At 36.4% G+C, this 72,089-nt stretch overlaps 3 protein-coding genes across 5 annotated transcripts; 1 reads left to right on the top strand and 2 right to left on the bottom strand.

The window, feature by feature from the left end:
• The first annotated feature begins 44,238 nt into the window (after positions 1 to 44,238).
• Positions 44,239 to 45,523, top strand: LOC110794245 (pre-mRNA-splicing factor SLU7-A-like). The gene is made up of 3 exons (XM_021999197.2): positions 44,239 to 44,627; positions 44,988 to 45,151; positions 45,258 to 45,523. The coding sequence occupies exons 1-3, from the start codon at positions 44,612 to 44,614 to the stop codon at positions 45,447 to 45,449; spliced, it is 372 nt and encodes a 123-aa protein (XP_021854889.1). The 5' UTR covers positions 44,239 to 44,611; the 3' UTR covers positions 45,450 to 45,523.
• Positions 45,524 to 48,515: 2,992 nt separating this feature from the next.
• On the bottom strand, positions 48,516 to 49,664 carry LOC110794244 (uncharacterized). Its single transcript, XM_021999196.2, has one exon. The coding sequence runs from the start codon at positions 49,521 to 49,523 to the stop codon at positions 48,870 to 48,872; it is 654 nt and encodes a 217-aa protein (XP_021854888.2). The 5' UTR covers positions 49,524 to 49,664; the 3' UTR covers positions 48,516 to 48,869.
• A 2,459-nt stretch (positions 49,665 to 52,123) lies between these two features.
• Positions 52,124 to 57,782, bottom strand: LOC110794241 (uncharacterized). Of its 3 annotated transcripts, none has more exons than XR_008921530.1 (7): positions 57,532 to 57,782; positions 56,024 to 56,135; positions 55,882 to 55,937; positions 55,265 to 55,381; positions 54,142 to 54,399; positions 53,777 to 54,040; positions 52,124 to 52,392 (listed from the first exon to the last, which is right to left on the bottom strand). XR_008921530.1 is itself a non-coding variant. In XM_056829125.1 (7 exons), exons 2-5 carry the CDS (start codon positions 56,088 to 56,090, stop codon positions 54,201 to 54,203), a joined length of 357 nt encoding a protein of 118 aa, XP_056685103.1. In that variant the 5' UTR covers positions 56,091 to 56,135; positions 57,532 to 57,782; the 3' UTR covers positions 52,124 to 52,392; positions 53,777 to 54,009; positions 54,142 to 54,200. The 3 variants fall into 3 exon arrangements, 2 of the variants coding, with proteins under 2 accessions (XP_056685103.1, XP_056685102.1); XM_056829125.1 differs by having other exon boundaries at positions 53,777 to 54,009; positions 54,142 to 54,317; XM_056829124.1 differs by having other exon boundaries at positions 54,142 to 54,317; positions 57,532 to 57,778.
• Positions 57,783 to 72,089: the final 14,307 nt, after the last annotated feature.

Here is a 72,089-nt window from a genome sequence, read left to right on the forward strand (position 1 = left end):
TTCTATACTTTGTTAGACATGTCCAATGTCACCAACAAGGTTCTTTACCATTTTAATTTATGTTGAATATTTTGTTTCAACTAGATGATCTTACCAGAAGCTTCTAAAGTTCTCTAAGCATCGATCTATTCGAATGTCTAGGGACTAGACTCATTCGAGAATTAAATGGACAAAGATATTAGGTTGTTAACCATTGGTAAAGCTGAGCGTTTAAGTTCAATGCTTTATGATCTCAAAACTACATTGTATTTTGAATTCACAAGCACCAATTGGTTTGCCATTCGATTTTGATCTTCGAAAACAACCATAAAAGTCGCTAAAAGAAACGTACATTTTAAATTGCTCACTTTCTCTCATTTCCGTGAATCGTTCTTGGATTCACTACCAATCGAGGAAATTTACTGTTACCTTTCTAAAAGGATTTATTGCAGTGCAAGATATTTAATTATAAACAATAATTAAAACATTTATTGAAGCATGCAAAGTCTAAACATTTATCATGAGTAATAACTTGAAAATGAAAGCAATCATGCAATCTAAGCAAGTCATTAGCATTTTATTCGAATTATGTGTTCCGGCAGGTGTGAATAAAATGATTCCAAGACCCTAAAACCATTGAAGAATTAAGCACAGTTTGTCGACTCAATTCTAAAACATTTTAGGTAAGCAAAAGCCTTTTGCTAATAGTCTAGAAACTACTCTTGGTTGATAGGTACGTCTAAGAACTTATTAGGTAAACCTATCGATTTTACCACGACATAAAAGGACTCCTTACTTATATCGTTGAGTTTCACCAAAACTAACATGTACTCACAATTATTTGTGTACCTTTCCCCTTTAGGACCAATAAGTAACACCTCGCTGAGCGAAAACTATTACTAGATTGATGTAAAGGATATCCAAGCAAGTGTATATTTTGGCATGGCACCTTTTAACTCAATTTTTAAGTTTGGAACTTAAGGCTCTTACTATGTTGGTTAGATTTTAAGTGAACTAAAATCCTTAATCATGCAACATAATCAAGCTTTTGATCTCATGCATTTTAAGACATATTTAAAACAATAAATAACTTAAAACATGCATAAGATATTTGTGATCTAGTATGGCCCGACTTCATCTTGAAGCTTTGACTTCAAAGTCCGTCTTGAAAATCTCCGTGGGAGGCACCATTTTCTTCAAATAGGATAAGCTATAACTAATTACAACAATTTGATGGTTCGCAGACCATATTTGAATTGAAAAATAACTTTGGTACTTTAGACCAATTACATTCAAATTAATGGTACGCAGACCATATTTTCTATCCTATTTGGGCCATACTAGTCACTTCATAACCTGCAAAATAGTACATATACAATATATACCATTCACCCATTCATTATCATGAATGGCCCACATAGCTGGTTAGTAAAACACATTATGCATCACGTAAACATTTGCAGCAATTAATCAAGGGCACCAATAATCTACCAATTATTCAGTCCTTATTAATTCTAATCAAGTTGTTTTAACCTTAAGGATTTGTAGACCTAATCAAGAGTTTATGACTAAAAAGCGCTCCCACTTAAACCAATAAATTCATATGCTTTACTGATTTTAAACATAAAAATGTATTTCTAGTCTAACCAGAAACATACAAATTTAATTAAAATTTAAAGCTCATATAAATTTATAATTGAATCCAAAAAGTTTAATTTAATTTCAGTCGTATTTAAATTAATTCATGATTTTAATTTTAGTAAGATAATTAGAATAAATAACATTTATTATAATTACAATATTCAAAATTAAAATCCAAGAAAATAATTTAAATTAATTTTAAAATTAATTAAAATTACTTGAACTGGAATTTTCAAATTAAACGTTCAAAACGATCTTTAATCGTAACGCAAACACCCTACGCGTTGCACGCCCATGGGCCGCACGCACACAGCCATTGCTGGCCATGTGCGCGCAGCCCATGCGCTCGTCGCATAGCTGCTGCATCCCCATCGCAAGCCTCCGCACGCATTGGTGCTCGCTGCGCGCGCCAGCGCTCATCGCACGCGAGCTATCGCTCGCAGTGCGCGCGCGACATCGCTCGCTGGGCGCGCGACATCGCTCGCTGGGCGCGCGACATCGCTCGCTGGGCGCGCGATATCGCTCGCTGGGCGCGCGAGCCATCGCTCGCTGGGCGGGCGACATCGCTCGCTGTGCGCGCGAGTAATGCTGGGCGCAGCGCTCGTGGCACGCGAGCTTGCGCTCGCTGCGCGCGAGGCTGCGCGCTCTTGTGCGAGGCAGCGCGCGTTGTGGCGCAGCTCGCTTGCTGCCCACACGCGACTGCCTTGGCTCGCCCTTCGCCCATGCCCATTCGTCCATTGCTCGTGGCATACGACACAAGGCAGGGCTGCTGCCTTGTGCTCGTGCACTACGCCCTTGCTCATTGCATTCGTGCCGCACGGGCGACGAGCTCCCTTGCTCGTCGTCGCATGCCCGCATTATACAACACCCCTTAAGGGTAACACGAAGCGTCCATTGCTTCGTGCGTGCAAGTTTTATGAACGAATCGCATAAAATTTAAAATTTATATTTAAAATTAATAACAAATTAATAAATAATATTAATTTCATAATTTTAGGGCGAAAAAATCGAAAATTTATTATCCAATTGATTTCCGATTGTTATGGATTCAAGTCTAGGTCATAAAAATTTAAAATTTATCATAAATTTACAATTTTTATGGTGGTTTTTAATCATAGGTTTCTAATTAAATTACAATTAATTATGAAAATCAAATTAATTCTAAATTATTCTAATTTTCAACAAATTAATCATAATTACAAATTAGATTGCATAATTAACAAGACTAGGCATTCAAACTTGTTAAACATATGCAGTAGGTCAATCAAAAATTCAAGATTTATCAACAAGAATCGCAAATATTTAATTTAACATCTTAAATTTACGAAATTTTGCATTCGAAAAACTAAAACCTTCGAAAAGTCATAGTTAGGCTTCGAATTTGAGAATTCTGGGTTCGGCAGAAAAATATTAGTTTTGTCAAAATTTTAGAATGCCTTTTACATGCGGAATTGACACAAAAATCACTCAATTCGGATGAGTAACGAAGAAACTGCCGAAAAACTGCGTACGTATAATTAAATAAACGCAATTTGCAATTAATTAACAATTACGAAAATTAATCACCCCTTTTAATTCTTGCAAATTTGTAATATTTAACCATGTTCATGCAATTTAGATTATGAAAATAATAAGGGGCTCGTGATACCACTGTTAGGTTATGATACATATGACATTACATAGATCATGCGGAAACAACCATTAACCCAGGACAACATATTATTTACACATAATCATATAGCATAATTTAGATGCATACTCTTTGTTACGTGCCCTCCCTAGCTGCGCCCGAACCGAACAAGAACAAGTCTTTAGGACTCCAAGTGTCGTCCCTCCGTTGATAGTCCACAGCACGTCCGGATCCGCCTTAAGATTGACCAACTAGAATCGCCCTTAAGGTACTAGAAAATTTCGGCAATTTGAGCAAGATGTGTGTTTGAATTTTCTCTCAAAAACTCACTTTGAATACTTTGAAAAACGTTATAAATTGCGAGCCCTAGCCTCATATTTATAGGGGTATGGAAAGGGAATCGAAATCCTACTCAGATACAAATTAATTAAACCTAGAATCCTACAAGAACTCTAATTTAATTAATTTATCAATTAGAATTAGGAATTTAATCATTAACCGAACTCTGCATGTTTTAGGAAACGTGCACGAACACAAACACTTGCACACACACGCACGGCAGCCACGATGGGCCCCCATGCGTGCGCGCGAGCAGCAGCCCACGCAGCGCCCGCGCGCGCTGCGCGCTGCGCGTGCTGTGCGCGCTGTGCGCGCTGCGCAGCCTGCTGGGCCTGGCCTTGCGCTGGGCCTGGCGAGGCTGTTTGTGCGGCGCGCTTGGCTTGCTGGGCGATGGCCTGGCTTCGTGCTGGGCCTCGTCCGGCAGGCCTCGTCCGATGCTTATTCGTACGATGCGCTTCCGATTAAATTTTCCGATTCCGGAATTCATTTCCGATACGAACAATATTTAGTATTTCCGATTCCGGAATTAATTTCCGTTTCGAACAAATATTTAATATTTCCGTTTCCGGAATTATTTTCCGATTCCGGTAATATTTCCGATTCTGACAATATTTCCGTTTCCGGCAATATTTCCGATTCTGGCAATATTTCCATTTCCGATAATATTTTCCGATACGTACCATGTTTCCGTTTCCGGCAACATCTACGACTTGGATAATATTTATATTTCCGATACGATCCATATTTCCGTTTCCGGCAATATCATCGTTTCCGGAGTATTCATTTCTTGCCTGTGACGATCTTAGCTCCCACTGAAACCAAGATCCGTCGGTTCCGAATATTCATAGATGGAGTATTTAATGCCATTAAATACTTGATCCGTTTACGTACTATTTGTGTGACCCTACGGGTTCAGTCAAGAGTAAGCTGTGGATTAATATCATTAATTCCACTTGAACTGAAGCGGCCTCTAGCTAGGCATTCAGCTCACTTGATCTCACTGAATTATTAACTTGTTAATTAATACTGAACCGCATTTATTAGACTTAACATAGAATGCATACTTGGACCAAGGGCATTATTTCCTTCATAATGACCGCCCTTTCATCCGGTAAAACATCCTCACATCCGATGGTATAGGTAGATTAGAGCATTTGAACCCCTCGATTACAATCTGTCTAAGCCCACTCACTCCCTTGATTTGAATACAAACATATGGTTTTAAGTAAACACAACCCCCCACATACTCCACAATGTGTATGCCTTTAAATGTTGAGTCCCTAAATTCCCCACCTAATTTAATCCTAAGATCAGCAAACCCATCCTCATACAAGTGTGCCATTTTGCTGAAAATCCGTAAAATAAAGCCAAAATTAAATTAAAATATACACCAAATAAAAACAGAAACACGAAACGAGGTTGAACACGACACACGAAACCCGAACACATTATCAGACCCGGAAACAAACACGTAACACAAACACCTACATTGTTGGATAATAAGGGGCAAATTAAAGGCAAACATATTACATAAATCAATGATTATTTAACTAATTTCATGTGCAACAAGCCAATTCCAAACTAATTTCATTTTTATTCATACAAAAACACCCAAATTATATTTTAATCAACCAAATAGCATCAACTTTAACAAATCAATTTTTTAGGGTTTATAATCAACAAAACCAGAAATTTTTCACTAATTAATTACCAAATTCGAGATTAGGGTTATTGTTTAATACCTTAATAGTGCTTTCGCCACAGATCACAACACACACATGGGGTTTTTGGTCCCCCCCCCCCCCCCCCTTGTGACATCCAAGAAGATCCCTTTGGTCCCCAACCTTGGCTTTTTCTTGTACTTTGTTGCAGAAACAGACAATGATGGAAGAGAGAGAGAGATTCGAAAGTGGTGGTTGAGGACAAAAGTACAAAGAATAAATGAGGGGAAGAGTGAAAGAGGAATCAGAAGAAGGTTGAGAAGATGAAGAGCGCAGTAAATGAGAAGAGAGAGAGAGAGAGAGAGGGTGACGAGTGAAATTGGAGGGAAATTAATTTTGGTCGTTGGATGTGGGCCCCACAGACGGAATTGTTGACAGACGTTTGTATTTGGTGGTGAATTCTAAAACTTTGAACATAAAAGGTGGTTTTTTAAATAAAAAAACATATAAGGTGGTTTTTTTAAAAAGTTGAACTTTAAAAGGTGGTTTTATCCAAAAAATCCTTTTAAAAAAGAAAAAGTTGTAAAGTAAAGAGAGAAGTTATATTCAAGAACCGGTCTCCTAGACAAGACTAAATATACCCAACGCCACACCTAAGAGAATGCATATAACTGTCTAATTCTGCACTAAAACTAAGATACCACACATTTAAAACATCTAGTCTATTAAATTACTGGAATATAGCATTAAAGTTTTATTTACAAACTAAGACACAAGTTATTTAAAGACATTGTCTCTTAAATTTAGTTATTCCCTCTTCACATATTACAACAGATTTACAATTTTTAAAATTTTTCTACTATAAATACTTATTTGTTGTGAAATAGAGAGAAAGAGATGAGAAATTGGGAGAGAACAATGATATGATTTATTCCATGAACAATAGGGTATATATACATACAATATAATAGGGTTTGCTTGGAGAAAAATAAACCCTAGATCTAGAATATTCCAGAAATATACTAGGGGTATAATGGGCATCCACATAATATTTCATATCACTCGCCCTTGGATATCCATTATTGAAGATTATGCCTCGTTAAAACCTTACTAGGAAAACCACGTGGGATAAAAACCTAGTGAAGGAAAAAGAGTACATCGCTCTTCATAATACGCTTGAAATGTTGCCTCATTAAAAACCTTACCAGGAAAACCCAGTAGGACAAAACCTTGGTTAAGAGAAAAAGAGTGCAACGCGTATTTCTCCCCCTAATGAATACATCAATTGAGATCTTTTGTGCAATCCATCCAATATTGTTGAGTAGCTTCTCAAATGTTGCAGCATGAAGTTCTTTGAAAATTTATTCTCCAAAGTTTAACTTGAATCTCCAATTCTCCACTTGAACAGATGAAGTGAATATGTTTATCACCAATGCTTTGAAAATAATACATGTAAGATCATTTGTTTTTCTCTTTCTCATTCGATACGTTTGTTTTCGAGTTTCTCGATAGCATAATATTTTAGCTTCACCTTAGATAGATACATTTTCTTGTACAAAACTTATTCATACATATTGGACATATATACCTTCTTCTGGAGGTCATAAATGGTAGTTTTCAATCAATAATGATCAAAATTTCTTTGTTCATGAAAATACATGATAAATAATAATATCATCGTCCAACTTGGAGGTATAAATATAGCTAATAATGTTATTTATGGTTCTTCTGGACCATGACATAATATCCATTGGAAGGACATTACATACCTTTATCTTATATTTTAAGATGATTCTATTTGTACAAGAATTCTTTCGTGAATAAATTAATATGTATATTTTAAAACTCCCAAGTACTCAAACTACTGGTTGAGACGACATTCCAAAAACACTCTTTTAGAGTTTTGATAATATCTCATCAATGTTGGGATGTTTGCATGCAAAACTCAAAAGGCTAGATGTTTAAGAACATCATGAATAAGTTCTTCAGAAACTTTTCTTATTTGTATGATTCATAACATACTATTAAATCAATTTATATTTCTTTTACAACTACTAGCCTAATGAAGCAGGAATCTCATCTTATAAATTTCCATAAAGTTGCAAATCCGTCTTACCATTATTTGGATTCATATTTCATATACGACATCATAATAGTTTTGAAACATGTTATATGAAATTATAACTAGCTAATTCTATATCATACCATGATAAAACATAAAATAAACTAAATGTATGATGAATGATGCATTTAACTATTAACTACACATGTATATGAATGTAAGACTCAAATGCAAAACACTGTACAGTGTGGATATTTCAAATCCATAACTTGTTGGACTTCAGGTCCATGAGCTCATTTGATCATTATAGTTATGTCTACATCGAGACAGACATAGATTTACGATCCCCTAATCAAAAACCATTATTTCTCGCATATGCATTGTATTTCGGTTCCATCATCTACCGGTATCATCAAAATTCTTCAACATATATTTTGCATGCTATTCATCAATGATATCTGAATATTTATTCAATATGTACCATTCATTTTTTCTCACGGGCCATCTATTATTGTTCAGATATCTATACCACTTCAAGGGTTTTTCATACACTATATAATTAATAGTGTTATCTTTATTTTCAAAAATATCATCAACTGCATTATCTTGCCATCATTTTCATATAATCACTATGTTGGATCCATATATATAATCTACACTTCAGGTGTAGAAATTTAAATAAATATTGGCAAGATATATATTTCTCAACACTTACTATATGTAACATCGAACACTATGACTATCATACAACTTTATGTCTCTAGACATTGTAAAACTTAACATTATTAAGTCATAGATATTTATGTCCAAACATACTTCGAAGACATAAAGCAGGCATGTATTCTTACTCATATGGAGATCAATTTATTATCTTTCAATTTTGCCAACTTATTTTTGCTCGTCTCCCCCTAAGTTGGGAAAATGTTTTCAATATGTTATGGGGCATAAAAAATTTCACCAACTAAATACTACACTTTTCAACGTGTATTTTGATAAATATTACATACTTTTGTTCTCTTCTAGAGATCAACATTGATTTTGGGGAGTAGATATAATATGCAGTTGTTTTCTTCATATTTTCTCTTTTCGTGCTGACGTATGATTGCCCCGATCAAGAGATTTATGATGCTTATTTATGATACTTAGATCAATCACAAAATACTTGTAAACTTATTGGTGATCTTCAAGTCACCTACTATCATTTTGGTGAACTCCAGGCCACTTACTATCATGGTGAACTTCAAATCACCTATAATTATACAATTTTTCAAAATTATTAATATCTCTTGTATTTATTTTCTCAATCGATTCATTATAACTATTCGATTGAAATACAACTCAACCTCATCATTTTGTCCTGCCTTTGAATATATACAACATATGAGGGAGTGTCAGCACATAAAATTTTATTTGATAAAAATTTTCAAATTCTCATAACGGGTGTTCTTAAACCCTGATGGCCTGGATTATCACATCATGCGTATATAATATCATATAAAGTATTTCATTCGATAACTGCTGGTTATCTTCTCAAAGTGATCATTGTAGTTATAAAATACTATAATTTGAACATATTGTGATGTGATATAACGACACAAACTGGTGTCTCAATTTTAACGGCAAGACAATCTAAACAAAACTTATGGAAGATAGATGGTACTCTTCAGGAGTATCCATTACAATTTTGGTACATATCACAAAAGTATCTTCTCCATAATGTAGTCTTGTACTCATGCTCATAAAGCGAGTCAATAAAATATGAACACATATTTCATATTTGTACCAAATTCAAGATAATTGAATTATAATCTTGATCATATACTGTTGGAAATTCTCATTGGGAAACACAAAGGAAAAAAGGGTGAGTGAAAATTCAAGAGTCCCACATTGGAAAAACTCTTCATATTCCTCTTGTTTATTAATTGGGGAATGAGTGTAACTCTTGTTTAAGAAAGTGTGAGAATGGTATGGGTGGACACATCACACACACGCGCGCGCGCGCCGGGCCGGGCGCGGGCCGCGGGCCGTGGGCCGTGGGCCGTGGGCCGTGGGCCGTGGGCCGTGGGCCTTGGGCCGTGGGCCGTGGGCCTTGGGCCTTGGGCCTTGGTACTTGGTACTTGGTACTTGGGAATGCGGTTCGCGGGCGTGGGGTGGGTTTTGTGGGTCAACCCTATTCTTTTTGGTAACTGGACCGTTTTGCTTAAGTCATTGTTACGGGAATCTGTATTGATTACGTAACCGTTGGATTAATTACCATTAATTACGTCCGTTACTACATTCAATGTCTCTGACCGTTTTTGGCTGTTGCAACATTCATTCCCTCAGCCGTTTTTGTCTGTTGCAATGCTTTCCTTCTAATTATTTAAATCAGAGTTTCAGTTCCCTTCTCACAGAAAATCATACACACAAAATACGAAAACACATTTTTACTCTCACACAAAATTGCTCTCGGTTTTGGGCATACGTTCTGACTCCATCCGGCTTTGTGAGTGCACACAACGTCGGAGTTGCGCTAATCCTGGAGGGCGACCGCATTCTGTTCTACTGCACCGGGAGGTAGCGCGGAATCGTCTTTTAGGACAGTGGGTGTCCACGACGCAACAATTGTTCTTCGTTCAGTTCATCGAATCAGATAAGTTTGTTCTAATTTTCGCTTTAATCGCAACAATCTAAAAGACGATTATTATGGCTTTGACTTCCAAATTCATGATTCCTGATATGTCTAAGTTAGAACCTCTTGATGGCAAGAATTATAAACGTTGGGCTGTTAGGATGCGATTCTATTTAGAACAAATTGAGATTGCTTATGTGCTTGATGACGTTGTCGAACCTGATGATGAAACTGAATTGCATGCTTTTGAGTTGAAATTTGCTAAAGATGATAGGACATGTAAGGGCATGTTGCTGCATCATATGTCGAATACTTTGCTTGATATCTATATGGGGTTTAATCATGCTAGGGATATTTGGGATGCATTAGAAAAGAAATATGGAACTGATGATGCTGGTACTAAGCGTTATTGTGTCAGTAAGTGGTTAGCTTTTCAAGTCCAAGATGATAAACCAATTATTGATCAGATTCATGCTTATGAAAATATTTGCATTGCTATGGCTGCCGAGGGTTTGAGTATTTGTGATATTACCCTTGCTATAGTTTTAATTGAGAAACTCCCACCCTCTTGGAAAGATTTTCGTAATCAGTTAATGCATAAGAAAAAGGACCTTACCTTAGAGGAGCTTGTAGGTCACCTGAAAATTGAGGAGGAAAATCGTATTAAGGATAAGGGTCAATCTGTGTTTTCCGGGTCTGCTAAGGCTAACCTTGTAGAACCTAAGCCTCATGCATATTCTGAAAAGTTTAAGGGAAAGGGAAGTCCTTTCAAGCCTCAAGGGAAACCAATGAAGTATAAGTTCAAGGGCAAGTGTTTTGAATGTGGGAAAACTGGTCACAAGTCTGTAGATTGCAGATCCAAGAAGAAGTCGGATCAGAACCAAGCCAACCTTGCTGAAGCTAATGAAGTTTCTAATCCTAACCATTTTGTTGCGGTTGTTTCAGAAGCTAACTTGACAGGTAATGTTGCTGAATGGATCGTTGATACTGGAGCAACGAGACATATCTGCACCAACAAAGACATGTTCACTACCTACGAAAAAACTGATGGTGAAAATGTCTTCATGGGTAATTCAGCTTCTGCAACTGTTCAAGGCAAAGGGAAGATCGTTCTCACTCTTACCTCTGGAAAACTTATTACTCTTACCAATGTGTTGCATGTTCCAGAAATGCGTAGGAACCTGATTTCTGGTAGCTTGCTAATGAAGGCTGGATTGAAGCTTTCATTTGATTCTGATAGGCTTGTTATTACTCATAATGGGGAGTTTGTGGGAAAGGGTTTCTGTAATGGGGGTTTATTTACTCTTGATGTCAAACTTGAAATTATGAATAAGAATGCTAGTACTTCTTCTGTTTATATTGCTGAGTCTATTGATTTATGGCATGCAAGGTTGGGTCATCTTAACATTGCTTCAATTAAAAGGCTTAAACAACTTAACTTGATTCCCAGTTTTTCTAAAACTGATTTTGCAAAATGTGAAGTATGTGTTGAGGCCAAGTTTGCAAAGAAGCCATTTAAATCAATAGATAGACAAACTAAAGTACTAGAGCTTGTTCATAGTGACTTGGGGGATTTTAAAAATTATGAGAGCAGGGGTGGTAAAAGGTATTATATTACTTTTGTTGATGACTGCTCAAGATTCACCATGGTTTATCTTCTCAGGTCAAAAGATGAGGCTGAGGAAATGTTCCTCAAATACAAGGCCGAAGTGGAGAACCAACTTGATAGGAAGATCAAGAGACTTAGGAGTGATAGGGGTGGTGAATATGACCCTAACACTCTTAAGGCATTTTGTGAGCAGAATGGGATAATTCATGAGACAACGGCTCCCTACACACCCGAGCAGAACGGGATTGCTGAAAGGAAGAACAGAACATTGAAGAACATGATGAATTCTATGCTTATTAGTTCTGGGTTTTCTGATAACATGTGGGGGGAAGCTATATTATCTGCTTGTCATGTTTTAAACAGGGTACCTCACAAGAAGCTAGACAAGACTCCATACGAAATATGGAAGGGTCGTGCACCTAACCTAAGTTATTTGAAAGTGTGGGGGTGTCTAGCAAAGGTGGCTATACCCAGCTTCAAAAGGGACAAGATTGGTCCTAAAACGGTTGATTGTATTTTTATTGGTTATGCTTACCAAAGTGCTGCATATCGTTTTCTTGTTAAAGGTGCTAACAATTCTTATGCAGGTGGTAACATCATTGAGGCAAGAGATGCCGAGTTTTTTGAAACAGTATTTCCTTTGAAAATATCTTGTATCAATGATGTGCCTTCTTCTAGCACTTCTTCTAGTATGCCTGTTGTTGCTCCTCCCACCTCTGATGTGAATTCTGAATTGGAGCCAAGGAGGAGCAAGAGGGCAAGAAAGGAAACCAGTTATGGTGATGATTTTATTACTGCTTTCTTAACTGAACCTTACTTGATTGATGATGACTTTGTTTATGTCTTTATTTTGGAAGATGATCCTAGGACCTATGAAGAGGCTATGAAATCTGTTGATGCAGTGTTTTGGAAAGAGGCAATAGATAGTGAACTTCAGTCAATCCTAAGTAACAATACTTGGGAGTTGGTTGATCTGCCTAGGGGTTGCAAGCCCATTACTTGTAAATGGATCTTTAGGAAAAAATTGAAATCCACTGGATCCATTGACAAGTATAAGGCTAGAATTGTGGTAAGGGGATTCACCCAAAGGCATGGTATTGATTATTTTGATACTTATTCTCCTGTCACTAAAATTGCTACTATTAGAACTTTGATTGCTCTTGCTTGCATTCATGATCTTGTTGTGCATCAAATGGATGTTAAAACTGCATTCTTAAATGGTGATTTGGATGAGGAAATTTACATGGTTCAACCGGAAGGGTTTGTTGTTTCTGGTCAAGAGAATAAGGTTTGTAAATTAGTCAAGTCCTTGTATGGGCTTAAGCAAGCTCCAAAGCAATGGCATGACAAATTTGACAAGACTATGACAGGTAATGGGTTCCATGTAAATGAAGGTGATTCTTGTGTTTACTCTAAGCATGATTCTGATGGTTGTGTGATTATTTGTCTTTATGTGGATGATATGTTAATTTTTGGGACTAATTTGGATCGAGTAAATGAGACAAAAAGTTTTCTAAGTTCTAAGTTTGAAATGAAAGATATGGGTGAGGCAGATGTGATTTTAGGAGTGAAAATCAAGAGAACTCCAAATGGCATTTGTCTTAGCCAAGCTCACTATGTTGAAAAGTTACTTAAAAAATTTAACTCTTTTGACGTCGATCCAGTTAGGACTCCCTATGATCCAAGCATCCACTTAAGGAAAAATAATGGTGATCCTGTTAGCCAATCTGAATATGCTAAGATTATTGGTAGTGTTATGTTTCTGATGAACTACACTAGACCTGACATTGCTTATTCTGTGAGTAGATTAAGCAGGTATACTCATAACCCAAGTCATGAACATTGGGATGCTTTGAAGAGATTGCTCAGGTACCTTAAGGGTACCATGGATTGGAGTTTGCACTACTCCAAGTTTCCAGGAGTTTTGGAAGGTTATTGTGATGCTAACTGGGTTTCTGGCAATGATGAAATTAACTCTACCAGTGGTTATGTTTTCACCCTAGGGGGTGGAGCTGTGTCTTGGAAATCTTGTAAACAATCTTGTACTGCTATGTCTACTATGGAATCTGAGTTTATTGCTCTTGAATTGGCAGGTCATGAGGCAGAATGGTTGAGAAATGTGCTTGCAGATATTCCGCTGTGGGGGAAGCCAGCTCCTTCAGTTGCACTTCATTGTGATTCGCAAGCGGCTATTGCTGTGGCAAACAACCATGCCTACAATGGGAAGAAAAGGCACATTCGTTTGAGGCACAAGGCCATCAAAGAATTGTTGTCAAGTGGGGTGATATCACTAGACTATGTAAAGTCTGAAATGAACATTGCGGATCCGTTAACGAAAGGCCTATGTAGAAAACTAGTTTTGGAAACATCGGAAGGGATGGGCCTGAAGCCCGTTGAATGAATTGTAAAATAATGAACTCCTACTCACAGAGTTCAAAGGACGACATTATTGTTATAATTCGGAAGCACAAAATTTTATTTTTTGTCCATCCCCTAGATGTTATAATGTGCTTGCTACAATAGGAAAGAGGTTGAGCATACGGCTCTTAATGAACCCATACCATATGTTTGGTGGTGTGAATGTAGCTCACACTTGATGGGATTCACCTACGTAGGTGTGGAAGTGTGGCCGCTTCCTATGAGAATTGCGATATGGGCTATTCTCTAGAGCACCTATGAGCATATCCAGGTCGGACGTATGGCCAGTATAAGGCGTCACTTTATTCGCGGAGTCAGAATGTCATACATATTCAGTTGCGTGCTTTAAGTGACGGGTTTCTATCTCCCTATCAAGTTCAATACGAAAGTCACTTGGTAGGAAAGAGATCATAGCTTAAATGTCACTAAGTGTTAATTCAAGTCGAAAGACATTGACACCTATTCAATTGTTTTGTTTGCCCAAAACCAATATCCTTCTCCTTTCTTTTCTTTCTTTTCCGCATATTCGAACCTGTGGGGGATTGTTGGAAATTCTCATTGGGAAACACAAAGGAAAAAAGGGTGAGTGAAAATTCAAGAGTCCCACATTGGAAAAACTCTTCATATTCCTCTTGTTTATTAATTGGGGAATGAGTGTAACTCTTGTTTAAGAAAGTGTGAGAATGGTATGGGTGGACACATCACACACACGCGCGCGCGCGCCGGGCCGGGCGCGGGCCGTGGGCCGTGGGCCTTGGGCCGTGGGCCGTGGGCCTTGGGCCTTGGGCCTTGGGCCGTGGGCCTTGGGCCTTGGGCCTTGGGCCTTGGTACTTGGTACTTGGTACTTGGGAATGCGGTTCGCGGGCGTGGGGTGGGTTTTGTGGGTCAACCCTATTCTTTTTGGTAACTGGACCGTTTTGCTTAAGTCATTGTTACGGGAATCTGTATTGATTACGTAACCGTTGGATTAATTACCATTAATTACGTCCGTTACTACATTCAATGTCTCTGACCGTTTTTGGCTGTTGCAACATTCATTCCCTCAGCCGTTTTTGTCTGTTGCAATGCTTTCCTTCTAATTATTTAAATCAGAGTTTCAGTTCCCTTCTCACAGAAAATCATACACACAAAATACGAAAACACATTTTTACTCTCACACAAAATTGCTCTCGGTTTTGGGCATACGTTCTGACTCCATCCGGCTTTGTGAGTGCACACAACGTCGGAGTTGCGCTAATCCTGGAGGGCGACCGCATTCTGTTCTACTGCACCGGGAGGTAGCGCGGAATCGTCTTTTAGGACAGTGGGTGTCCACGACGCAACAATTGTTCTTCGTTCAGTTCATCGAATCAGATAAGTTTGTTCTAATTTTCGCTTTAATCGCAACATATACTACTAATTTTATTATGTTGAAAGCTATCTCCCCTTAATCCTTGCATGTATTTCTGTATAAATTTAGTTCGGAGAACGCGCTATAATGTCTACTAGACATATTCTTTCAATATCTTCATACACCATGTTTATCTACAATTTATTCTTCGTTGATGAGTGCTAATAAAGATCAACGAGATTTTTGGTGTAATGGGCCCAATATTTATTTATCTTTTCTCCGCAACCAACCAAAAAAATATAAAATTTGAGTTTTCTCATCATTAACTTGTAAATGCTTTCCATCATTACAATCTCACTTCCGGTGTGTATATGTGTATTTTGAAATTTCATTCATACTAATTCATTCACCCATGGTTCTACAATATTTTACCTTCACATTCTCGATCATGACTATTGACATCATCTTCATTATTTATAGTCATACAATTTCTCATTCACTTCTGGGAATGATTTACCTAGTTGAACGTGATCATAATATTTTTTTTCAGGATTTCATTATTTTGTTCATCCACCAAAAGACAATATATGAACTATCTTTCTCAAAATTATCGTGTCTGCCGGACCACACTAGTTTCATGAAAGAAATGTAGGGTATCTTGACAAAAAGATTTAGAAACTATTATAGTTTTCTAGGTCATATTTTCTTGTACATCTCCAAAAGAATTCGCAGGCTTTAATGGTCAAATGTCCAAACTTAAGTCGTGAACCTATTTCAACTTATAAACAAAAGTCAAAGCTATATATTTGCATTTCAATCTATAATAGCTTTGATTATAATTATCTTCAAAGAAGAGCAAGACCCATTAATTTATGTTTTCAACATTATATAGTAAATTATTATAAATTCTTCCCTTGTTTCCATAGACCAATGTCCTTTTCCTCCACAGCGGTAACATACATTGGTCACATTCTCATTTTATCTTTCTTTTGTTTGTTATCATCTTTGTCTCACTTCTGGTAGGAATATGAGTTATTGAGAGGACCACCTCGACCTCGACCTCGACCACTACTGTTGGCATGATATTTTTCTTTTCCATAATGGGATGTCGCATTCGCTTCAGGGAATAGAGTAGAACCAGTTGGGCGTGATTCATGATTTTTCATCAATAGCTCGTTATTTTTCTCCCACAAGGGGACAAGATATAAGTTCAGAATATTTCTTAAATCCCTTTTCACGGTATTGTATCTGCAGGACAACATTATTTGCGTGAAAGGTAGAGTATGTTTTTTTTTCTAGTATTTCTGCATCAGTGATTTTCTCTCCACATAGTTTCAATTGTGAAGTAATTCTGAACATAGCTGAGTTATATTCACTCACAAACTTAAAGTCTTGTAGTCTTAAATGTAACCAATCATAACGAGTTTTGGGTAATATAACAGTTTTCTAGTGGTCATATCTTTCTTTAGCTTACTCCAAAGACATGTGGATCTTTTACGGCCAAATACTCAATCTTAAGACCCTAATGGAGGTGATGGCAAAAAATTATCATAGTCTTTGCCTTGTTTTGACTTGTTGACTTATTTATTTCTTTGATTGTATCAACAAGTTCCTTTACATCTAGGTGAATTTCACCTAAGACAAATAATACTTTCCAATTATACCAAAAGCCGCAAATTCATATTTTGTAAGGTTTGACATAATTTACACTACAATTGAATATTGCAAATTAGGACTTAGATAATAAACATATTCATAAAACTAATGTATATTGCTATTCGTGTTATCAAAAGCATAACAAATTTTATGATTTTGCTCTTATTTCAAGTTATTGGAGAAGACTTAAAAAAAATTTAGGGAGATCGTTGACTACAAAGAAAATCTATTGTATACTACTTTGATTGATCTAGTCACACTTTGTACGAAATACTCCAATGTAATTAATAAATCTCCGTACTATTACAAATAGACATGATTGAGTAGCAATATTCATATATTAGACGCATGAAGGAAACGACCTTATGTAAATACTATTGTAAACATATAAGTTAGAAAATATGCAAGATAAATTATGGTGCAGTTGTATACAAAATCGGAATACAAAGGTATATTCGTATACTATGCCATAAAACAGATCTGAAATATATCATTGTATGCTCGTATGCTATGCCATAAGTATATAATACACCATAGGTGTACGCCGCATGTTCACAAAGTAGCAGAACATATATATCATAATTGAAATAACAAGAACCAATGAAAATTAGCAATAGGATCATAACCATAATAGCCGACAATTGATCATATCTCCACTGCATCAATTAGATAATTAAGAAAACAATATTAATGTTATCATCAAATAAAAGACGGCTAACAATATACATAATTCTCCAAATATTCAAAGTTCCATAAATTAAAGCAATTAAATTAAACTTACATTGATCGATAATTTTCTTGGTTTTCTATTCAATCAGTCGGCTAGGGTTTCTTTTGTTTCGTATCTGCTCAGTTGGTTAGGGTTTGGTGCTGATAACGTGTTGTGAAATAGAGAGAAAGAGATGAGAAATTGGGAGAGAACAACGATATGATTTATTCCATAAACAATAGGGTATATATACATACAATATAATAGGGTTTGCTTGGAGAACAATAAACCCTAAATCTAGAATATTCCAGAAATATACTAGGGGTATAATGGACATCCACATAATATTTCATAACATTATTACAATTTTTTAAATACGTTTTAGTAGTTACGCTAAGTTAAATTATCATGTGGTGTTTGTTCAAGCATATATACAGACTATATACATAGAGATTCAGTTAACACTTTTATAAAAAGTATATCCATCAATTAAATTATTACAAGTGTTATTGTTATTATTAAGCTTAATCATGTACATCATTTTTAGGAAATGGGTACACCACAAGGTTGACATATAGTGGAATGAATTAATAACTCAAGTACGTTTTATTTTGCTAAAAAATGATACAGAGTACTCCGTATTGTAGAGGGTTTTTTTTGTTTTAATCAACTCTAATTTTGTACCCCATTATATTCCTAAATTCCTAGACCCGCCACTGCGACACAACGTTCTAAAACAAGAAACTAATCTCTAATTTGGAAATTACATACTACGTACAAAACGACTAGGGTTTTCCATGAAATAAGGATTGTAATGCCATACAGTAGTTCGTATTATTTTGGAAGATGAGTAGTGGTACTAAATGCAGTACAAAAATCCCTAAATACAGATTCCTTTAATGACTTAAAAAATAAAGAGACAAAAACACCCTTTTAAAAAAACCATTATGTTTTTCTGAATCTCTGTCTACTTGCTTTTCTGGTTTCTCATAAGATTAAACAAAAGAAATTTATTCTAACATATTCCTAGAAAAAAATAATAGGGCTATTTCCAAAAAAAACCTAAATTGCAGGGTTCCGGATAAATAATCCGGCGGTTGAACGACACTACTGGGTTGTCGTAACGGTGATTTAACCAGACTTCCGGAGGTTGATCTATGTTGTCGGGTATTGACTCCAGAGGTCTGGGTATACCTCCGGTTAGCCCTTCCGGAGGCTCGATTTTGGCGTCGATTTTACCTTCCGGGGGTATGACAAGATTTTCCGGTATATTTTTCCGGAGACTGTATGTTTCAGTTGATATTCAACATTGGTCGACTTACAATAATAGTCCGGTAAAAAAAATTGGAAAAAAATTCCGACTTTTAAATATTAAGGCAAAATAATCTCACCGAGTAGTTCATCAATGTTATCCATCGACTTGTAGAATATGGTGAAAAGTAGAGTTCTTAATTTACAAGTAATTAAATATTAGAGCTACTATGTACTAGTTTTTGGGTTGAAGAAGATTTTATTAGAATAAGGGCAATTTAGAAAAAACAACATTTAAATAATATTAAGTTATTCTGCATTTAGGTAAAAGCACACCTGCATTTAGGCTTTGTTCTTTAGAGTTGAACTGAACCGAACCGAATTGAATTGAATTGAACTGAACTGAATGCTCCTGAACTGAACTGAAGTGCATGCTCCTTAATTGAACTGAACTAAACTAAACTGAACTTAACATAACTTAACTTAACCTAACAGAATATTACTGTAACACCCTAATAATTTCTTCCTAAAATAAAATATTTTTCCAACTCCGAATAAGGAATTACTAAAGTATTACCGCCACCGTGTTACGGTTAAGGCTATTTACCAGAATTACGCATCGAAATAAATAAACTTTAAAAACAATAAATAATAGTTAATGGCCTCCATACAAGTTGGAACCATAACGACCCAAACCAAAATACCGTAAAACCAAATCCATTAACTAATCCATTAACTCCAACTTTTCTTGCCTTCTGGTGGACTTCCTAGAAAAGGAAGCTCTATGTTGCTTACCTGCCAAACAATGATCACAAGGGTCAAGAGAAACTGATTTATCAATAGGAATAAGAGATTTAAGTGCTAACAGTTTGATCCCCTTGTCACTCATATGCCCTAGTCTTCGATGCCATCACAATTTGGAGTATTTTTCTCTTCAACTGCATTCAGCTCACCAGAACATACACTCAAGTATATCTTATACAAAGAGAAACACAACTCACCACGAGCAAATTTCATCGAGCCCTTAATTCCACTTACCATCACCAAAGGTATGTCTGAACCCTTGTTGATCAAGGACATTTGCAGACAACAAGTTAAGGCGTAAATCATGAATATGGCGCACATTCTTCAACGTAAGCATGCACCCAACACTTGTCTTCACATGAATATCACTCAACCCTACAATGCTAGTTGAGCTCTTGTTCCCCATCTTCACACTACCAAAATCACCAGATTGTTCGTGAAATACTCCCTTTTGGGAACACAATGATATGAAGCACCTGAATCTACAAGTCACTCTGTGTCTGAACTATCTACATGATGACACTCGCTAGTTGCACAAATCAAAGCAAACTATCATCACTCTTAGAAGCGGTTGCTGCAGTATTTTTATCATATCCCTGCTTTTGTGAGTCTTGCTTCTTACCTTGTTCTTTCTTCCAACGGTAGCAAAACTTTTTGATATAGTCAGGCTTGTTGCAGTAACGACATGTCCTATTCTCTTTGTCTCTAGACTTGGACCTCCCCTTTGAGTTATTACGGCCTTTGGGACCCTTACTCTTGCTTCTTCCATGATTCTCAACAACAAGAGCATGTTAATTATCAACTCACATCTCCTTTCTTCTTATCTCTTCATTCAACATGCTTTATTTGATCACATCCAAAGATAGAACACCTTCTGGAGCAGAGTTACTAATAGTCACAACCAAGGTTTCCCAACTATCTGGCAAAGAACTCAACAAGAAAAAAGCCTGCAATTCATCATCAAGAACAATCTTCATAGTAGTCAGCTTGTTGATAATATCCTAAAAGTCACTCAAATTCTCAAAAATAAACTTTCCACTTTTTAATATCAAATTAACAAGTCTCTTGATTAATGAAGCTTTGTTATGTGCGGTCTTCCTTTCATAAAGTTGAAAATGCTAATATCAACCCACTGCTTAATAGTCCCCAAAGTTTTCCTCTTTAACTTTTCCCAATCTTTCTCTTCCATTTTCTCTGGTTTTTTTGGTTTAGAAATGGTGCCATCGGCTTTTATGGTTGTTTCAATTGGATCATACAAATTTTTGCAATATAGTAAATCCTCCATGATTGTTCTCCGGATGGAATAATTGGTTGATGTCAATTTAACCATTGAATTACCTCCACTACCACTAGTAGACTCCATAACAATGATCAAATTAAAACTCCGCTCTGATACAAACTGATAGGACCCAAGACGTATATCAACTACTCACAAGTATCACCTCTAAGACAATCAACCAAACAATAAAACTCCAATTAACCATAAATAATCCACCAAACAAAAAACCTAACAATCAACCAATAATGGACAGCCACTAAAATCAAATGTGGAAGAACAAAATGCAATCAACACACACGAATTATACGTGGAAAACTCCTTCACCCTTGTGAGGAGTCCACCCTTGTCACCTTCTCTTATTATGATAAAATTGAGGGAAAAAGAACCCAAATTAGACATACAAAGGTTAACAATCCACCAACACTTCCATACATAAGAGATGTGAAGGAAATATGTCCTTCACCCAAGGTGCATTAAGTCTAATACCAAGGTTCAGATTAATTGCGAACAATTAATTCAGTGAGATCAAGTGATAGGAACAGCTAGCTGGAGCAATGCTTTCGATCAGTGAGTTCTAATGGATATTGAACTCACAACTTACTCTTGACTGAACCTACAAGGTCACACCAATGACACGTAACAGATCACCGGATTAAATGAATCGGAAATTCATTTAATAGCTTTTCAGGATTTAAGTTGGAAACGTATTATACGATACGACCTTGCATCGGAATTGTATATCGTATCGCGAATATTCGTAAGCTAGGCGAAACGAATAAATCGTATCGTACGACGGTGATTCGTCGTATACGAAACGATAAATAATATATCGGAAATATATTAAACGCGAATACGAAGAGCGGCCCACGAGCCGAGTGCACGAAGCATTCGAGGCCCATGGGCGCGCGCTAGGCGAGCAAGCAAAGGGCCAAGGCAACACGGCAGCGCTGGCCCATGGCCGAGCGGAGCTGCGCGTGTGCGCGCGGGCCTGTGCAGCGACACAGCGACAGCAGCGAGGCCCATGGCCCAGCGCGTTGTGCTTGTCTCACGCGTGGCTTGCTGGCCGGCCTTGCCTCCGGGCTTGGTCGGTTAGTAAGGTTATGTAAATAACCTTATGACCTAATTTCCAACTTACTGCAATCACAATTTAGATTAATCAAAACCCTAGAGACACAGAGAACCCTAATTCTCTCTATGCCTCCAAAGTGAGTTCTTCCCAAAAGGCAAAGTAACTTGATTAATTGTCTAAGCTACGATTATCAAGACGGATCTGATCGTGTCGGTGAACCAAGTAGAGGAACGACAATTGGAGTTCTTTGTTCGTGTTCGTTGACGGATTATTGTGGAAAACAAGCTTCGAATGTAAGTATGCTTAATCTGTGCTTTATACATGTTTCCTGGCTTTGGGGATTGTTCCGCACATGTTATTATGTTTAACTGTATTCCCCTACAGTGGTATCATGAGCCTTATGTATTCAAAGCATGAATTAGCATGATTATTATTGTTTTTGCATTGTCGAAATTTTTGGAATTTTTGTTGATTTTTCGGAATTTTTTCGAATTATGGGATTAATTGCGAAATTGGCAGTTCTGAAATCAAAAATATTCGCTTTTTCGATTTTTAAAACCCTAATCTGATGGAAAACTATTTTCTAAGATCAACTCATGAGAATATAATTGCGAAAACAGGCCTCGAAGCATCAGTTTTTGGGCGTTTTTGTTAATTTTTTATTAAAAATTAAATGTGTCGGACAGTAATTCAATTAAAAGGTCGACCTAAACTACTCGGAATTGCTTGAAATTCCGACACAATGTTTCTAGGTACATGCTTGATCTATGGTAAAAATTTCAGATTTTTCCGATAAGTATAAACCCTAATTTTGCCTTTCCCCAATTCGTAAAATTTACAACCCTAATTGAATTTTAATTAATTTTGGATTAATAATTCGATTAATTGGGAAGGGGGTATAATTTCATGGGTCAGTGACTAATTTCAAAAATTATTGGATTAAAATTTTGAATGGTTTCGTTAATTTTAATCGCACTTAAACCAAATTATTAATAATCTGAAATTTAATTGTTTATGAACTATATAAAGTTTCGGATTTTATTAATTAAAAGTTCAAACTTTAAAGTTGATTCGATCGTTCTTAAAAGTTTGAATATTGTTAGCCCTTGATTTATTAATTTTACGAAATTGGATTGTCGTTAAAGTTTATTAAATCGTTAAAAATCGTTGTTTTTCAAAAATTAAATCGTAATCTTTTTGAAAAATAAAATTAATGCAAGTTCGTGAATTAAATTTTATTTTAATTAAGTTGGTCTGTTTTACGAACCAAAAACACAAACATGGGCATGATGGAAGTATGGCTCGTCGAGCCATACGAGGCCGTTGTGCTCGTCGCGCCATGCGACACGGACAGCAGCACAAGGCTGCGTGCCTCGTGCGCGCTAGGCAAGGCAGGGGCAGGCATGTTGCTTGCGGGGCTGCGACGAAGCAAGCACAAGGCTTGCGACGTCCAGCACATTCGACGCACAACACACACGCAGCACAGGGGCAGCTAGGCTGCGGGTATGTGATGCGTGCGCGCGAGCGATGGGGCGGGGTGCGCGAGCAGTGCTCGTGTGCTCCTGGGCCTCTCGCACGATGGGCTGGGGTGCGCGGGCAGTGCTCGTGTGCTCTTGGGCCTCTCGCACGACGGGCTGGGCACAAGCCTAGGCCGTTTAATTGAACTTTTTTTGAATCGTTTAATTAGTTGGGCTTCGTATACTTGCATTAATTTGGGCTAACGGGATATTTAATTTAATATTTTATTTGCTTGGGACGGGCCGCGAGTTTTAATTTAATATTTCATAATTAATTATCCGGAATAATCATTGGTTTGAGTGGGAGCCACTAAATGAAATTAAAATGAAATAATTATTTTAATTGTTTCGTAGGTCGTATTATTTTAATTAAATTCAATTTTAATTAGAATAAAGTCTAAGGATTAATAATTTGGAAATTGATTAATCTTTTAGGACGCGTTTATGTGAACGTGAATTTTAATTAATTCACGTAAATACTTGCATATTTACATGGGCCATTCGTTTTAGCATACGAATGGGTGAATGCGTAGAATATATATTTTATGCAATGCAGGTACTCCAAGTGACTAGTATGGCCAAATTTAGGATAGTTAAATACGGTCTGCGCACCGTTCTATCTTTGAATGTAAAGTTTCAAATATGGTCTGCGTACCATGGAAATTTTGATGTAATTTATTATTTTCAAGTATTTCTAGTTTAGAACTTTAAGTTAGCATTTGAACGAAGATTCAAGATGATGCCAAGCTAACAAAGAGGTGATGAAGATTGGATGCTTCAAGACAAGAAGTTTTGGGTCATACTAGATCACCAATTATTTATGCAATTTAATATATATATTATGCGTGAATGTATGAATGTATGTATGCTTTGCATGAACAGGTTGTTTCCTATGAATCGATTAGTTTTAAGTTCACTAAATAATCGAACCAACATAGAAACAACTAGGTCCAAGTAATATTGAGTTTTAAAAATTACCTTCCAAATCAACACTTAAAAAAATCTAGGGATCTAAGATAGTAGGTTTACGCTAAAGCGAGGTGCTATTTTAGTTGACTTAAGTGGTAAGGCGTCCTAAAGGAGCACGTTGATTGTGGTTACAACTCTAACAACAATGGCATTAAGTTGTGGCAATGAGATAAATTATGGCATTAATTTATTAACCAAGAGTAATTAACCTGATAACTGAAAGGCAATGAATTGATAAACGTAAGCATACACATACTATTTTTGAGAAGCAATGAATTGAAATTTATCTAATACAGACAAATCTTCATACGGGGATAGCTGTAATCGTATTTCGATTTATCTAAATATCGAGGTGTTTGTTCACATACTACAGCTGGTTTGTCTTTAGTTGCTAACATTTCTAACTCAGAAAACTTAACTCTGGATTGTGTCATAGTGAAACTGTTATGGGAACTTCTCTTTTATAACAAGCTGTCGTCTTCAACTTTTTGTAGGCTAAGTATGACTTCAGTGAAGCTTGTATAGGTGTTGCACAAATACTACTGTGTTTCCCAAGTTTGGGTGATTTTCATGTACTTGTATAGGTGTTGCACAAATAATACTACAAGGGTCAAAGATGGGAGGGGCATGTGATGGGTTACATTTCTCCTTCCTCAAACTTGGCCATATACAGTTTTTGGTCTGTGTGTGATATTTTTCTATTCTTGTTCTGCATATAAAGAACTAATGTTCATAAGTTGTTTGATCAAAACCTAACTTATTGTCTATCAACTGCAAAACAGGGTTTCATGGGCTTTGTGTATTTCATTTATCTTGCCCTGAACAAGGACAAAGGACCTAGAGTGGAGGACAAGCCTGGTTCTACAGATGAATCTATAGAAAATGCTAAAAAGATCATGGATAAATACAAATAGGTTGCAAGCATATCAGTACCTCGTCTGTATTCTGCTATTACTTTGAAACTTAAATATGTAGTTTGTTTGAAGAATATGTGGATCCCAGGAATCATGAATCTGCTATAAATTGTCTAGCTGAAGCATGGAAAATGGGGCTTTTTCCTTGTAATCATTTTCCCCTTCATTTTTCTTGAGGAATGAATACAACTTTTTGCAAGAAATTTACTGGCAGAAGTTCTGTCTTTTTGTCCTGGCTAATCTAAAAGATTATCAAGGGTTATATTGAAGCATTTTTTGCTTATAACTTGTGTCAGTTTCATTAACCAGACCCGCAGATTCCCTTTTTTCTTGGGTGATATATGATTTATTTTTTTAAAAATAAAAAATAGAACAAAAAGGGCGACTTTATCAAGTTGCCCTATTTGATTTTGAACAAACAGGACACAGAAAATTGCCCTATTTAAACTGTTTAAGAGGGCGAAAAACTATCAAAGAGGGCGAGATATAAGTTGCCCTCCTTGTTTTCAAACAAAGAAGGCGAAATTTATTTGCCCTCTTTGATTTTGATCAAAAAGGGCGAACATATAGTGTTTCCCTGGAAAGCTAATAGGACGAGCCTAACAGGGCGAGCTAAGGGCGATTATTTTTTCGCCCTTAAAAGCTAAAAGAGCGATATTTTGATCAAAGAGGGCGACTTTTTTCGCCCTCTTTGATCATGTTTGTTGTAGTGTTACTAGCAATAGGTTTTGCTTACCTAAAATCTTAAACTACTTAAGACATGCTAAAGCTGCTTAAGGATTTAGGACTTTTGGGGTCTTGGAATCGTTTCATTCATTTCGGACCATGTTTTTGCTTTTTGCATGAATGAAATGTTTTAATAGCTTTAATGATTGCATGTTTTGCTTTTATTTCAAATTTATTGAATTATATGAATGGTTATTTATTGCAAATTCTTTTCGATTGTAGTAATCAAAAATGGTCGCAAACAATAACACTTTCAACCTGCGTTCAATTCTCGACAAAGAGAAGTTGAATGGCAACAATTTCCTCGACTGGCAAAGGAACTTACAAATAGTTCTTATGCATGAGGAAAAAGAATATGTCCTTGAGGAAGAGTTACCGGAAGAGGTTGGGCCGGAGGTAACTCAAGCTGCCCTTAATCGTTGGATTCAGGCCAACAGGGATGTCAAATGTGTGATGCTTGCATCCATGAGTCCTGAACTTTAGAAAACGTTCATTAACTCGAATCCTTACCAAATCATCTCGGAGTTGAAGAACATGTTTCAGGACCAAGCCAGAATCGAAAGATTCGAGACTCAGAGGTTGATCCTTGAGACTAAGCTCAAGAAAGGAGAACCAGTGAGCCCACATGTTCTTAAAATGATTGGACTCTTTGAGAACATGAGAGCTCTAGATTCTGACGTCTCAAATGAAATGGCTAAGGACATCATTCTCCATTCTCTTCATAATGGCTATGATCAGTTCAAGTTGAATTACAACATGAACATCATGGAGAAATTTCTTACTGAGCTTCACGGTATACTGAAAACCGCTGAAAAGACGCTCAAGCAAGAGAATAAGCATGATATGCTTATGATGCGTAAGGGCAAGAACTTCAAGAAATCAGGCAAGAACAAGGGCAAGAAGGGTAAGGGCAAGGCTTCGCCCTCATCCAAGTCCAATGGCGCCGGTTCTGGTAAACAGAAAAGGGCGACTCGTTCTCCTGTCGACTCTGAATGCTTCTACTGCAAGAAGAAGGGGCATTAAGAGGGATTGCTTGAAGAAGAAGGAAGATGAGAAGAACGGGAACGTTGCTTCTACTTCAGATATGTATGTTATACATTGTAATCTAGCTAATTCTACTTCTTGGGTATTAGATACTGGTTGTGGCTCACACTTATGTTCCAATCCACAAGGACTAAGGAGAAGTAGAAAGCTTGATAAAGGCGAGATGGATCTACGCGTGGGAAATGGAGCACGGATTGCTGCATTAGCCGTAGGATCTTATTTTATTTCTTTGCCTAGTGGGTTTGTTTTGGAACTAGAAAACTGTTACTATGTTCCTAGTATCACCAGAAACATCATTTCCGTTTCAAGTTTGGATTCTAAAGGTTTTAGTTTTCAATTTAAAGACAATAGTTGTTCTTTTGCTTTGAATGGAATGTTTTATGGTTCAGCACAACAAGAAAACGGTCTTTACGTGCTAGATACGAGCAAACACATTTATAACATAAATACCAAAAAGGCTAAAACTGGTGATTCGAATCTCACATTTCTGTGGCATTGTCGATTAGGCCATATAAACATAAAGCGCATGGAATTATTAGGTTATGATTCATATGACATTTACATAGATCATGCGGAAACAACCATTAACCCAGGAAACATATTATTTACACATAATCATATAGCATAATTAGATGCGTACTCTTTGTTGCGTGCCCTCCCTAGCTGCGCCCGAACCGAACAAGAACAAGTCTTTTAGGACTCCAAGTGTCGTCCCTCCGTAGATAGTCCACAGCACGTCCGGATCCGCCTTAAGATTGACCAACTAGAATCGCCCTTAAGGTACTAGAAAATTTCGGCACTTTTGAGCAAGATGTGTGTTTGATTTTCTCTCAAAAAAAAACTCACTTTTGAATACTTTGAAACTTGTATATAAATTATGACCCCTAGGCCTTTATTTATAGAGTTATGGAAAAGGAATCGTAATCCTAGTAGGATGCGAATTAATTGGAATTAGAATCCTACATAAATTCTATTTAATTAATTTATCCAATTAGGAATAGACATTTAATCATACACTGACTCTTGCTGATTCAGGAATCACGCATGAGCACAAACTCATACACACACGGCAGCCACAAGGAATGCCCATGCGTGCGAGCTGCAGCCCACGCAGCAAGGCCCACGCATCCGTGGCCTTGGCGCGCGCTGGGCTTGTGGCGTGCGTGCTTGCTGGGCGACGGCCTGGCTTCGTGCTGGGCCTTCGTCCGGCAGGCCTCGTCCGATGCTAATTCGTACGATACGCTTCCGATTAAATTTCCATTTCCGGAATCTATTTCCGATACGAACAATATTTAATATTTCCGATTCCGGAATTAATTTCCGTTTCGAACAAATATTTAATATTTCCGTTTCCGGAATTATTTTCCGATTCCGGCAATATTTCCGATTCTGACAATATTTCCGTTTCCGGCAATATTTCCGATTCTGGTAATATTTCCATTTCCAATAATATTTTCCGATACGTACCATGTTTCCGTTTCCGGTAACATCTACGACTTGGATAATATTCATATTTCCGATACGATCCATATTTCCGTTTCCGGCAATATCATCGTTTCCGGAGTATTCATTTCTTGCCTGTGACGATCTTAGCTCCCACTGAAACCAAGATCCGTCGGTTCCGAATATTCATAGATGGAGTATTTAATGCCATTAAATACTTGATCCGTTTACGTACTATTTGTGTGACCCTACGGGTTCAGTCAAGAGTAAGCTGTGGATTAATATCATTAATTCCACTTGAACTGAAGCGGCCTCTAGCTAGGCATTCAGCTCACTTGATCTCACTGAATTATTAACTTGTTAATTAATACTGAACCGCATTTATTAGACTTAACATAGAATGCATACTTGGACCAAGGGCATTATTTCCTTCAGTCTCCCACTTGTCCTTAGGGACAAGTGTGCATTTCCTAATTCCTTTGTCGCTCGATGCTTGCTCTTGAACATAAGGTAAGAGTTGTCATCCTTATTATGTCCAGAGGTGTTCCTCGGTTTCAGAGTTCAACTGATCAAATAAACAGATAATCATAGCCTATGATTCATCCGAGCACGGCCATGCATTTCACAGTTTCTAGCTCTCCGAGTGGCCTTGTACAACTTTTAAGCATCTCATCCCGATTTATGGGAGGACAATCCCAATCTTGCGATCTTGAGATTAGACTTCGTTTGATAGGTGATTACCTGAGCGTTGCCTTTATAGCCTCCTTTTACGGTGCGACGGTTGGTCAACGTCAAAGCAACCAGTTCTCAAACAAGTAATCTCAAATCACTCAGGTATTGAGGATTTAGTGTCTAATAATTTAATGAAATTTACTTATGACAGATTTTCATCTCTTACAGTAAAGTTTCATAGGTCTTGTCCGATACTAGTCTTCCCAAAGTAAGTATCTATGCAAATGATTATGACATTGCCATGTCCACATAGTTCAAGAAACAGAACTACTAGTCATCTTGCACTCTAATCGTCTAACGTTTTCTATGCGTCCAATTTTATAGAAAACTCCAATTAGGGACCATTTTCAACCTTTGACATTCAAGTTCACTTGATAGACATTTCTTAGTCACAGGACTGGTCCTGACAGTCTATCTTGAATATATCGTCAAGTTGAAGGGACTCATCATTTAATAAACCACAAATTAAATGGAAAAATGAATTTCTTTCATTTATTGTGAATGATTAACCAATAATGTTTTACAAAGATTTAAACTCTAAAACTTTAAAACATTAAACAGAGACATCAAAGCCATTCTCCAATATGCTTGATTCCCATAGCTGCAGTGTGCGAGTTGTGCTTCGCTTGCGGCAGAGGTTTAGTTAATGGATCTGATATGTTGTCATCAGTTCCAATTTTGCTTATCTCGACTTCTTTTCTTTCAACGAACTCTCGTAGAAGGTGAAATCTACGAAGTACATGCTTGACTCTCTGGTGGTGTCTAGGCTCTTTTGCCTGTGCAATAGCTCCGTTATTATCACAATACAGGGCTATTGGTCCTTTAATGGAGGGGACTACACCAAGTTCTCCTATGAACTTCCTTAGCCATATAGCTTCCTTTGCTGCTTCATGTGCAGCAATGTACTCCGCTTCAGTTGTAGAATCCGCAATGGTGCTTTGCTTAGCACTTTTCCAGCTTACTGCTCCTCCGTTGAGGCAGAAGACAAACCCAGACTGTGATCTGAAATCATCTTTGTCGGTTTGGAAACTTGCGTCCGTATAGCCTTTAACAATTAATTCATCATCTCCACCATAGACCAGGAAGTCATCTTTGTGCCTTTTCAGGTACTTCAGAATGTTCTTGGCAGCAGTCCAATGCGCCTCTCCTGGGTCTGACTGGTATCTGCTCGTAGCACTGAGTGCGTACGCAACATCCGGGCGTGTACATATCATAGCATACATTATTGAACCAATCAATGATGCATATGGAATCCCATTCATTCGTCTACGCTCATCAAGTGTTTTTGGGCACTGAGTCTTGCTTAGAGTCATTCCATGAGACATGGGTAGGTAGCCTCGCTTGGAGTCCGCCATCTTGAACCTATCAAGCACCTTATTGATATAAGTGCTTTGACTAAGTCCAATCATCCTTTTAGATCTATCTCTGTAAATCTTGATGCCCAATATGTACTGTGCTTCTCCTAGATCCTTCATCGAAAAACATTTCCCAAGCCAAATCTTGACAGAGTTCAACATAGGAATGTCATTTCCGATAAGCAATATGTCGTCGACATATAATACTAGGAAAGCAATTTTGCTCCCACTGACCTTCTTGTATACACAAGATTCGTCTGCGTTCTTGATGAAACCAAAGTTACTGACCGCTTCATCAAAACGTATATTCCAGCTCCTGGATGCCTGCTTCAATCCGTAGATTGATTTCTTTAGCTTGCATACCTTTTTAGCATTCTTTGGATCCTCAAAACCTTCAGGCTGTGTCATAAACACAGTTTCTGTTAAAACGCCGTTTAAGAAAGCAGTTTTGACATCCATCTGCCATATTTCGTAATCGTAATATGCAGCGATTGCTAACATTATTCGAATAGACTTTAGCATTGCAACTGGTGAAAAGGTTTCATCGTAATCCACACCGTGGACTTGCCTGTAACCTTTTGCAACCAATCTAGCTTTGAAAACTTCAAGTTTCCCATCCTTGTCCTTTTTCAGTTTGAAAACCCATTTGCTTCCAATGGCTTGGTAGCCATCTGGCAAATCGACCAAATCCCATACTTGGTTTTCAGACATAGAGTCTAATTCAGATTGCATGGCTTCTTGCCATTGCTTGGAGCTAGGGCTCGTCATAGCTTGCTTGTAAGTCGCAGGTTCATCACTTTCAAGTAATAGAACGTCATAGCTCTCGTTCGTCAAAATACCTAAGTACCTTTCCGGTTGAGATCTATATCTTTGCGATCTACGCGGGGTAACATTTCTAGATTGACCATGATTCTCACCAGATTCTTCTAAAGATCTCTGAGTTTCATCCTGAATGTCATCTTGAGCATTCTCTAGAGTTTGTTGTTCGACTCGAATTTCTTCGAGGTCTACTTTTCTCCCACTTGTCATTTTGGAAATGTGATCTTTCTCCAAAAAGACACCATCTCGAGCAACAAACACTTTGTTCTCAGATGTATTGTAGAAGTAATACCCCTTTGTTTCCTTTGGATAGCCCACAAGGATACATTTGTCAGATTTTGGATGAAGTTTGTCTGAAATTAATCGTTTGACGTATACTTCACATCCCCAAATCTTAAGAAAAGACACATTTGGAGGTTTTCCAAACCATAATTCGTATGGAGTCTTTTCGACAGCTTTAGACGGAGCTCTGTTTATAGTGAGTGCAGCTGTATTTAGTGCATGTCCCCAAAATTCTAATGGAAGTTCGGCCTGACCCATCATTGACCTGACCATGTCTAGCAAGGTTCTGTTCCTCCGTTCTGACACACCGTTCCATTGTGGTGTTCCAGGAGGAGTCAATTCTGATAGAATTCCACATTCTTTCAGATGGTCATCAAATTCATAGCTCAGATATTCACCGCCTCTATCAGACCGCAGTGCCTTGATCTTCTTGCCTAATTGATTCTCTACTTCACTCTGAAATTCCTTGAATTTGTCAAAGGATTCAGACTTATGCTTCATTAGGTAGACATAACCATACCTACTGAAGTCATCAGTGAAAGTGATAAAGTAGCTGAAACCACCTCTAGCATTTGTACTCATTGGTCCACATACATCTGTATGGATTAAACCCAATAGTTCATTTGCTCTTTCTCCAACTTTAGAGAAAGGTTGCTTTGTCATTTTGCCAAGTAAACATGATTCGCATTTACCATAATCCTCTTAGTCAAATGGTTCTAGAATTCCTTCTCTTTGAAGTCTTTCTAAGCGTTTCAAGTTTATATGGCCTAATCGACAATGCCACAGATAGGTGAGATCTGAATCATCCTTTTTGGCCTTTTTGGTATTTATGTTATATACTTGTTTGTCGTGATCTAATAAATAAAGTCCATTGACTAATCTAGCAGATCCATAAAACATCTCTTTAAAATAAAACGAACAACTATTGTCTTTTATTATAAAGGAAAATCCCTTAGCATCTAAGCAAGAAACCGAAATGATGTTTTTAGTAAGACTTGGAACATGGAAACATTCTTCCAGTTCCAAAACTAGCCCGGAGGGCAACGACAAATAGTAAGTTCCTACAGCTAATGCAGCAATCCGTGCTCCATTTCCCACTCGTAGGTCGACTTCACCCTTGCTTAACTTTCTACTTCTTCTTAGTCCCTGTGGATTGGAACATAAGTGTGAGCCACAACCTGTATCTAATACCCAAGAAGTTGAATTAGCAAGTATACAGTCTATAACGAAAATACCTGAAGATGGAACGACTGTTCCGTTCTTCTGATCTTCCTTTAGCTTTGGACATTCTCTTTTGTAATGGCCTATTCCATCACAATAAAGACAGCTTGATGTGGACTTGTCCTGCTTTGATTTAGCATTGCCCTTGGACTTTCCACCTTTCTTGAATGGTCTCTTTCTAGCCTTGAGTAAATCTTTGGCTTCACAGTCCAGTACTATTTCAGCCTTTCTGACAAGGTGAATAAATTCTGCAACTGTTTCTTCTCTTGGTTCACTTAGGTATTGTTGCTTGAAGCGACCAAACCCACTGTGTAGTGAATTGAGCAAGACAGAGACTGCCATCCTTTCGCTTATTGGTGTTCCTAGTAGACTTAGGCGATCAAAATATGAACACATAAGATCCACATGGAACCTCAGTGGGACGCCTACCCTCTGTTTAGTGCGAAGGAGCTGAACATGTGTTTCTTGGACCTCCATCCTATAACACCTGTTGGGAGAACTAACCTTTAGCCCAGACATTGATTCAATCAACTCATGGACGTTCAGGTCCCTGTCCTCCGTACTTCCACGACAGATATCCCTCAGATTCTTGATGAGCGTAAAAGGTTCATAGGCTACAAACCTTCTAGCCCAATCATCAGGGATATTGTTCAGCATGAGACTCATAACCTTTTTGAGATCCGCATCCCAGGCGTAAAATCTCTCAGGGGTCATGTCTCTGGCATAGTAGCTTGGCATGGGATGTGATAGTACATACTCAAGTCCATTGAGTTTGACTATTTCAACTAGCTTAGCTTCCCATTCAAGAAAATTTGTCAGGTTCAGCTTGACCATAAGCTCAGAACCCATGATGATGTTTTGATTGTTGTTTGCCATATTAAAACTACAATTGAAAAGAATAAACAAATAAATAACCATTCACAGTTTCTCTTAATAAACTTAAATTCTAGCATACATGCATAATTCAATGTTTATTAAGCATTTTATTCAAGTTATGTGTTCCGGCAGGTGTGAATAAAATGATTCCAAGATCCTAAAATCATTGAAGAACTAAGCACAGTTTGTTGACTTAATCCTAGAACATCTTAGGTAAGCAAAAGCCTTTTGCTAATAGTCTAGAAACTATTCTTGGTTGATAGGTACGTCTAAGAACTTATTAGGTAAACCTATCGAATTTGCCACGACATAAAAGGACTCCTTACTTATATCGTTGAGTTTCACCAAAACTAACATGTACTCACAATTATTTGTGTACCTTGCCCCTTTAGGACCAATAAGTAACACCTCGCTGAGCGAAAACTATTACTAGATTGATGTAAAGGATATCCAAGCAAGTGTATATTTTGGCATGGCACCTTTTAACTCAATTTTTAAGTTTGGAACTTAAGGCTCTTACTATGTTGGTTAGATTTTAAGTGAACTAAAATCCTTAATCATGCAACATAATCAAGCTTTTGATCTCATGCATTTTAAGACATATTTAAAGCAATAAATAACTTAAAACATGCATAAGATATTTGTGATCTAGTATGGCCCGACTTCATCTTGAAGCTTTGACTTCAAAGTCCGTCTTGAAAATCTCCGTGGGAGGCACCATTTTCTTCAAATAGGATAAGCTATAACTAATTACAACTATTTGATGGTACGCAGACCATATTTGAATTGAAAAATAACTTTGGTGCTTTAGACCAATTACATTCAAATTAATGGTACGCAGACCATATTTTCTATCCTATTTGGGCCATACTAGTCACTTCATAACCTGCAAAACAGTACATATACAATATATACCATTCACCCATTCATTATCATGAATGGCCCACATAGCTGGTTAGTAAAACACATTATGCATCACGTAAACATTTGCAGCAATTAATCAAGGTCACCAATAATCTACCAATTATTCAGTCCTTATTAATTCTAATCGAGTTGTTTTAACCTTAAGGATTTGTAGACCTAATCAAGAGTTTATGACTAAAAAGCGCTCCCACTCAAACCAATAAATTCATATGCTTTACTAATTTTAAACATAAAATTGTATTTCTAGTCTAACCGGAAACATACAAATTTAATTAAAATTTAAAGCTCATATAAATTTATAATTGAATCCAAAAATTTAATTTAATTTCAGTCGCATTTAAATTAATTCATGATTTTAATTTTAGTAAAATAATTAGAATAAATTCCATTTATTATAATTATAATATTCAAAATTAAAATCCAAGAAATTAATTCAAATTATTAATTTTAAAATTAATTAAAATTACGTGAACTGAAATTTTCAAATTAAACATTCAAAACGATCTAATCGAAACGCAAACACCCTACGCGTTGCACGCCCATGGGCCGTATGCACACAGCCATTGCTGGCCATGTGCGCGCAGCCCATGCGCTCGTAGCATAGCTGCTGCTGTCCCAACGCAAGCCTCCGCACAGCGCCCCATCGCACGCGAGCTATCGCTCGCAGTGCGCGCGCGAGATCGCTCGCTGGGCGCGCTGGCTCGCTCGCTGGCGCGCGAGATCGCTCGCTGGCGCGCGAGATCGCTCGCTGGTGCGCGCGAGCCATCGCTCGCTGGCGCGCGAGATCGCTCGCTGCGCGCGCGCGAGCCATCGCTCGCTGGTGCGCGACATCGCTCGCTGGGCGGGCGACGTCGCGCGCTGTGCGCGCGAGTGATGCTGTGCGCAGCGCTCGTGGCACGCGAGCTTGCGCTCGCTGCGCGCGAGGCTGCGCGCACTTGTGCGAGGCAGCGCGCGTTGTGGCGCAGCTCGCTTGCTGCCCACACGCGACTGCCTTGGCTCGCCCCTCGCCCATGCCCATACGTTCATTGCTCGTGGCACACGACACAAGGCAGGGCTGCTGCCTTGCGCTCGTGCACTACGCCCTTGCTCATTGCATTCGTGCCGCACGGGCGACGAGCTCCCTTGCTCGTCGTCGCATGCCCGCATTATACAACACCCCTTAAGGGTAACACGAAGCGTCCATTGCTTCGTGCGTGCAAGTTATTTGAACGAATCGCATAAAAATTTAAAATTTATATTTAAAATTAATGACAAATTAATAAATATTATTAATTTCATAATTTTAGGGCGAAAAAATCGAAAATTTATTATCCAATTGATTTCCGATTGTTATGGATTCAAGTCTAGGTCATAAAAATTTAAAATTTATCGTAAATTTACAATTTTTATGGTGGTTTTTAATCATAGGTTTCTAATTAAATTACAATTAATTATGAAAATCAAATTAATTCTAAATTATTCTAATTTTCAACAAATTAATCATAATTACAAATTAGATTGCATAATTAACAAGACTAGGCATTCAAACTTGTTAAACATATGCAGTAGGTCAATCAAAAATTCAAGATTTATCAACAGGAATCGCAAATATTTAATTTAACATCTTAAATTTACGAAATTTTGCATCCGAAAAACTAAAACCTTCGAAAAGTCATAGTTTGGCTTCGAATTTGAGAATTCTGGGTTCGGCAGAAAAATACTATTGTTGTCAAAATTTTAGAATGCCTTTTACATGCGGAATTGACACAAAAATCACTCAATTCGGATGAGTAATGAAGAAACTGCCGAAAAACTGCGTACATATAATTAAATAAACGCAATTTGCAATTAATTAACAATTACGAAAATTAATCACCCCTTTTAATTCTTGCAAATTTGTAATATTTAACCATGTTCATGCAATTTAGATTATGAAAATAATAAGGGGCTCGTGATACCACTATTAGGTTATGATTCATATGACATTTACATAGATCATGCGGAAACAACCATTAACCCAGGAAACATATTATTTACACATAATCATATAGCATAATTAGATGCGTACTCTTTGTTGCGTGCCCTCCCTAGCTGCGCCCGAACCGAACAAGAACAAGTCTTTTAGGACTCCAAGTGTCGTCCCTCCGTAGATAGTCCACAGCACGTCCGGATCCGCCTTAAGATTGACCAACTAGAATCGCCCTTAAGGTACTAGAAAATTTCGGCACTTTTGAGCAAGATGTGTGTTTGATTTTCTCTCAAAAAAAAACTCACTTTTGAATACTTTGAAACTTGTATATAAATTATGACCCCTAGGCCTTTATTTATAGAGTTATGGAAAAGGAATCGTAATCCTAGTAGGATGCGAATTAATTGGAATTAGAATCCTACATGAATTCTATTTAATTAATTTATCCAATTAGGAATAGACATTTAATCATACACTGACTCTTGCTGATTCAGGAATCACGCATGAGCACAAACTCATACACACACGGCAGCCACAAGGACTGCCCATGCGTGCGAGCTGCAGCCCACGCAGCAAGGCCCACGCATCCGTGGCCTTGGCGCGCGCTGGGCTTGTGGCGTGCGTGCTTGCTGGGCGACGGCCTGGCTTCGTGCTGGGCCTTCGTCCGGCAGGCCTCGTCCGATGCTAATTCGTACGATACGCTTCCGATTAAATTTCCATTTCCGGAATCTATTTCCGATACGAACAATATTTAATATTTCCGATTCCGGAATTAATTTCCGTTTCGAACAAATATTTAATATTTCCGTTTCCGGAATTATTTTCCGATTCCGGCAATATTTCCGATTCTGACAATATTTCCGTTTCCGGCAATATTTCCGATTCTGGTAATATTTCCATTTCCAATAATATTTTCCGATACGTACCATGTTTCCGTTTCCGGTAACATCTACGACTTGGATAATATTCATATTTCCGATACGATCCATATTTCCGTTTCCGGCAATATCATCGTTTCCGGAGTATTCATTTCTTGCCTGTGACGATCTTAGCTCCCACTGAAACCAAGATCCGTCGGTTCCGAATATTCATAGATGGAGTATTTAATGCCATTAAATACTTGATCCGTTTACGTACTATTTGTGTGACCCTACGGGTTCAGTCAAGAGTAAGCTGTGGATTAATATCATTAATTCCACTTGAACTGAAGCGGCCTCTAGCTAGGCATTCAGCTCACTTGATCTCACTGAATTATGAACTTGTTAATTAATACTGAACCGCATTTATTAGACTTAACATAGAATGCATACTTGGACCAAGGGCATTATTTCCTTCAGGAATTACTTCAACGGAAAGGAATTCTAGAATCATTCGACTTAGAGAAGATTGATCAATGCGAATCTTGTTTACTTGGCAAAATGACAAAGCAACCTTTCTCAAAGGTGGGAGAAAGAGCAAGCGAACTACTAGGGCTAATACATACGGACGTATGTGGGCCTATGAGTACGAAAGCTAGAGGTGAGTTCAGCTATTTCATAACGTTTACGGACGACTTCAGTAGATATGGCTATATTTACTTAATGAAGCACAAGTTTGAATCGTTTGAGAAATTCCGAGAATTTCAAAATGAAGTAGAGAATCAACATGGCAAGAAAATCAAAGCTCTAAGATCGGATCGAGGAGGTGAATATCTTAGCCACGAGTTTGATGACCATCTAAAAGAATGCGGTATTCTTTCTGAATTGACTGCTCCGGGGACACCTCAATGGAATGGAGTGTCGGAACGGAGAAACAGGACCTTACTCGATATGGTCAGGTCAATGATGGGTCAGGCCGAACTTCCTTTACAGTTCTGGGGACATGCGTTGCTAACTGCAGCACTCACACTGAATCGTGCTCCGTCAAAAGCTGTTGAAAATACTCCATACGATCTATGGACTGGTAAACTTCCAAAGTTGTCTTTTCTGAAGATTTGGGGTTGCGAAGCATATGTCAAGCGATTAATTTCGGACAAGCTACAACCTAAATCTGAAAAATGTTTCTTCGTTGGGTATCCAAAGGAAACTATGGGTATTACTTCTACAACAAGTCAGACAACAAGGTATTCGTTGCTCGTGACGGTGTCTTTTTGGAAAGAAATCATATTTCCAAATTGACAAGTGGGAGAATAATAGACCTCGAAGAGATTCGAGACGAACAACAAACTCAGAACTCTTTAGAAGCAGTTCAAGTTGATGAACCTCCAAGGTCTTTAGAAGAGCCAGTGGGAGTAGTTCCTCAAAACGTTGTTGCCCCTCGTAGGTCAAACAGAACTATTTTTCAGCCGGACAGATGGACAGGCGTCCTCTTGACTGAAAACTTAGACGTTCTCATATTGGATAGTGATGAACCTTTGACTTACAAGCAATCTTTGACGAGCCCAAGCTCCACAAAATGGTTAGAGGCCATGCAATCTGAAATAGACTCCATGTCTGAAAATCAAGTCTGGGATTTGGTTGATTTGCCGGATGGGTTCACACCTGTCGGATGCAAATGGGTCTTCAAATTGAAGAAAGACAAAGATGGAATTGTATACATATACAAGGCTAGATTGGTAGCAAAAGGTTACAGGCAAGTTCACGGCGTTGACTATGATGAAACCTTTTCTCCAGTCGCGATGCTTAAGTTTATTCGGATAATCCTTGCGATTGCCGCTTTTCATGACTATGAAATATGGCAAATGGATGTCAAAATTGCCTTCTTGAACAGTGTTCTTGAAGAGACTGTGTTCATGACACGGCCGGAGGGTTTTGTCGATCAAAAGAACCAAGGAAAGGTATGCAAGCTTAAGAAGTCCATCTACGGACTAAAGCAGGCATCAAGGAGTTGGAATAAACGATTTGATGAAGCAGTCAATAAGTTTGGCTTCATCAAGAATCAGGACGAATCTTGTGTATACAAGAAGGTCAGTGGGAGTAAAATTGCATTCCTAGTCTTGTATGTTGACGACATACTGCTTATTGGAAACGACATTCCTATGTTGGAGTCTGTAAAGACTTGGCTCGGGAAGTGTTTCTCAATGAAGGACTTAGGAGAGGCACAGTACATATTGGGCATCAAGATCTATAGGGATAGATCTAAAAGGATGATTGGACTAAGCCAAAGCACTTACATTGACAAAGTGCTAGCTATGTTCAATATGATGGAAGCCAAGAGAGGCCATCTACCCATGTCACATGGCGTATATCTAAGCAAGAATCAGTGTCCCAAAACATCTGATGAGCGTAGAAAGATGAGTGGAATTCCATACGCTTCGGCTATTGGATTCATCATGTATGCTATGATTTGTACAAGGCCGGATGTTTCGTTCACACTCAGTGCAACGAGCAGGTACCAGTCAGAACCAGGTGAGGCGCATTGGACTGCTGCCAAGAACATCCTAAAGTACCTGAAAAGGACCAAGGATCAGTTTCTGGTTTATGGTGGTACAGATGAGTTGATTGTTAAGGGCTATACGGACGCAAGCTTTCAAACCGACAGAGATGATTTCAGATCACAGTCTGGGTTTGTGTTCTGCCTCAACGGCGGAGCAGTAAGCTGGAAAAGTGCTAAGCAAAGCACTATTGCGGATTCTACAACTGAAGCCGAGTACATTGCTGCCTCAGAAGCAGCAAAGGAAGCTGTTTGGATTCGGAAGTTCATCGAAGAACTTGGTGTTGTCCCCTCCATTAAAGGACCAGTGGCTTTGTATTGTGACAATAGCGGAGCCATTGCCCAGGCAAAGGAGCCTAGGAGCCACCAGAAGTCCAAGCACGTACTGCGGCGATTTCATATACTTCGAGAGATCGTTGAAAGAAAGGAAATCGAGATTTGCAAGGTTGGAACTGACGACAACGTCGTGGATCCATTGACTAAATCGTTGCCACAAGTGAAACACAACGCACATGTAGCAACCATGGGAATCAAGCATGTTGGAGAATGGCTTTGATTTTCTAAGTATTGTTTTAGAACATCTGTTAGATCTATGTTTAAAACAATTGGTTTAACCATTTCATATTTATGAAATTTATTATTTCATATTCATCTAATTGTGGTTTAGAATTAAATGATAAGTCCATGTGATTCAAATCATTCAAATGGGATGTCAAGATGGATTCTTTGACAAAGAGACACCCATAAGTGAACTTGAATATTGAAGTCACAAAGGATCCCTAATCCAGGTCATTGAAAGGTGGACGACCAATGACTAATGAAGATTAGATTGCAAGTAGATTACTTAGTTCTGTTTCTTGAACTAGAGTGACTGGATGTCAGAATCATTTGCATAGATACTTATTGGATCTTGTATCGGATTGACCATGAGAACGCTTTAAGAGATTAAAGTCATGTCATTGGTAGTTCTCATTAATGGTGATTAGAAACCGTTCCTCAGAACATGAGCGATTATGTCTGCTCGTTTGAGAATTAGTTCGCTTTGATACTAGCTACACATCGCACCGTAAAAGGATATAAAAGCAGTTATTGGGCGTACTATGAATCAAAGTGAGTGTTCATAGATTGCAAGAATGGATTGTCCTCCTATCTTTGATAGGATATGGTGTTGTTGTGTAACAAGGCCTCTCGGAGAGTTAGATACTGTAAAATGCATGGCCGTGCTCAGAATGGTTAGGCTTAACCTTCTGCAAAAGTTTGACAGTTGAACTCTGTAATCCGAGAAACACTTCTGGACCTAATAAGGATGGCTTGGATCTTACCTTATGTTCAGTAAGTAACACTAAGCGACAAAGGAATGTGGATGCACACTTGTCTGAATGACAAGTGGGAGATTGAAGGAAATATGTCCTTCACCCAAGGTGCATTAAGTCTAATACCAAGGTTCAGATTAATTGCGAACGATTAATTCAGTGAGATCAAGTGATCGGAACAGCTAGCTGGAGCAATGCTTCCGATCAGTGAGTTCTAATGGATATTGAACTCACAACTTACTCTTGACTGAACCTACAAGGTCACACCAATGACACGTAACAGATCACCGGATTAAATGAATCGGAAATTCATTTAATAGCTTTTCGGGATTTAAGTTGGAAACGTATTATACGATACGACCTTGCATCAGAATCGTATATCGTATCGCGAATATTCGTAAGCTAGGCGAAACGAATAAATCGTATCGTACGACGGTGATTCGTCGTATACGAAACGATAAATAATATATCGGAAATATATTAAACGCGAATACGAAGAGCGGCCCACGAGCCGAGTGCACGAAGCATTCGAGGCCCATGGGCGCGCGTTAGGCGAGCAAGCAAAGGGCCAAGGCAACACGGCAGCGCTGGCCCATGGCCGAGCGGAGCTGCGCGTGTGCGCGCGGGCCTGTGCAGCGACACAGCTACAGCAGCGAGGCCCATGGCCCAGCGCGTTGTGCTTGTCTGACGCGTGGCTTGCTGGCCGGCCTTGCCTCCGGGCTTGGTCGGTTAGTAAGGTTATGTAAATAACCTTATGACCTAATTTCCAACTTACTGCAATCACAATTCAGATTACTCAAAACCCTAGAGACACAGAGAACCCTAATTCTCTCTGTGCCTCCAAAGTGAGTTCTTCCCAAAAGGCAAAGTATCTTGATTAATTGTCTAAGCTACGATTATCAAGACGGATCTGATCGTGTCGGTGAACCAAGTAGAGGAACGACAATTGGAGTTCTTTGTTCGTGTTCGTTGACGGATTATTGTAGAAAACACGCTTCGAATGTAATTATGCTTAATCTGTGCTTTATACATGTTTCCTGGCTTTGGGGATTGTTCCGCACATGTTATTATGTTTAACTGGATTCCCCTACAAGATGAACAATTAAGAGATGAAGAGATGAAGAGTATCACCCAAAAATATAGGTTCTGTCCAGCAGCGACCACGGACAAACCAGAGTTCGAAACGACAATCCAACTGTTCAAAATGAAGACGTATGTATCCTCAACAAGCTGACCAAATATTACCACGATCTGACCGTTGAATCTCCGGTAAACGACTATTTTCTAATGACTTCCCTGAAAGCTACGAACTCACTTCTCTCTTTCTCTCCTCTCTTTTTTGTGTGTGTGTTTTCTGATTTTCTCACACTCCTTTGCGGCCTCTCAAGTCAGCCAAAGGTTACCCTAAACTTTCCAAATAAGCTTCAACATAACCCAACATTGGGCCACAACAATAAGTGGAATATTGGGCTTCCACTTAAAACACAAGCACAAGTATTAACATTACTTATGCACAAAAGTGGCTGAGCCCACAACAAATATGTGCGTTGGACGATAATACTCTCTCTGTATTTTCTTAAGAGTCAGACTTACCATTTTCGGCCGTATTTTATTATGAGTCACACTTTCATTTTAGCAACTTTTCTAACCCACCATCTAATTAAATAATACTTCCTCCGATTTTTAATACTCGCAACGTTTGTGTATTTTACACTATTCACATATTATATTTTGACTATTGTTGTTGATTTATACGTAAGATAAAACATAATCATGTAGGATATTGTTAGATTCGTCTCAATTTGTATTTTCAAAATATTACTCCCTCTGTTTCTTTTTGTTTGTTACGTTTGGACTTTTGCACGTTTATTAACGTATAATAAAGATTTTTTTTTCTTTTTTATTAAAAAAAATAAACCCAATTAAAACCTCAATCCACTAATCATTACAACAACCAATAAGATGGTTTTATTTATCAAAATGAACCAATAATGAAAAAGCACACAGATTGCTATCTTAACGTACTTGGAAATTGTAAAGAAATTTAATGAGTTGAAAAAATTGGACCAATTAAAATTAAAAGCTAACACAAAAATTGACAATATAATAAATTTATAAATGGAAAGTTTCTCTCACGTAACAAACATTGTGAAACACCCTAAAAGGAATACGTAACAAACAAAAAGAAATGGAGGTAGTAACTTTTTATAATTTTTGCTTAAAGAGAATTAAAGATATTAATGATCAAAGTTTTGCGTAGGCATGCGTGAAAGTTACCAACGTTGCAAGTATTAAAAATCGGAGGAAGTATCTTTTTTTTACCATATGACCCACCAACACATTAAACAGTTAGTTTCATAAACCTCTCACCCCCATCTCTCCAAAATTTACTGGTCCTCACTTGTTTTACTTGATTAAAATATTTAACCCAACCCCACTTACTTTATTATTTTATTTTACGGATTTTTCATGAAATACCCCTCAATTTTCACGAAATTCACCAAATGCCCCTCGACTTTCAGAAATTCACCAAATGCCCTCCACCTTTAACATAACTCCCAAACTACCCTTACACTTAACGGACGTTAAGTCTCGTTAACATAACTTTACTGTTTTACCCTTATTCCAAGTCTTTCTTCTACTTTTAACAGAACAAACTCCTCCCAAAACTCTCTCACTTTCTCTCTCATCAGCAACAATGGCACCATTGATGCAACTGTAGCTTGAGGGTTTGTCAACAACCCACATAATAAAATCATGATTTCATACCACCACCATTCCAGGCAAACTGAAATGCAGCTTGGGATTGCCAAGTTGACGAGCGTCTTCCACCGCATTTTCCGACCTTCACATTCACTAACTTTCTCTCTCCTGCAGAATTGATGAAACCTCCAATCTTCTAGAATCTAAACAAAATTAAGAAGCCCGTGGAGGAGAAGAAGGCCGCTGCGCCGAGAAAGATCCGGTTGAGAAGAAGAAGGGAGGAGTAGAAGGGCCTCCGCCACCCTCACCGCCCTCTCTTTCTTTGTCCTCCAATCACCAATCGAAAGCTTAAACTATTAATCAATAATGGCGATTGCATCAGGTATGATTTCAACTGGAATTTGCAATTCGACACTTTTTAGGGTTTTGGTATATAGCTTTTAGATTTGATTGGATGAATTGCTTGATTTAATTCGAATTGTTCGTGTAAATGGGATGAATTTCTTGATTTAATTTGAATTTTTCGTATATTCAATTGCGTGTAATCCCTAATTCATGATTGTTGAGTTTAGATATCTTGTTAATTTTACTCGAAATTTGATTTTTTGTTTCGCCGGTAAAAAAATATCTTGTTAAACTGGAGCTGTATATGAATTGTTCGTGTAATTAGAGGTTTTCGAAACACTGAACGATTATTGCGCTATTGGAGATGTTTCTAAATTGATTATGGGGAAATTTGCAGTGGCGTTTAAGTCTAGGGAAGACCATAGGAAGCAGTTTGAATTAGAGGAAGCTCGTAAAGCTGGGCTTGCGCCAGCTGAGGTTGATGAAGATGGAAAAGAGATTAATCCTCACATTCCGCAGTATATGTCTTCTGCTCCTTGGTATCTCAATTCGAATAAGCCGGTGAGTTTCCGATACTTTTATAATCAAGTTTCTTTATGTTCTTTGATTTTGGTGGTGTTGATATAACATTAAGAACTGACCATCCAAATTTTTGGTGGATCTTCAGAGTTTGAAGCATCAAAGGAAGTGGAAATCGGATCCGAATTACACCAAATCGTGGTATAACAGAGGTGAAAAAGGTTTTCAGGCATCAAAGAGATTGATGTTCCAGACTATGCACAACCGAGTTCTAAGTGTCTTTTATTGGTGGAAAGAAAATAGACCGGTGGTGCTCTATGTGTCTTTCAATCCCTCCTAAAAGCAGTGATTATTGACAAAACAACTTTTGTAATTTTGTTGATTACACCACTTGATTGAAGAAAGTTAGCCTAATCGAGTATTTAAAACCCTGGTTATAACATATTAAGTGAGTATGAATTTAAGGCATAATGACCTTACCAATACTACTCTTGTTCGGTTGGCCATAAAACTTAAAGTAATCAGTTAAATGACAGAGATAACAATGAAATAGTAGGACTATAATATGCGACTGAAATGGCGGAACACCCAAAGAATTCCGCCTTCTAATAAAGAGATTGTAAGACCTTTACACAATAATGTTTCAAGTGTATATAGGAAGAATAAGGGCTCAAGGTTTCGCGCTAACGCAAATAAATCTTATTTCAAATTAGCAACGGTCAAAATGTTTCGGAATTCAGTCTAGCAAATTTTTTGTTTGGTACTTTGTGATGAAACTACAACAAAACAATTTGGTAACAACAACAAGCACTAAGAACATGGTTATTTATACTAAAACAATAAGCAACGGCTATTTTTCAATTCCAAAAACTATCCGTTGGGCTTTAAAAAGGTAAATTTTAGATTTGGGCATTTGGTGATTTATGTTTTAATTTAGAGGTATTTGGTGAAATAATTTACAACATAGGGGCATTTGGTGAATTAGAAAGTAGGCTAACGGAGGACTAACGGCGCGTCATTAGTAAGGGTAGTTTGGGTATTATGTTAAAGGTGAGGGGCATTTGGTGAATTTCTGAAAGTCTATGGGCATTTGGTGAATTTCGTGAAAATTGAGGGGTATTTCATGAAAAATCCGTTTATTTTATTCAACTATTCTAGCTTCCTTAATAGTCGTGTTTGGCCAGAGGAAGTATTTTCGAATATCTGATATGTGCTTGCAAATGCATATCATAGCAAAAGACAAAATAAGAAGAGAAAAAAAAAGACAAAAAAATAATTGAATGGTACTTTTTTTTTTTTGCAGAATGGTACTTTTTTAACATGAATGATACTTCCTTTTTTGTCTTTAAACTATTTATCTTTTAGCTGATATGTGTATTGCCACACATATCTGATATCCGAAAAACCGATCCCTGTTTGATCATGTGTTACTGCTATTTAAATACGGAAGGAGTAATATAATGAAAATATTTATTGTACGTACATATTTAGCATTGTAATATCTCGAGTATTTTTTATTCACAAATTCTTATTTACAAAGGTGTACAATATTTATTGTACACCGGAGTAAAAGTTAACTCAAAATGCTTAAAAGTTAAGCTTATATAGGTAAAAGTTATCTATATTTTAGTGATAATTTTTTTCATTTTAGTAAAACTTATTTCTTCAAAATCAATAATAGTGTATAAAATTAATCATTTAACCCTTTAAAATATTTATCTATCAACTTTTTTACTAATATAAAAGTTAATCAAAACTAGGTTAAAATTATAGAAAAATGGGTAAAAGTTATCTTGGTGTACAATAAATTTATTGTACACCTTATGCGCACAAGACCTTCCCTTTTTTATTTACAAAACCTAGTGTATGTACAAGTAAAAAGCAACGCAAAGTTTCATTAATTAGGGAGAATTCGACAATCTTACAAGAGCCATAATCGCACATATCCTTCTACCCTCAAGGAACTCAATTAATTAATTTAATAGTGTGGTTGAGACTTGAGAGAAGGTTTGAATTTTGCACGTGAAATTGATAAATTAGCTAACAATGTAGTTTACTTTCAATTCTTACCATAATTGCTTCTACTATTTCAACACAATCTTAGTCGGGTTGCCATCAAATATTAGGACATGAAAAGCCTACTAATAACTGATGAATAGGTTCACGGCATAAGTGAGTATTGGTAAAGTAATTATTGTCGGTTGTGAAGGGATTTTCACAAGTCACAAGTCACAAGTCACAAGGGACCTTCTCTAAGCAACATAATTAGCTAATTACTACGTAATTAATTAATTATGGAACTAATTTATTTAAATGCTTCAATCACTTTTATTCTTACACAATAACATAACGAAAAGCTTCGCACTGTTAGTGATCGACATTGAATAAATCACGATGTTGACGACTGACGAGCTATGAATCTAACTATTTGTCCATCATTGAATTCTAGAAACTTGTTCAATTTTATTTTATTTTACCTGTTCTTCTAAAAACTTGGTATATTCCATCAAACCCAATTTTGATTATACAATCAGTATAACTAAGACTATTTTTTTTGTTAGTATAGTCTTGATTGTACCGTACACGAGTTGTTTGTTAATAAGCTATACGAAAATCACTTACTTTCTTTAAAGGCCTACTAATTAATATTTTCCAGCGACCAATTAATTAAGTTATAACCCATTAATTTTAATTTCAAGTCATTTAAGATGAGAAAATAGACAAATGTTACATAACATGCCTGTATTGTACACGCATACTAGATATTACATGAACATTCCAAGTTTAAAATGTACGGAGTATATGAATCAAAAACATGTCATCCTATTAGACTTAAATTGGTAACCATTAATATTATGACACCTACAGATTAAAACTTAATGTGACTAATGAAAATATATTAATTGTTCATAATAAATCAAACTAGAAGACCGACGCACAATAAATATGAAAAGTAATTCTGAACATGGCACACCTAACATAAGAACACAATTTTCTGTACTCTACTCACTTAAAGTAATAGACATGTACCAAAATCAGTGTCCCTAAAATATGACCCAAATGGCCAAATCGAACTCTAACGGAACAACAAAGGTCGTGTTAAGAAAAAAAATGTTCTACAAATTAAGGGGAGTTGTTGTATTAGAAAATTACTTCATTTTCGACTACTCCCTCCGTATTTATTTAAGAGATACATTTGGTCGGGCACATGTATTAAGAAAAAGAATTGAATGAAATAAAGTAATAAAACAAGTGATGTTGAATAGATATTTTAATGAGAAAAACAAGTGGGGACCATGTCATTTTAGGGAGCGAAGGGGTGGGGGTGTGGTGTAGATATATTATTTAATTAGATGGTGGGATTGATAAGTTACTAAAAAGGGCAAGTGTATCTCTTAAATAAATATGGCCGGAAAAGATAAGTATATCACTTAAATAAATACAGATGAAGTATATGATTCAGATCTACAATAATGTACAACATTGAGATCTCTGTCTCGCGTCACAAACTCACAACTCACATGTAATAAGGCATTAAGGCCTACAATCAACAAAAAAAACATGTAAACAAAAGTACATTATAAAAGAAAGCTAATTAATTAAGGTGAAAAAAAAGAAGTCTAGTTTGTTTGCATCTACATATTAAGAACTAATTTAACAAAGGTAGACAAGATTTTACTAAAATATAAATTAAGTGGGCATGTTTAATTTCCATGGTTATTTTTGTTGATTGCATGCGACAAGCCACACCTTAAAATAGTCAACAACTACGGATCCTCCTACTACAACCAAGCCCAAAGCAGAAAACCGATCTAGGACTTCTCATATCTTCTTCTTCAACATCTTCTTGATCTCCATTGACAAGGAAGTCAAACAATGATCCAGGACTCGACAACGTCCTCCTCCTCCTAGTCCCACTCCCACTCCCACTCCCACTCCGGCTCAAACTCAAACTCAAACTCAGACTCAGATTCCGGCTTTCATCGGAGCTCCTCATCGTCGATGCATCTGATACTAACATCGACGATGAAGGACAAGACAATGTAGATGAGGAAGACGACGATGTGGTCGAGATCTGCCTCCTATGCATACTCTTAGGGAACAAAAACAAATTACCTAGAAATATTCTACTTGAAGACCTTTTGCTATTACCATTAGTAGGCAACTTGTTAGGTTGCTTAAGGTAATAACAAGGTGGTGGAGTAAGTGGTGGGAGGTATTGCTTGTTTTCTTCTTCTTCTTTTGAGTAATCAGTGTGCTTTGTATGTTTTGGTGTACCGGGTTTCGCCTCCCAAACGAAAGGCACACCTACCGAATTACCACCATAATACACTCTAAATGATGGATTAGCCATTGAACTTTCTTTTGTTACCAATTTTGAGAACAACTTATCATCTTCTTTTATTTGATACATTTTTTTTCTAATTTTTTGAGTGAATAGTAGGATGATTTTTGGGTTGTGTATTTGGTTGGGCTCTTGGTAGTTGTTAGCTAGATCGAATAGGAGTAAAGTGAGGTATATAAAGATAGAGAGAGAGAAGGGAGTGGGAGTGGGAGTGGGAGGGAGCAAATTTTATGAGGTAGGACCATATAATATATGACTAAGCATATGATCGATATTAGAGTATACTTCGTCAACACCGTTCTAATTTAATTGTTGCACTAACATTTGTACAAAATTTTATGCGCTAAGTTCTTGTAATTGATCGATTTATCTACTACGTGTATTTGATTAATTTATTCGAATATATCATTAAAGAAACGTGAATTTTAAATTGGAATGACTAACGTACATGGAAATTACAGCGTGATAATTAAATTGGGATGAGTGTTGAATATTGGTTTTTGGAGTAAAGATTTTAGTATTATAATTGAGGGTATCAAGATCTGTGCTAGGATGGGTGATCTAAAATCTTGCATAATTACAAACTTAAATGGCATTGACCTTCCTAGAAAGAGCAAATTTTTGTCTCTGTAAATTAATTGACTAATTTAGCTGAAGTTTCCTAGATCGACGGTCGAGGCAGTAAAGATTAACCCACACGTACGCCAGATCAGTTGTGTTTAGTTTATTATTAGATCAGAAGATTAGATTAGATGTACAAGAACCAACTAACATAATTTGAATTCAATTGTTTAAATTATATGGAAGAATGATAATGTTTTGCAATTGCAGCTTCCTTAATGGTGGTGATTGACCACTCATGCATGAGTACAATTAATATTGTTTAAACTAGTGGCTCTACACATAAGGGGGTCACTCCATCATTTTTTGAGGGTTTGATCGGAATATCGGATGAACATAATTGTGCTTTTTTTTCTCTTCAACTTGGAAAAATAATATCAACCACTTATAATCTGTAGTCTGATACGAGGAAAAAAAAAAAAAGATACCTCATAATTTAATCGGCAAAAATCAACAGTCGGTTTATGGTGCATTCAGGTGAACCTAATAATTTTCAACGTATTAAGTACGATGCAAGACATGTAGATAGATAAAATAATAAATAAAATAATGTACAAAGAAGATTTTTAGGCTTCGTTCTATTGGATTTATTTTAACTAAACTTATATCATCTGAATTTAATTGAACTTATCTGAACTTACTAAACTTATTTTATATGAAAACAACTTATTTGTCTGAAATAAATTATTTGTGTGTACGTGAAAATGTCTAAAAAAATTTACTTTTGCCGAACTTATATTATCTAAACTTAACTTAACTTATCTGAACTTGACTGAACTTAACTTATTTTGTTAGAAATAAATCAAACTAAGTCGAACAAAGCAGAGCCTTAATAGCTAATGTACTTAGAAGAAAGTATAACTATATGTTCTATTAATGGTTGATTAGGTTTGTTTTATTCACCTGATGCTCACTTATTTGAACTTATTTTAATTGTAAATCGTATTTGGGTAACCTTCATCTTTCATGACTTTGACTCATTTGAACTTATTTGATCTTGATCTTATTTTTCTTGAAATAAGTGGAAATAAGATAAACAGAGCTCATATCCTTAATGTTGAAAAGTTTTCCGATGCGTGAGTGTGTAACAAATTGTTATGACGATGTAAGAAAGATAAATTAAGTACGTAAACAAAGAACACATAATTTAACGTGGTTCACTAACAATGTGTTAGTTACGTCCATTTATGGAGGAGAGGAAAATTTCATTGATCTTGAGGAGTACGTATTATAATACAATTAGGTTATCACCTAGATAGTTTATATACTGTAGTATTATCTAAATCGACGATGACAAAACCCAGAAACTAGGACCAAACAGATAAGCCTTGCCACAAATGGGGATTTAAACAAGCAAAGTGATAAAGGTTGCAACTTGCGACATTTAAGTCGTGTCACGATGGTGACATGTCATACTACGTGTGATATTTCAAATTGATATTACAAAAATGGGCAAAGAGACCCGTCCAAAAAGGCATAAGAGACCTCCTCTAAGGTCTTAGAAAGGAGGTCTGTTTATTAAAAGTTGGAGACCCTTCGTATAAGAAAAGGGGTCTCTTATGTAAAGTAAAGAGAAAATATTTTAGAAGGGAAAGAGACCCCATATGTAAGATATGAGATGTTTATTAAAAACATGCAGACCCTAAGATATGGAGTCTCTTTGAATTTTTTATTTTTTCTATTTAAGAAATTAAGACCCCATATATAAAAAAATGATCTCTTTGAACTTTTTATCAATTTATTTTCGAATAAGCTCAGACCCCATATGTAAGATATGGGGTCTCTTTGATTTTTTTATTAATTTTTTTTCTAATAAGCTCAGACCTCATATGTAAGATATGGGGCCTCTTTAAATGTTTTAGTATTATACCTAAAGAGCCCTCTTTACGAATAACGGGTCTCTTTTCATTTATAATTTTTTTTAAAAAAAAAATCGGTAATAGCGGATATTTATACCTGTAATTTACATGCTAAACCTGTAGTTACTGCATTCATCAATTGTATTAAACCACCTGCTGCTATAATATTTTATAATTATTCAATAAACATTCCATAATAATCCGTATTATTACCAAAAAATATATTTCCCAAAAGTAATGCTCAAAACGCAAAAATTTTACATTAATTGTAATTTCCAAAAACGTAAAACAAAAAGTTCTAAAATCTAATCATTCACACCAATTTGCCAATCAAAACTCATGGAGTTATTTCCATACCATCATCTTTGTTTTCTTCATTTGCTTCTTGCTTGAGAAAATACTCGGCCCACATGTCTCTAACCTCATCAACATTTTCCGATGAATGTTTCTTGAGAAAACTGTAAAAAAGTGACATAATTATTAATTTAGCAAATGCTTAGTTCTAGCACATGCATAATTCATTATAGGAAGGCATTTTGCAGTCATGAAATTTGCCTTCTATCAGAATTGAAATTTGCAGTACCATCTATATAGCTATTTTTGCATTCTATCAGAACTATTGTCAATAAAATTTAGCACTTATCCAAAACAATCACTTGAAACAATCAAGGTGACATCAATGTATGTGACTGACTGTCCCCAAGTTCCTTGCCCCCCATCAGTTAAACCCTTGCCCTTGAAGTTAAACCCTTCAAAAGAGGTAGAATCTTCTTCTAATAAGAAGCTTACTGGTCTTCAAATAACTATTCGATTTATTGGTTTTGATCTAAAGAAACTTGGGGTCTTGGGGATAACTGATAAGTAATAAGGGCTTCCCAAGTTTAATTCACCACCAACCTTTTCAACTAAGTCCAGGCGAGGGCTAAAAAGATAAGGATAAGTTACTTCAAATCAGGGATAATAAGTTCTGATGAGAGGAAATAAGGTGAAAAATACGAAGGTTTAGTCTAAGAAGCTATGCATGTTCACTGTTTCAAGGATGATAATTTGCATAGCTTATATGCTAGAGTCTATAGTGAAAGGTCACAGAAAATTTTACACAAATTGTCGTGCAATGCTTCACAACATAGTTGAATATCAGTAGTACTCAGTAGCTTTCGATCTAAACCATTTTAGTTTAGATGTTCAATTTTTTTTAAAGGCAAGTCGCACTTTCAAGGTTTAGGATAATATACTGACACTTGAACAGAATGTATAAGAAACAGTTTCAATTGATGATCTGGCGGAAAAAAAAATCTAGCTTCAGGATCAGCACTGTAAAAGTCCATTTACTCAATTCTCTTAGTACTGTTAGTGACGGTTACCTCTGAAAACTGGAATCTGATTTTTTTGTGATTGTTTATTTTCGAGTCAGACTATTTTCTTAGGTAATAGACATTGCTAGATTGCTACAACTGACTTTCTATCACGAGATATCTATGATCTAAGAACCAAAGAAGCAACAGAGGTGAGCTCTAAGGCGGAAACTATCGATGTTTAGTGACCGAGATGATTGCGTATGTATCTAGTATATTATAACTAATGTGCAGCATAAACTCGAACCAAATGACCTCTAACAGAGACAGGAGACTATAGTGCTACAAGAAAACAACATTCACATGGCAGTGTATGCCTGATAGACAGGCAACTATACCTCAAAGTTTCAGCATTATCTCAACATAATTCACCACATAGTAGCATATCTAGATAATCTAATCCGAATTCTCCATTCACCCCATAACATCCCAACAATTTAAATCAATTATCTGCGCATTATTAAACATCAAATTTTAATGATAATACCTTTTTTGGAAGAAACGAGTGAATTGGCCAAGAAGTATAAATGTTCTTAGCTTCACAGACATACTGTAATTCGTCATTTGGACATGGCAAGCTAGGATGAGGCACAATCTCTTCTGTGATACTGACTCGATAGTGACCAGGTGGCGTTGATCGTCCATGATTATTGATCACTTCTGTTGTCTTTTGTACGTAGACCTGTCCATTAGCAACTATTACAAGCCCTTTGTCGCCGCCTTCAATAGCCAAACAACAATGACTTCAGCCCTATGAATTATGAAACATAATCAAATTTCGTGTACATATACTATACAAATAGATATTTAAGTATATCACTTTGACGGAATAAAATATTAAATGCTAAATACCTCGGGAAAAGTATGTTTACTTGTGATATCCAAATGATTACTCTGATGTGCATGGCTTGTTATACCCTCAAGTTGATTAGTAGGGTCTGTGTGAGGCAAAGAAACATGGTACACCTCGACCTCAGTCTGAACCTGATGCTCTTGATGCACAGAAGGATTTCTCGATTTCTGAGCTTCTGTTTCAGAACCATAAGCAATATAAGCACTTCAAGAAATTTGCTAGACTGAAAAGGTCGGCCTCAGACTCTATACATATCACTGTGAATGTGAAGTCAAACAATGTACAAATAATATTAGGAAAGGTCATCACAGGCCTCCTCAACAACTGGACACAACATTTTTCATTACTAATTTCCAAGTAGCCTGATGCATGGTCCTAAAAGATGGGATTAGGCAGATCAGCTTCGCATGCATACAGCATCATGAAAATTACCTTATCCCAATGCCCCAGGGGAGGTTCTAGTCTGCAAATGGGAAACGGTAATAGAAGAAAACACAACAGCGACTGACAGAGATTGAAATACCCAACAACAACTGACAGAGATTTCAGTTACCTTTATCTCTCTTTCAATGTATTTCATTCCAATGTTTACTGAATTTTCAACAACACCACGGTTAGCATTTCATCCAATTGAAACTATACTGCATTGAATCATTGTAACTAGTAAAGACTCACGCCGGCAAACTACAAAGTCTTCAGTTTCCAAATCACAGAACACCAAGCTAAATAGAAAAGTAAATGAACATCTCACAACCTTTCACTACGCTGGGTAAATGGAGAAATAAATGGACATCTCAGAACCTTTCATTAACTGGTTAAATGGAGAAAGATTGAAGATATTCATTCAAAGTAATGAAGCACGGATTGAGAACGTGACAGAAGCAATTTAGCAGCTATACTATACACACACAACCACATATAAAAGTATAGCTACATTTCAAGCAGAGGTAGCTACAGAGTACAGAAAATTACAGCTTGTGCACATACCATAATATATCCGCAAGAAAAGAACAAACACAGAAAACAACTTTTAATTGTGTTAACACCTCATACAAATGAAAGATATTGATGTGATAAAGATCCAATCATCTCATAGAAACATAAAAAAATTTCAAGTAGTACCTCTGCACAACGAATACCAGCAGATGGATCAATGGGTAGATCTAGTAGGCCACCTACAGGGTCATGTGATAGGAACTGGACTTCTTTATCAATCACACCATTGTATCCATTAAACACCTGTGAATAGGCAAATAAGACATGTTTCAGATTATAAACTTAACAAAGTTAGCAACAATAAGACATAACTTTTATCTAGGCAAAATAAAATAAAATAAAATATCTAGTTCATAGTGAGCAGGAACAAAAGTACCACTCTGGGGGGTTCTGGATATCAACAACATTTTCAGCTCTAAAACTACTGTCAGTCAGAAACAACTAGTTATTAGAGAAAACATTAACTAAAACACGACAAAAGGGGATGAAAAAGAATAAATTAGCTTTACTCTTTACACTTGAGTACTTAACTATTATTCAATTAAGTCCAGTTGAGTCAAGGGTGGCTATGTATATATGCATCACTTTGAAACAATTTGATGACAAGATGATGTGCGAAACTACGAGGGTTAATTTTTGGAAAGGGGGTTCTATGCTCTCAATGTTAATACATGAAAACACATTAAGATGATCAAGGACAAGGAAAACAAAATGGGGTAGAGTTAATGAGAATGATGTCTTACCAATGAGCGGGAGAAAAACCACTGCTCAGTATCCTTCAGCAAGTATGGAATAGCCTCTGTGACCAACAAATAAGACATAAACACAAAATCATATAGCCATATAGGTAACAATGCCACAAACAATAGAGTCTTGTTTTAAAACCTTTGAACAACTTTCTCGATGGTGTAATGATATCTACATCATCTGGTTCTACGTTTGATCCTGTCATGTACAGCTTCCCTTGTATGCTCCTATCAGTATCTAGCACCACAAGCTGTGACAAGAGGGGAAAAAAACTATTCAAGAGGCATCATTTTACCAAAGTACCAAAATCTCAAAGAAAGGCAAAAAGAAAAGGCAAAAGATAAACTGTGAAAGACTTAAAATAATGATTTAACGAAACTAGTCAATAATGTCAAAACATGTGAATGGTTAGAAGTGGCTTAAAATACTCCCAACCAGCATGAATTCTTCCAACCAATAAACAAAACAAAAAGTTTAAGCCATAGTTCGCTGTTACCACAACCAAAATTTACACATATGAACAATCATCATCCTTGATATATAATTTCTCAGATCACGAACATACAATAATTGTCATAATACGTCTAATATCACCATATCAAGGAAATTAGTACACAATTGCGAGACTGTCTCTAGAAATCGCCGAACTTATTATTGACAATGTGAAGGAAAACAAAGAGGTAAGCACTTTCTAGCAATCTTCACAAACACCTGCCTATACATGACACTGGTACATGAACAATACATGATATTCGATTTCTATCCTAGGACATACTAAATCACTCAATTAACAGTCCCAACCATTTGAAAGGTGCTTAAACCTTTTCTGCCATACAGACCAAAACTCAATAGTATCTAACACGCTTAAACCAAAATCATAAACACCATACTATTCATGAAAAGACCCACAGATTTTACACCACCCCCTACAACTTTAACTTCAAATCAAACAAGTTTATGTCATATATCACTTAAAATTCAATATTTTACAAACCCGTCCCAAATCTCATATACACTTTACAAAAGGGATTGAAAAAGAATAAATTAGCTTTACTCTTTACACTTAACTATTATTCAACTAAGTCCAGTTGAGTCGAGGGTGGCTATGTGTGCATCACTTTGAATCAAACAAGGCTCGACATTTCCGGTTTACAAGGTTATAATTTTACCCAGATTTGTATCCATTTATATGCAAAATAGTGGGTTCCCTTGTTCGATACTAGATACTCAAACATAGGTGTGCCTTGACAGTACTTGAAACTACAAAATAAAAACAAAATAAATAAAAAGTGAGTCTGATACTTGGGCGCAAACCATGAACACCCAAGTCTTGATACCATAAATATGTTGTGGAGGTTCTGAAAGTTCAAACATATTCAGTGACAGAAATTCTAGAAAAACAGTATTCCAACAAACAGTGGTGAAACCCTTTCCATCAATTGAAATTTCAGAAATTTAGGGGAAACACAAACTTCGTGGTTGAAAATTTCAGGAAAAAACCAAACTCGTAGCAGAAATTACAAATTGAATTCTCTCAAAAAAAAAAAAAAAATACAAATTGAATTCAAAAATCGAATAAACCACATGAAATTCAGAAATTTGAAAGAAAAAAATTAAAGAAAAAAGAGATTGATGAGAACAAAAACCTAAATTTGAAGTTCGCTAGCGATTGTGTTGAGGTCGCCGGTGGTAGTGAAGTCGCCAATCGTAACGTAGTTCTCCGGTGGTAGATTCTCCGGTGGTGGTGGTGAGTTCGTCGATGAGTTCGCGAATGGTTGCCTTACTTGTTTGTATGTCCAGGAAGAAGAGGTAAAAACAAAAGCTAGGGAGAAATCTGGTTTTGCGGAAATTTGACGCCAGGAAATGAATGAAAAAAGAGACCCGTTATGTTAAAGGACGGGTCTGTTGTTATTCACAAATCTCTCCATTCCAAAATGATGAGAGAATATTTTTATTAAATTAATAAAAAATCATAAAAGTGGGGTTGGGTGGGTGAATAAGGAAATGTGAATGAATTAAATAAGGGATGGTGGGAAAATTTATGGTAAAAAGTCATGTTCAAAAATAGAAACAGGAAGATCAAATAAGAACGACATTTATAAAAACAGGAAGATCAAAAAAGAATGGAGGGAGTATATATATATATAAAGGAGGCATATTTGCTGAAATATTAGAGCGCCACCTATGATTACTAATGGTTTCGACCAATGAAAAATAAGATTTCTAATTTATTTTTGAACTAGACTTTAGCCCGTGTGATGCACGGTTTCTATTAAATTGTTGCGTTAAAATAAAACTCCTACATATATCAACTGCTATATTTTATATATTAGATTAAATTGATTTTTTTTATTTTGGATTGAATTTCATTTGAGATTTATTTTTTTAATTATTATAGTGTTTGATTTTGGATGAAATTGTATATAAATATTAATAATTATTTCATAAAAATATTTACGTGACACCTAATTTATCTACGTGGCATTCGACTTTTTAATTCAAAAATAATTTTGAAGTCTTATTTTTCATTGGCTGAAACCATTAGATTTCCTACGTGGCGCTCTAATATTGGATTAATGTTTGATTTTGGATTGAACTTTATTTTAGATTAGTGTTTGATTTTGGATGAATTTTATTTTAGATTATTTTTTAATTATTAGAGCGTTGATTTTGGATGGAATTGTATATATTAGTAATTAATTAACTAATTAATTTAAATATCTACGTGGCACGTAATTAATTATCTACGCGGCACTCGATTTTTTTAATTCAAAAATAAATTAGAAATCTTATTTTTTAATTGGCCAAAACCATTAGTAATCCTAGGTGGCGCTCTAATATTTCAGCAAATATGCCTCCTTTATATATATATATATATATATATATATATATATATATATATATATATATATATATATATATATATATATATATATATATATATATATATATATATATATATATATATTAGATTAAAAAAATCGAGTGCCACGTAGATAATTAATTAGGTGCAACGTAGATATTTAAATTATTTAGTTAATTACTATTATATACAATTCCATCCCAAATCAAACGCTTTGATAATTAAAAAATAAATCTAAAATACAATTCATCCAAAATCAAACACTAATCTAAAATAAAATTCAATCCAAAATAAACATTAATCCAATATTAGAGCGCCACGTAGGAAATCTAATGGTTTCGGCCAATGAAAAATAAGTCTTCAAAATTATTTTTGAATTGAAAAGTCGAATGCCACGTAGATAAATAATTAGATGCCACGTAGATATTTTTATTAATTAATTATTAATATTTCTTATATACAATTTCATCCAAAATCAAACACTGTAATAATTTAAAAAAATCTAAAATGAAATTAAATCAAAAATAAAATAAAAAAAACCAATCTAATCTAATATAAATATAGCAGTTGATATATATAGGAGTTTTATTTTAACGTAACAATTTAATAGAAACCGTGCATCGCACGGGCTAAAATCTAGTTCTTTTTTACAATGGGTATACAATAAATATTGTACACTAGAGTAAAAGTTAACTCAAAATGCTTAAAAGTTAAGCATATATATGTAAAAGTTATCTATTTTTCAGTGATAAAATTTTTCATTTTAGTAAAACTTATTTCTTCAAAATAACTAATAATATATAAAATTAATCATTTAACGCTTTAAAATATTCGGATTTTTCATGAAATACCCCCGAGTTTTGGCGGAATTCACCAAATGCCCCTCGACTTTCAGAAATACATAAATTACCCCTGTTTCAAAACATAATACACCAAATACCCTTATGACGTCATCAACCCTAATTAACCAATTTAACTCACCCATTAACCCATGTTTTACCAATTAATCCACTAAACTCCTAATTAACCCTTTTTTTTTCTTTTTCTTTTTTCTCTTCTCTCTCCCCCCTTGTTCTTCATGTTTCTTCCATGGATCTCCATCTCCACCAAGATTGTTGACTTGCCAGCCGCCACCGTCGCCGCCAAGCAACACTAACAACATTAACAACGACGGTAGAAGCAGGCCGGCAACATCACCACCAACTCATTTTCTCTCCTTTTGTTGCGACAAGTCCAACTCCATCAACCTCATCTCCCTCGGCAACTCCGACATCTCCATCAACAACTCCGACATAGCCATCAACAACTCCGACATCTCCCTCAACAACTCCGACATAGCCATCAACAACTCCGACATCTCCCTCAGCAACTCCATTAACAACCAGCTCTCCAAGAATGCAAATTAAGATCCGAAAATCGCATAGAAGAAAATCAAATACTAGAATCGCATAGAAGCAAAATCAATCAATTTTTTGGGCGAAATTCCCTAGCGTCCACCGTCGCTGCACTGATTCCCCCGATAGAAGAAGAATCAGCCGAAGAAGTCGTAACCCTATGCATAGGCGGAGGCAGGAGAGGTGGGGAAGAAGGTGGTGGTGATTTGAGGAGAGAGAAATTGAAGTTGGTGGTGGAGGAAGTGGTGTTGGCTGGTGGTGGTGCAACGAGGAGGCACAAGAAGACGGACGGGAGAGAGGAGGGAACTGCAAGGTGGGGAGCAACGCTGCTTGAGGAGTAGAGGAGAAGAGCGACGAAAGCAGGGGAAGAGGGAGGATGAGTGGCAGAGTTTTGGCTCACTTTCTTTGAAGTTCTTCGTTCTTCAATTTTCGTTGATTCTCTTCAAATTTCTTCGAATTTGTTCAACTGCTTTGATTTTTTTTTTTTTGCTTGGTTTGGCTTCAATGGAAGTGGTGTTTGCTTGGTGAGCTGATGGAAGGAGGAAGGAGGAAGGAGAGAGAGAAAAGAAAAAAAATGGGTGGGTTAGTGGGTTAATGGGTGGGTTAGTTAGGTTTGTTAATGGGTGGGTTGATTAGGGTGTTAATTAGGGATTAGATTGGTTAATTAGACGTTAATTGGTCGATTATAGGTTTGATGACGTCATTAAAGATATTTGTTGTATTAAGTTTTGAAATAAGGGTATTTGGTGTATTATGTTTTGAAACAGGGGTAATTTATGTATTTCTGAAAGTCGAGGGGCATTTGGTGAATTCCGCCAAAACTCGGGGGTATTTCATGAAAAATCCGTAAAATATTTATCTATCAAATTTTTTTACTAATATAAAAGTTAATCAAAACTAGGTTAAAGTTACAAAAAAAGAGGGTTAAAGTTATCTTGGTGTACAATAAATTTATTGTACACCTTGTGCGCACAAGACCTTTTGATTGTTATGTTACTTTTAACTTTTATGGGAGTGTGGTGCTCTTGATACATAAGAGACCCGTTAACTAATATAACGGGTTTATTAAAAGGTCTTATTTATGCATTAGAGACCCGTTAAATGAGATAACGGGTCTTTTTTTTTTCCTAAGTGGGCCACTTAACATATAAGAGAGCCGTTATCTATAATAATAGATCTCTTATATTAAAGAGAGTCGTTGTGTCGACCAAAGGGTCTTTTCTAGGGTCTCTTTGTCCATTTTCGTAGTAGTGTGATCATAGCCTTAATTAGGGATGTCAGTGGGGCGGGTTTCGCGGGAGACCCGCCCCGCATCCGCCCCAAGTAGGCGGGGATGGGTATATAAATCGTACCCGCCATGGGTGATGGGGCGGGTGTGGATTTTGTGTTGAACCCGCCCCATCCCCGCCCGCTCTGCCCCATCCCCACTCGCCCCGCCCCATCCCCACTCGCCCCGCTTCATACACGCCATGGGTGATGGGGTGAGTTTGGATTTTTTTGCATCTTTAGGTGATAATATAAATTTAGGTGAGATTTTTATGTTTTTTGTTTGGATTTTTTTGTTATGACGAGTATTTTTTCGATTATATAGGTTACTTTAGTCATAAGTTTTTTTTTTCTATAGTTAACTTTGATTACTCCTTATATATGGAAAATGTTTGCTAAATAAGAAAAATTAGGCGGGTATTAGCGCGGGTATGAAGCGGGGATAAGACGGGGATGGATACCCAGTTGGGTGGCGGGGCGGGGATGGATTTTAGCTTACACCCGTTGGGGCGGGGATGGGGATGAATTTTGTACCCGCCATGGGTGATGGGGCGGGGATGGGGATGAAAATTTTAGGTGGGGATGGGGATGGAGGGACCTACATCCGCACCCGCCCCGCCCCATTGACATCCCTAGCCTTAATGTTGAAAAGTTTTCCGATGCGTGAGTGTGTAACAAATTGTTACGACGATGTAAGAAAGATAAATTAAGTACCTAAACAAAGAACACATAATTTAACGTGGTTCACTAACAATGTGTTAGTTACGTCCACTTATGGAGGAGAGGAAAATTTCATTGATCTTGAGGAGTACGTATTATAATACAATTAGGTTATCACCTAGATAGTTTATATACTGTAGTATTATCTAAATCGACGATGACAAAACCCAGAAACTAGGACCAAACAGATAAGCCTTGCCACAAATGGGGATTTAAACACGCAAAGTGATAAAGGTTGCAACTTGCGACATTTAAGCCGTGTCACGATGGTGACATGACATAACTACGTGTGATATTTCAAATTGGAAAGTAAAAATATTTAACTTATGTACCATATTTTACCTGTTATGAAAAAGGGGAAAATTTTTAGTATCCTGATATACATATTGAATAATGTACTTTTTTTTGTTTTAGAATAAAATTTATAATCTGTATAGAGAAGTAGAAAAAAAAAATACATTTACATTATTATATAGGAAATAAAAATAAAAATACATTTATATAATTTATTCTTACAAATTAAAAAATATACTTTAACAAATAAATCATAAAGAAAAAGGACATTCAGTAAAAATAAGTTGTAACCAATAAAAAGTAGGAAATAGTACAAATAATATATTAGTATTAAAACAATATTATGAATTCGCATATATCTCATACTAAAAGAGAGGAAATCAATGTGTTGATGACAAATGTCACTCATTGATTCGCCTCTCTTTTAATAAAAATAAAATAAATAAAAATATTTTTGTTTACTATATTTGTTAAATATTCTTTCTAGGTAGTAATTGTTTACATGTTAGGTAAATAAAATCGTTGTAATCTCAAAAAAAGTAGTCATAAATATATACAATACCCAAATTAAAAGTTTAAGCAATCCCTAAGATAATACTTTCTTTAATTGAACATTAAACTATTAAATTAAAATTTTGTACTGGCACACCTAGTAGTTTCTAAAGGTAATACAATTCCTAAAGCACACGAACTTGCATAAAATAAATTTCAACAATATTTGACATAAAATATTGCATTCTTTCCACACACAAAAAAAATAATCTTATATAATATTATGAAAAACGTGTATATTTTCTTATCAATATAAAAAAAAAATTGAACAAAATGTGTACCACGACGTATATTAATACTGAAATATTATAGCCATTGTTATTGTAAGGTACGTGAGTACATAATGTGATTCAAATTTTAAGCCATGTTTATATTGATAGTTTTTTCTTTAACTCCTCCATAATTTGTGTATCGCGGGACTATGTTGCAAGTTAAAAAAAATATAGGAAATTATGACTTATTCATATCTTAAAGAATATTTGGATCTCCTATTTTGAAAAATAATACAATTAAAATAGCATAGGGGGAAAAAGTTGCATTGCTTTGTTGTTGGACATTCAAAAAAAGAAGAAAATACTAATGTTAAAGAGAACTTCAAAATCCTTATTCATATTTATAATTTTATTAATCTATTAATATATTCATGTCCATTATTACTTAGTAAAGTAGATTGATATTATTTAGTAGGGAGTATATGGATTGATATTAAAATTTTATGTGGTGATGACAAATGTCACTCATTTATTCGCCTCTCTTTTAATATAAATAAATTAAAATAAATATATTTTTGTTTACTATATTTGTTAAATATTCTTTCTAGGTAGTAATTGTTTACATGTTAGGTAAATAAAATCAAATGTGTACCACGACATATATTAATACTGAAATATTATAGCAACTGTTATTGTAAGTTGAGTACATTATGTGATTCGAATTTTAAGCTATGTTTATATTGTTATTTTTTTCTTTAACTCCTCCGTAATTTGTGTATCGCGGGACTATGTTGCAAGTTAAAAAAATATAGAAAATTATGACTTATTCATATCTTAAAGAATATTTGGATCTCCTATTTTGAAAAATAATACAATTAAAATAGCATAGGGGTAAAAAGTTGCATTGCTTCGGTGTTGGACATTCAAAAAGAAGAAAATACTAATGTTAAAGAGAATTTCAAAATCCTTATTTATATTTATAATTTTATTAATCTATTAATATATTCATGTCCATTATTACTTAGTAAAGTAGATTGATATTATTTAGTAGGGAGTATATGGATTGATATTAAAATTTTATGTGCTGATGACAAATGTCACTCATTGATTCCCTCTCTTTTAATATAAATAAATAATTTTTTTTTTTTTTTTACTATATTTGTTAAATATTCTTTCTAGGTAGTAATTGTTTACATGTTAGGTAAATAAAATCAAATGTCTACCACGACATATACTAATACTGAAATATTATAGCAATTGTTATTGTAAGGTGAGTACATTATGTGATTCGAATTTTAAGCTATGTTTATATTGCTATTTTTTTCTTTAACGTACTCCTCCATAATTTATGTATCGCGGGACTATGTTGCAAGTTAAAAAAAATATATAGGAAATTATGACTTACTCATATCTTAAAGAATATTTGGATCTCCTGTTTTGAAAATTAATACAATTAAAATAGCATAGGGAGAAAAAGTTGCATTGCTTTGTTGTTGGACATTCAAAAAAGAAGAAAATACTAATGTTAAAGAGAATTTCAAAATCCTTATTTATATTTATAATTTTATGAATCTATTAATATATTCATGTCCATTATTACTTAGTAAAGTAGATTGATATTATTTAGTAGGGAGTATATGGATTGATATTAAAATTCTATGAATCGTGCATCGATGTGGAGCCGATAAGTGTTATACTCTAATTATATTTCGTTATCGTAAGATATTTAAAAATTAAATGAAGAAAATAAGAGTGCTAAGTTTAGAGTCCATATTCATATTTGTATTGTATTAATCTATTAATGTAAACATTTTCACATAAGTAAGTAGATTGATTTTTTCGTCAACAAAACAATAGTTTGATTTAAAATAAGTTCATAAATTGATATTAATTTTTTTTTTAACCGTGTACCGCACAAGTGCCATACTATCTTTACAATGTAACTTAGTTATATGATCGGGGGGTGGAGGAAAGTTTTGACCCTCAGCATCTGCCCCAACATGGTTGACCCTATCATCAACCCCCAATTGGGCGGGGATTGTCGGATGGGGGTCAACCATGTGGGTTATGGGGATAATAAATGTTTGATGCTGGTGATGGAGTCATCCGCCATGGATAATGGAGCAATGATGAATTTCGGATTCGACCTGACCGTCTTGCTTATCTTTTATTTAATTGATTTGTATATAAATATTTTTTAATACTAACCTAAATATTATAATTTTGTTTATTTACTCAATCACCGTAATTAAACAACTGACTTTTCAAACACTATAGAAAAAAATATAAAATTCAAAACTCTCATACCAAAAGAAACTAAAAATTATCGAACCCATAGTTGAGCTTGAGGCGGGTGTGGATTGTCAGGTGGATGATGGAGCAAGGATGAATTTTATTTTGTACCCCGCTAGAGTGGGATTGAGATTGAAATTAAGATTGAGTTTGAGATAAGGATGAGAACCATTCATATCGTGGATGACGGGGATGAGGACAAGATAGGTAGGTACGTTTATGGAGGGACCAATCCTCCACACGTACCAGCCCTGCCTCGAAGTTATCTCTAACTGAATAAAATAGATTTTGTGTGTGGGTGTTAAGTGATCGGGTAAGGGTAGATGTTGTGTCGAGTATTATGTGAATATGATTACAAAAGGTCTTACATGCACAAGGTGTACAATAAATTTATTGTACACCAACATAACTTTTACCTAGTTTTCTCTAACTTTTACTTAGTTTTTTCCAACTTTTATATTATTAAAAAAATGGTTAATAGATAAACATTTTAAAGTGTTAAATGATTAATTTTATACATCATTAGTGATTTTGAAGAAATATTTTTATTAAAATAATTTTTTTTATTACTAAAAAGTTGATAACTTTTACATATATAAGGGTAACTTTTAATCATTTTACGTCAACTTTAACTTTGGCGTACAATATTTATCGTACACCCCATGTAAATAAGAATTTGTGATATGATTATCGAAGTAAATGGTGGATTCAAATGACTTTATTTTTTGAAACAAGACACTGAACGGGTTAGGGGTAATAACATATATTTTCATCATTACTTTTAATTAAAAGAATACCTATAAGCTCTATTAATGATAATCGAGACCTACAGTTTAGTTTTCATTCAAAATCAATATGTAGATCATAAACCGTGCATCACACGGGTAACTCAGGGCATCGCTTAGGCCAAACACTAGCTTTTTTTTTGACAATCGGCCTGTTACTTAAAGCTTCATTTTCAATGAAATCCATTCTCGGATGAAATTTGACTTCATTTTTATTCTAGTTATTATTATATTATGTTTAAACAACCTCGTATATAATAGTAGAGGAGTAGTTGTTCAGGGTTATATATGTAGCTTAAGTTGCCCAGAAAATATTCCATCAAAATAATGTTGGTAGATAAAATATGGTCATCACTCATCACAAGAACTGTGGTTTCGTGGTTACAACTTACAACTTACAAGTACACAAGTAACACAAGCCATCTATCAAATTAAACCAAACAATATTTAAGCTGAGTCAGCTCCACGTATAGTACCAAAATATTAAAAATGAAACTCAACTGCTTACCTAATGTTATTTTTTAAACAATAGCATGCCAAAACACAAAAAAGTAAATAAAAAAAAGTTTTCATGCCAAAATGTCAACTTAAACCAACTATTAAGTATCAACTAATAAAGAAAATAAATATCTTAATTTACAATACTAGTTTTCTATGTACATGATGCGACATGCGTGTTTATAATTTAAAGATCCACACACAATAATACTTAATTGGTTAATTATTTTTTGCCCTTTTATTATTGTAAATCGATTCGAAATATGTTTTTTAGGTTTTAATATATTGTAATTTTGTTAAATGAAATTGATTCCCTTCTCTATTGTAATCTACGTACGGAGTATTACATTATAGGGTAATTATCACTTAGGTAACCTGAGGTATTAACAAATTACAGACAGGTGGCCTCACGTTTCTATAATTACACTAAAGTGGCCTAAACTTTAAAATTCACAATTTTTCAATTTTTCCGATAACCGACGTCGGATAAATAAACAAAATAACTAAACATATTATTTTATAGAAAAAAATTAATAAAAAGAATTCGGTAATTGTAATACCACTTAAAACATAAACCCTAACCATTTTTTTCCTATGACTCCACAACTACCCTGCTTCTACTCCTTTTTCATCTCTCCTCTACTTTATATTCTATAGCAATAATCAAGATTCAAGAACAATAAACAAACGTTAATTTATCATTCAAATTGAGGACGATGCCGCCAAGACAGACATGGAGAAAAAATCCTCCGCAAAAATGGTAAACTCCGTATATCGTCTAAACTTTGCATATAGAGTATACATTTTTTGGTGTAGCTAGAATTTTGAGATTTTTTTTCAATTATTGAAACATGGGATATGATTAGCATGAAGGGATTACGTCAATTATTGGACACTGTCACAATTTGGTTTAGTTTTATTTCTTGTACATGTGATACAATTCGTTAATTGCTTTTTTGTTTTTCATATAGGGATTGTTTGATTTTTATGTCAAATACAAGGGATATGAGTATCCTATATGTGGAGTTGATAAAGATGAATATCAAAACTTAATCATTGATATTGGCCAAGGTGCTAGAAATTGGTTTATCTCGGAGCCTTTGAACGCTAAGGTATTTTAAAATGCTCCTGGCTTAAAGGAAAGGATTTATGTAAATAATGATATTGCTCTTATGGATATGTTTGAGAAGTTAAGTTTCACAAATAGGATTACACTTTGGGTTGAAGATGGTGAAGTTGAATCAAATTTACACAAGTATGTGAAGAATTTGGGCACATCCAATGTTATATCCAACTTACAACAACCCCCGCATTCTTTTTCCTCTGTACTACCAGAATCTTCACAAAATATTTTAGACCTAACTCCTTCACATCTAATGATGCTAACTCAATTGTCTCAATATGATACTATGTTTGACTACAATAATTATGGAGAAGGTGAGATGGGGGAAGAAGGTTATGTTGATTATTATAGCAAGGATGAAACAGAGGCTAGGTTGGAAATTGAGCATTTAAATGATACAAGGGATCAATACAACGAGGATGACGAGTATCATTCAAGTGATGATGAACACATTCCAAATGATAATGAGGTATCCACTGATTATAAATGGGTCCATTCCGTGTCCCCTCGCCCCTGCTGCTGCTCGCCCGCTGTGAGGGGGTCGAAAAAGCGCGAGGCTAATGCGTGACCTCGTCCCTCGTGGGTGTGACGATTCTTTTTATTCAATTAAGTGTAATTGGATTTCCTGTGAGTTTACACCAAATTGACTAGTAATATAGGAGTCGCCATTCAGTTTTTAACGACAATGAGAAAAACTGACAAAACCCGGTTATCGTGACATAAAGGGAGTGCAATTATGTTTGACCACGACGGCCGTAGGTTCCCTTGTGATCCCTGCTGTGGGGATCTCTCAACATACACCCGCAAGGTAGAGATTGAGGGTTCAGGGGACTGTAACTAACGAGAGGAGTACTTCGCTCGTCGATAACTCCAGAGGCAGGATATCCTTACTAGCTCAGCATAAATAATTGAAGGGACATGCGTTAACTATTAAACTAATCTGAGTTGATTTTAGTAATATGCAACATAGAATACTAGATCGATCGTGATTATCTGATTTAAATAGCATTAAGGGACCTAGCATGATAATCCGATTTCCCAAAAATATTATATTTGTTAGGCGTGATAGAACAATCAGATTTAGTTAGTTTAACAGTTCATAAAAAGGGGGAGGAAATCAGTTAAATCATCGAAAAGGGACACATTACGACGCACCCTTGAGAGGTGCGTCACGGTTCTCAGAAAACTAACCACTTTGACTTTGCTATTTCTCCTTTTTATTTAACGAATCTCAATTATGGGACAAGATACGTTCTGTTCGATTTATGGATCGATTGCGACAGAACGCGTGAACAATTTCGCAGCGTGAGGCTTAGGCTAAGGGTTGGAGTCAATACTCAGAATATAATTGTGTGTTGTGTATGTTCTTTTCACGTCGAATTTGGGGCTGTATTTATAGGGAAGAGTTCGTGGAAAGATAGAATTGCAGAGTTCTAATCCACAAAGAATTAGGAAAAAACACGTACCCAGGTATTTTCAGCGTCCAGGCCTGGGCGTCGAAGATTTCGGCGCCCAGAGCCAGGCGTTGAAAATAGGGTTTGGGCTGTTTTCTTAGTCAGATTCGGATTCCTGAAATCCGTAGCGTTTGAGACTTAATCGAGTCTTTTAGTGCGTATCAATTTCATGACGGAATGCGTCTGGGCCCGTTACGAACTCTAGGCTCGTTACGATTTTAATTAATACGTAACTCTTTTTTCCGAATCATATTAGGAATAGGATTCTCGCAGTTTTCTATCTCATTTAGGATTTATGTTGGAGTGCAACACCTAATTTTGACAGGTTTCTATTTTTTATGATTTGCCACTTTTAGAAGCTACCTTTTACGGTAGTTACTATTTTTAGCAGGTTTCCATAAATAGCAGGTTTCGGGTGAAATGAAAAGGGTGATTGAGATTCGTTATTTTATAGGAGATGCGTTGTCAAGTGGAGATTTATGTTTTCATCATTGAACCTTTCCCTTTCGGGAATGGGGACAAAAGTAGGTGTCTACAGTTAGCCCCCACTTGGACTGAGTCTCGGGATGAGACGATGGTCAAAGTATTAGACGGAGTGCGTCACACAAGCCATGGTGTATGTGACCTGTTTTGCGAGGGTCTCACGAGCCCCCGAGTGATAACATTTGACTTAAGGGTCATCACTTGAAATGTCGACATATCCCTCACGTGTCATTGGGATTTGTCAACTGGCAGTATAGAAACTTCCTCACTTTGTCATTGGAAGGATCTAAAGGTGCGTAGAAACTCCCTCACTTTGTCATTGGGAGTAGCTACAGATATTTTCGAAATCAAAGCTATAAAGTGTAATTGGGCCTGGCCAAGCCCAACCACGAGGTAAAAATATTTTTTAAAGATTCGCATTTTCAGGGCTAGCTAAACGAGAAAACCCCCTTGTTTTTATGGGACGTAAAACGAAGGAAAATCCAGCACATCGCTCTTTTTTGGAAAAAACGGAAAACCAATCCTTTTAATTTTTGGAAAAGGGAAAACCAGAAAAAGTTATCGCTGCAGCGACTAAGGACCTGCACGGTTAGTGATGCAGACCCCGCCGGCTAAAGATGGCGAGCCTGTCCGCTAAGGGTGGACACCCCGTCCGATAGAAGTGGACGAATCTGTTTTTTGAATTTTGAAAATAAGGACCTACGTGGTTTGTGACGTAGACCCCGCCGGCTAAAGATGGCGAACCTGTCCGCTAAGGGTGGACACCCCGTCCGATAGAAGTGGACGAATCTATTTTGAAATTTGTTTGTGCTTTTTTGAAAATAAGGACCTACATGGTTTGTGACGTAGACCCCGCCGACTGAAGATGGCGAGCCTATTTTAAATTGGAAGACTTTATTTTTTTCGAAAACTGAGGACCTGCGCGGCTAGTGACGCAGACCCCGCCCGCTGAAGGTGGGCGAGCCCTGTCTTCTAAGGGTGGACGTCCCTGAATTCGTTTTTTCGATTTGGGAACTCGCGCGGTTTGTGACGCGATCTTGCCGACTGAAGATGGGCAAGTTCCTATTTATTTGGTTCTTTGTGATTTCTTTTGAGAATTTCTTTTTATTCATTCTTGCAAGAGCGAATCCTTACGAGGGATGCTCGAATTTTAGTTGTAACCTGAACGTGGGCTGACAACGTGTTCAGACGGACCTTTGTCTTGCGACCGTCTGCTTTCATGATTTTGAGCTAGTCTTTACGGCTCGACTTGGTCTTCGATCAGAGGACCGTGCACAAGTGTCAATGACGACCTTTCGATGAGGTCGAACCTGTTGTTGTTCTTTTTTTTTTTGAGATATCCAAACATGATATGGTGTATGGCGCAGTCCGGGAATGTGATTTTGATCGTGCGCTCCTTGTTGGAGTCTATTTTTCGCGAGCCCCCAAGCACTGGGGCTCGTCGGTCGTTTTTCGCATCTTGTAATCATGTTTGGGGTCACGCTCGTATGTGCGAGCGACCTTTTATAGTAGTGTGCTACTTTAGCGAAGCCGTGGAGTGCGACTTTAGTTTTCAGGCGACATCCAGTTTTAGCTTGGCCCGGATTAATCTTTTGACAGACAATCATTTTTTATTTGGAAAACCAACGACTTAACAATACACATTTTTGGTGTTTCGAAGAATGACCATGATATTTAACTTGTTTTTTTGAAAAGTGTACATAAGCATTTTCTGAGACGAGTCTAAGTTTCGACCAAGTTTTAATGTTTATTATTTTTTTTGCTTATTTGGGAGCTAAAGGTGCTTTGGGCTTGATCTTACTTGCAATAGGGCCTCGTGTTTAGCAACACGGTCTTAAGTCCTTTCCTGTTCCGCATTTTGTGAAATCTGGGCCTTGGGCTGCATTTTCAGCGCCCAAGGCCAGGCGTTGAACATTTCGGCGCCCAGCCGTGGGCGCTGAAAGTCTTTTCCTGGTGATATTTGACTTTCGGATTTCCTAACACGTTTCCGAATGGGATCAGGATGTCATTGGGTGCGTTCAGCTATATATAGGGGCTAGATACGTCCCTATTTTCCACCACTCTCAAATTCTTTCTCTCCTTTTTGCTGTGTTTTAATTACTCATTGCTTTTGCCATGTCGATCCCTACTTTCTCACTCCAACGGACTGTTAGGCGTTGGCTACGGGCCCTTACTCCCATAGAAAAAGCTTTGTTAAAAGAATACTACTTAGAGGCACTTTTAGGCTTACAAAAAATTAATATTGATTATAACTTTCTGCATGCTGCC

The sequence above is a fragment of the Spinacia oleracea genome, chromosome 5 (genome assembly GCF_020520425.1).
Source record: "Spinacia oleracea cultivar Varoflay chromosome 5, BTI_SOV_V1, whole genome shotgun sequence".
NCBI lineage: Eukaryota > Viridiplantae > Streptophyta > Magnoliopsida > Caryophyllales > Amaranthaceae > Spinacia > Spinacia oleracea.

What these genes read in the sequence shown, in the direction of transcription:
- LOC110794245 (XM_021999197.2), top strand. An exon ending in ATCTCAATTCGAATAAGCCG is followed by an intron (nt 45,152 to 45,257) that starts GTGAGTTTCCGA and finishes GTGGATCTTCAG; the next exon opens with AGTTTGAAGCATCAAAGGAA.
- LOC110794244 (XM_021999196.2), bottom strand. Translation starts at nt 49,523, where the DNA reads ATGTATCAAATAAAAGAAGATGATAAGTTGTTCTCAAAATTGGTAACA.
- LOC110794241 (XM_056829125.1), bottom strand. Translation starts at nt 56,090, where the DNA reads ATGACAGGATCAAACGTAGAACCAGATGATGTAGATATCATTACACCA. An exon ending in ATCGAGAAAGTTGTTCAAAG is followed by an intron (nt 55,938 to 56,023) that starts GTTTTAAAACAA and finishes TGTTGGTCACAG; the next exon opens with AGGCTATTCCATACTTGCTG. An exon ending in GGTTTTTCTCCCGCTCATTG is followed by an intron (nt 55,382 to 55,881) that starts GTAAGACATCAT and finishes GCCTATTCACAG; the next exon opens with GTGTTTAATGGATACAATGG.